The sequence below is a fragment of the Triticum urartu genome, chromosome 7A, assembly GCF_056163025.1.
Source record: "Triticum urartu cultivar PI428250 chromosome 7A, HENAU_Tu73, whole genome shotgun sequence".
In the NCBI taxonomy this organism is placed as follows: Eukaryota; Viridiplantae; Streptophyta; class Magnoliopsida; order Poales; family Poaceae; genus Triticum; species Triticum urartu.
In genome coordinates, this window is record NC_141879.1 from 528,413,547 (window position 1) to 528,485,635 (window position 72,089).

At 46.4% G+C, this 72,089-nt stretch overlaps 2 pseudogenes; both read right to left on the reverse strand.

The window, feature by feature from the left end:
• Nucleotides 1–37,342: 37,342 nt before the first annotated feature.
• LOC125525812 (berberine bridge enzyme-like Cyn d 4 pseudogene) lies at nucleotides 37,343–38,927 on the reverse strand (annotated as a pseudogene).
• Nucleotides 38,928–56,178: 17,251 nt separating this feature from the next.
• Nucleotides 56,179–57,973, reverse strand: LOC125522828 (berberine bridge enzyme-like Cyn d 4 pseudogene; annotated as a pseudogene).
• Nucleotides 57,974–72,089: the final 14,116 nt, after the last annotated feature.

Sequence of the window (72,089 nt, forward strand, 5' to 3'; positions counted from 1 at the left end):
ATTAAAACTAATCTCCTAGGTGCAGAAGTTTCTGTTTTTCAGCAGGATCAAATCAACTATTACCATAAGCTATCCCAAAGGTCTTACTTGGCACAAACACTAGTTAAAACATAAAACCACGTCTAACCAGAGGCTATATGAAATATTTATTTCAAAACAACAAGGAAAAATATTGGGTTGTCTCCCAACAATCGCTTTTCTCTTAAGCCATTAAGCTAGGCATTGATAATTTCAATGATGCTCACATGAAAGACAAGAATTGAAGCACAAAGAGAGCATCATATAGCATGTGAAAAACACATCTAAGTCTAACATACTTCCTATGCATAGGAATTTTATAAGCAAACAAATTATCAAGGCAAGCAAAAATTAGCATATGCAAGGAAGAAGAAAGAGACAATAGCAATCTCAACATGAAGAGAGGTAATTTAGTAACATGAAAATTTCTACAACCATATTTTCCCCTCTCATAATAATTACATGTAGTATCATAAGCAAATTCAAAAATATATCTATCACATAAAATATTCTCTTTATGAACCACATGTATGCAAAGTTGACACTCTTCCAAAATAGTGGGATTATCATAAAATAAAGTCATGACCTCTCCGAACCCACTTTTATCAAAAACTTCATAAGATTGAACCTAATCCAAATATGTGGGATCTAAAGTTGACACTCTTCCAAACCAACTTTAAATATTATTGCAAACATTATTACCAAACTCATATTCATCATGGGGTTTAAATAAATTTTCAAGATCATAAGAAGAATCACCCCAATCATGATCATTGCAACAAGTAGTGGACATAGCAAAACTAGCATCCCCAAGCTTAGGGTTTTGCATATTATTAGCACAATTGACATTAATAGAATTTATAATAACATCATTGCAATCATAATTTTTATTCAAAGATCTATCGTGAATCACTTCATAAAGTACTTCATCACAATTTTTAGATTCACGAATTTCAAGCAAAACTTCATAAAGATAATCTAGTGCACAAAACTCACTAGCAATTGGTTTATCATAATTGGATCTCTTAAAAAGATTGGCAAGAGGATGAGGATCCATATATCTTAGGTTCTCTGATTTGCAATAAATACACAATTATTCCAACCAAACGAGCAAACGAGCCAAATAAGACATCAAGGCAAACGAAAAGACGAACAGAAGAAGGGCGAAGAAAAGGCAAATATTTCCGAAAATCATTTTAGGAGTAGGGGAGAGGAAAACGAGAGGTGAATGAAAAATAATGTAATGTGAGGGATGAGAGTTTATGATGGGTACTTGCTATGTCTTGGCTTGGCATAGATCTCCCCGGCAACGGCGCTAGAAATCCTTCTTGCTACCTCTTGAGCTTGCATTGATTTTTCCCTTGAAGAGGAAAGGGTGATGCAACAAAGTAGCCTAAGTATTTCCCTTAGTTTTGAGAACCAAGGTATCAATCCAGTAGGAGACTACGCAACAAGCCATCGAATACCTGCACAAACAAACACCAACTTGCAACCAACACGACAACGGGGTTGTCAATCCCTTCACGGTTATTCGCAAAGTGAGATCTGATAGAGATGGATAAACGGTAAAGTAATTTTTTTTTGGTATTTTTGGTTTATGGAACGGAAAGTAAAAGATTGCAAAGTAAGGGAACGGCGACATAAATTGGCAAGTTGACGGGAAATTAATATGATGTAAAATAGACCTGGGGGCATAGGTATCACTAGAGGCTTCTCTCAATATAGAAGTTATTACGGTGGGTGAACAAATTACTGCCGAGCAATTGATAGAAAAGCGCAAATTTATGACGATACCTAAGGCAATGATCATGAAGGCATCACGTCTGTGTCAAGTAGACCGAAACGATTCTGCATCTACTACTATTACTCCACACATCGACCGACTCCTGCGTACATCTAGAGTATTAAGTACATAAGAACAGAGTAAGGCATTAAGCAAGATGACATGATGTAGCGGGATTAACTCAAGCAATATGATGAAAACCCCATCCTTTTATCCTCGATGGCAACAATACAATACGTGTTGGTTCCCCTTCTGTCACTAAGATCGAGCACCGCAAGATTGAACCCAAAGCTAAGCACTTATCCCATTGCAAGAAAGACCAATCTAGTTGGCCAAACCAAATTGATAGTTAGAAGAGACATGCAAAGATATCAAATCATGCATATAAGAATTCAGAGGAGATTTAAATAATATTCATAGATAAGATGATCATAAATCCACAATTCATCAGATCTCGGCAAACACACCGCAAAACAGTATTACATCGAATAGATCTCCAAGTACATCGAGGAGAACTTTGTATTGAGAATAAAAGAGAGATAAGAAGTCACCTAACTACTAGTTATGGTGCCGCAGGTATGAAGTAAACTACTCACGCTTCATCGGAGAGGCAATGGTGTTGATGTAGAAGCCCTCCGTGATCGATTCCCCCTCCGGGAGGATGCCAGAAAAGGCGCCCCAAGATGGGATCTCACGGGTACAGAAGGTTTTGGCGGTGGCAAAGTGGTTTTGTGGCTCCCCCAGATGTTTTTGGGGTATAAGAGTATATATAGGCAGAAGAATTAAGTCAGAAGAGCTACAAGGGGCCCACAAGGTCGGGGGTGCGCCCCACCCCCCTGGGCACGCCCTCCACCCTTGTGGCCGCCTCGAGGCTCCTCTGGCTTGCACTCCAAGTCTCTTGGGTGTCTTATGGTCCAAGAAAAATCATCGCAAAAGTTTTATTCCGTTTGGTATTCCTTTTCTGCGAAACTCTAAAACAAGGAAAAAAACAAAAAAACTGGCACTGGGCTCTAGGTTAATAGGTTAGTCCCAAAAATCATATAAAATAGCATATTAATGCATATAAAACATCCAACACAGATAATATAATAGCATGGAACAATCAAAAATTATAGATACGTTGGAGACGTATCAGTTACTTGCCTGAGATTCGATCATCGGTATCGCTGTACCTAGTTCAATCTCGTTACCGACAAGTCTCTCTACTCATTCTGTAATATAATATCCCCATGACTAAACTCATCATTCACATGCTTGCAAGCTATTTATGATGTTGTACTACCGAGAGGGCCTAGAGATATCTCACCGTCCCATGGAGCGACAAATCCTAGTCTCGATCCATGCAACCCAACAAACACTTTCTGAGATACCTGTAGAGCACATTTCTGATCACCTAGTTATGAAGTGATGTTTGATAACCCACATAGTATTCTTTGGGTATTCGGGAGTGGCATGATCTCATGGTCTAAGGAACAGATACTTGACATGAAGAAACATGTAGCAAATAAACTAAGTGATATGATTTGATGCTAAGCTTATGGTTGGGTCTGTCCATCACATCATTCTCCTAATGATATGATCCCATTATCAAATGACAACTCATGTCTATGGTTAGAAAACCTTAACCATATTTGATCAATGAGCTAGTCTAGTAGAGGCTCACTAGGGACACGGTATTCATTTATGTATCCACACATGTATTTAAGTTTCTGGTCAATACAATTATAGCTTGGATAATAAACATTTATCATGAACAAGGAAATATGATAATAAGATCTTTATTATTGCCTCTAGGACATATTTCCAACACCACTGTTGGTCTTGTTTTTGTGCTCGCCCCACCGTTGACCCCTATCTATCTCTCTTCATGCCCTATCTGCCTCTAGTAAAATATGTTGTAACCTTGGTTTGTTATGAGTAAGATTGTACTCTCTATCTTCTTATGGAATGTTTGTGGTTTAGGAGATGATACAAAATGTTTGGACGTGTTACCTGAGCTACTCTTAATCAACCCTCACATCATTATTTTGCAAGAATCAAAACTTGAAACAATTATGGACATCAAAATACGCTCCTTTCTCCCTCGATCACAATACCAAATCGCTACGCTACCCACGGTCGGATCTGCCGACATTGTCTCGGGTGCCATCTCATCCTTTTTTCAACACATCTCACATGTTAAGAACACCTTTTCCACCACCCTGATACGTCTCCAACGTATCTATATTTTTTTATATTTTATGCTATTATATTATCAATCTTATATGATATATATGAAATTTTATATCATTTGGGAACTAACCTATTAACTCGGTGCCCAGTGCCAGTTCCTGTTTTTGCCTATTTTACTGTTTCGCGATAGAAAGAGTACCAAACAAAGTCCAAACACAATGAAATTTTATGGTGATTTTTTCTAGACCAGAAGGGACCCATGAAGCTTTGGGAGGAGGCCAAAATACGTATGGGAGAGCCAAAAGCTCACACGACGCGCTTGCAAGGGGGCGACACCTCATCTTGTGGGCCCCACATACATCTGTTTGACCTAATTTCACTTCTATAAATTCTCATAAATCTCAAAACCAATAGAGAGCCACCTGAAACAATTTTTCCACCGCCTCAAGCTTCTGTTCTTCCGCGATCCCATCTGGAGGCCTTTTTCGGTACTCTATCAGAGGGGGAATCAATCATGGAGGGCTTCTACATCAACCTTGCTCCACCTCTGATGATGTGCGTGTAGTTTACCTCAGACCTACGGGTCCATAGTGATTAGTTAGATGCCTTCTTCTTTCTCTCTCTTTGACCTTCAATATAGTGTTCTCCTCGTAGTTCTACCCAATGTAATCTTCTTTTGCGGTGTGCTTGTTGGGATCTGATGAATTGTGAATTTATGATTGGAATATTCATTGAAAGTAATTGATTATTTTCTAAACTTTACTATGTATGATTGTTATAGCTATGTAAAGCTTTCCGATCTATGGGTTTTCTTTGGCCAAGTTGATTCATTGATCCTTAGTGGAAGTGGTGCATAGTAGTAGGTTCAATCTTGCAGGGTCCTCACCTAGTGAAAGAAGGGGTAGCGAGACACGTATTGTATTGTTGCTACTAAGGAGAAAACAACAGGTTTTAATCATATTTCTTGGTTTTATTTTGTCTACATCATGTCACCTTGCTTAAGGCGTTACTCCGTTCTTTATGAACTTAATACTCTAGATGCATGCTGGATAGTGGTCGATGTGTGGAGTAATAGTAGTAGATGCAGGCAGGAGTCAGTCCAATTGTCACAGACGTAATGCCTATGTACATGATCATGCCATGAATATCGCCATAACTATGCGCTTTTCTATTAATTGGCCAACGGTAATTTGTCTACCCAATGTATGCTACTTTTATGAGAGAGAAGCCTGTAGTGAAAACTATGGCCACCAGGTCTATTTTAATCATATTACAAAAGCCAAAAATACCTTGTTGCAATTTTTTACTTTGCAATTTGTCTATCTACTGCTACCAGGTTTAATCCTTGCAATTAATGAGTACATGGGGATTGACAACCCTCTTACCCGCGTTGGGTGCAAGTATTTCCTCTTGTGTATGTAGGTACTGCTAAAGGTTGTCTGCGTTAGTCTCCTATTGGTTCGATAACCTTGGTTCTCTACGGAGGGAAATACTATCTGCTACTATATTGCTTCACCCTTCCTCTTCGGGGAAAATCCCAACACAACTCACAAGTAGCACACCCTAACTCTAAAAACCCTAGCACATGACCAAATTATCGCAATCACCAATGTGTACACTCCCTCGTGCCATGTGAAAAAGCAAGCTTTCCTTGACGAACTATGTAACACTAACCATCCCGAAACCACCCCTGGCTAATCTTGGAGACTTTAACCTCCTTAGATTCTCTTCCGACAAAAACAATCCTGCCCATCAACAAAATGAAGCCTCTGCCTTCAATCAAACTCTAAACGATTCGACACTTCTCAAACTACCATTACTTGATAAACAACAGACCCACCCCAACTCTGGAAAAGATTGGTAGAGCTTTTTCCAACCTGGCCTGGAACGATACCTTTCCTAATACTTATCTTACATCTCTCACTGGCTTTACCTCTGACCATGTCCCTCTACTCATTCATATTTATACCGATCTCCCCCCCCCCTCCAATTTCTTTAAATTTGAGGGTGGTTGGGCCAACTTGGCAACATGTCAGGATATTCTTCGACGTTGTTGAGCCTCGGGCCCATGTACTATCATTAACTCCGCTGCCTCCCTTGTAACATTGCTAAAGAAAACATGATGCAAGCTTAAGCTCGGGGTCAAATGGAGGGCCTCGACACAAACCAGGGGAAACAATGCAAAAAACATTCATTTGCTTGATCTCTTTGAGGAAAAACGAACATTCTCCGCCGCCAATATCCCCGCGAAAAAATATTATCTCTATGCTAAAACTTGCTATCCCTGAAAAAATTGACTATTGGGACTAGAGAGCTAAGTATCGAGGGCCATTCACGGTGGTGAAAATGCAAATATATCCATGTTTCCGCCTACCAAAGGCTTCAAAAAAAGTCTGGCTCTCTCTCACCTTCATGTAAACTACACAATAGCCATGCCCAGAAAACGAACTATTGTTAGAGAGTTTTTCCAGTCCTTAATTGGGGTCCCTGCTCATACCATTTGGAACTTCTCTCTCCACTCTATCTACCCTACAATGCTCGCATTTGTTTCATCCGTATGTAGATGCAACTTTCTCAGAATCGGAAATCAAAGAAGCCTTCTTCCAAATGAACCCACAAGCCAGCTTCAGGCCAGATGGATTTGGCCCCTTTTTCTACACGAAGTTTGGGCACCTCATCAACAATGATATCTTTCGGCTATTTGACCAATTTGATAAAGGAGAAGCAAACACATAATGTATCAACCGAACTCACATTGCCCTCCAACCCCAAAGAGAAGTTGCCACATCCCTGAATGCTTTCAAATCGATTTCCCTCCAGGTCTGCCCCATTAAAGTGATTGTCAAACTTCTTGCCAACCTCCTAAAACCCTTGATTACTTAGTGTTGGAGATATGCCCTAGAGGCAATCATGTATGATGATATTTCTTATGTGTTTATGAATAAAGATAGTCCTTGGACATTATCAATGATGTGTATTAACAAGTACGTGACTTGTTTGTGTAACTATGCATTGTATTATCCTAAACGGTCCCTAGTGAAAAAGGCTTTATGGACGTGCAGCCAACTAGACTAGCATATGACACGGTGGATGGCTTGGTCTCACTATCCATGGAGCATTGGATGCTAGCCGTATAATATGGACTCAGAAGGATCTGGTCGAATTCTACATAGTCCGATCCGAGTCGAGATAAGGTGTGAGTCGGACAGACCCGGCTATGAGACGCAGCGATATGTCATTTGTGAGTCTCTAGTACAACATACGTTCTATGTCCTAAGACATGAGCCGGCGCATGTACTCACGATGGTGACAGGCCTGCTCTGGGCCGACCAAATGCTACTCCGTTATTGGGTAGTTACAAAGGTAAGTTTCGGGCTTGTCCAGACCCATGCTGTGAGACATGGTCAAGCAAGATGGAATTTGCCCCTCCAATCAGGAGAGATATACTCTGGGCCCCTCGTGTGATCCGACCAAGATAAGCATGGCCACGCGATAAGGATTATGAGATAATCCGGTTAGTGATCGGCGTCACTGCAACGAGAAAGAACTCCGGCTAGCACAAGGATGACAAACTCGCCTCGAGCCCGGCAATATATATCGTGTGGCAAAGCTACCAGAAGTGTGACATGTTGTTCCTTTTGATGCAGCTTGAACTACATCGGTATTTCCCCAAAGAGGAAGGGATGATGCAGCACAGCTATGGTAGATATTTCCCTCAGTGATGAGACCAAGGTTATCGAACCAGTAGGAGAACCATGCAACACTACGTGAATGGTACCTGCACACAATGAACAAATACTTGCAACCCGGCGTAAAAGAGGGGTTGTCAATCCCTCCCGGGTAAAACAAATAGATAAAATTGTAGTAGATTGAATAAATAGATCTCGCGGGAACGTGAGATAAAATAAATAGATAAAAATTGCAGCAAGGTATTTTTGGGTTTTTGGATTAATACATCTAAAAATAAAAGCGAATAAAAATATATCTCAAAGGCAAATATGATAAAGAAGAGACCCGGGGCGTAGATTTCACTGGTGGCTTCTCTCTAGAAAAATATCATACGACGGGTAAACAAATTACTGTTGGGTAATTGATAGAACTTCAAATAACTATGACGATATCCATGCAATGATCATTATATAGGCATCACGTCCAAGATTAGTAGACCGACACCTGCCTGCATCTACTACTATTACACCACACATCGAGCGCTATCCAGCATGCATCTAGTGTATTAAGTTCATGGAGAAACGGAGTAATGCAATAAGAACGATGACATGATGTAGACAAGATCTATTCATGTAGGAATAGACCCTATATTTTTATCCTTAATAGAAACGATACATACATGTCATTTCCCCTTCTGTCACTGGGATTGAGCACCGTAATATTGAACCCATCACAAAGCACATCTTCCCATGGCAAGAAAAAATTGATCTAGTTGACCTAACTAAACCAAAGATTCTAAGAAGAAATACGAGGCTATAACTAATCATGCATATGAGAGATCAAAAGACTCAAATAACTTTCATGGATAAAAACATATATCTGATCATAAATTCAAAGTTCATCGGATCCCAACAAACACACCGCAAAAAGAGTTACATCAAATAGATCTCCAAGAGACCATTGTATTGAGAATCAAGAGAGAGAGAGAGAGAGAGAGGAAGCCATCTAGATACTAACTACGGACCCGTGATGACCCACAAGTATAGGGGATCTATCGTAGTCCTTTCGATAAGTAAGAGTGTTGAACCCAACAAGGAGCAGAAGGAAATGACAAGTGGTTTTCATCAAGGTATTGTCTGCAAGCACTGAAATTATCGGTAACAGATAGTTGTGTGATAAGATAATTCGTAATGGGTAACAAGTAACAAAAGTAAATAAGGTGCAGCAAGGTGGCCCAATCCTTTTTGTAGCAAAGAACAAGCCTAGACGAACTCTTATATAAAGCAAAGTGCTCCCGAGGACACATGGGAATTGTTGTCAAGTTAGTTTTCATCATGCTCATATGATCTGTGTTCGTTACTTTGATAATTTTATATGTGGGTGGACCGGTGCTTGGGTGCTGCCCTTCCTTGGACAAGCCTCCCACTTATAATTAACCCCTCTCGCAAGCATCCGCAACTACGAAAGAAGAATTAAGGTAAACCTAACCATAGTATGAAACATATGGATCCAAATCAGCCCCTTACGAAGCAACGCATAAACTAGGGTTTAAGCTTCTGTCACTCTAGCAACCCATCATATACTGATTACTTCCCAATGTCTTCCCCTAGGCCCAAATAATGGTGAAGTGTCATGTAATCGACATTCACATAACACCACTAGAGGAAATGCAACAACATACATCTCATCAAAATATCGAACGAATACCAAATTCACATGATTACTTATAACAAGACTTCTCCCATGTCCTCGGGAACAAACATAACTACTCACAAAGCATATTCATGTTCATAATCAGAGGAGTATTAATTATCATTAAGGATCTGAACATATGATCTTCCACCAAATAAACTAACTAGCATCAACTACAAGGAGTAATCAACACTACTAGCAACCCACAGGTACCAATCTAAGGTATTGAGAGAAATATCAGATACAAGAGATGCACTAGGGTTTGAGAGGAGATGGTGCTGGTGAAGATGTTGATGGAGATTGACCCCCTCTTGATGAGAGGATCGTTGGTGATGACGGTGGCTTCGATTCCCCCCTCCCGAAGGGAAGTTTCCCCGATAGAATAGCTTCGCCAGAGCCCTAGATTGGTTCTGCCCAAGTTCTGCCTCGAGATGGCGGCGCTTCATCCCAAAAGTTTTCTTCTGGTTTTTTCCAGGTCAAAACACACCATATAGCAGAAGATGGGTATTGAGGGCCTGCCAGGTGGCCCACAAGGATGGGGGGTGGGCGCCCACCACCTGTTGTGGATGGCAGGTGGCCCCCCTCTGGTACTTTCTTCACCCAATATTTTATATATATTCCAAAAATATTCTCTGTGAAGTTTCAGGACTTTTGGAGTTGTGCAAAATAGGACTCTAATATTTGCTCCTTTTCCAGTCCAGAATTCCAGCTGCCGACATTCTCCCTCTTCATGTAAACCTTATAAAATAAGAGAGAGAAGGCATAAGTATTGTGATATAATGTGTAATAACAACCCATAATGCAATAAATATCAATATAAAAGTGTGATGCAAAAATGGATGTATCAACCTGTAGGTCTATAATGAACTAGTCATGTATCATCGGAGAGGCACCAATGAGGATGATGAACCCCTCTGTGATGGTGTCTAGATTGGATCTATGGTTTCTGGAACTTGCGACAGCTGGAATTGTGTTTCGTTGACTCGCCTAGGGTTTTTGGAATATTGGGGTATTTATAGAGCAAAGAGGCGGTGCGGGAGGCCACCGAGGTGGGCACAACCCACCAGGGCGCACCTAGCCCCCAGGCGCGCCCAGGTGGGTTATGCCCCCCTTAGGGCACCCCTATGGTAGTTCTTTGACCCATCTTGTGTCTTTTGGCCCAGAAAAATTCTCCAAAAAGTTTCACAGCGTTTGGACTCCGTTTGGTATTGATTTTCTGCGAAGTAAAAAACAAGAGGAAAACAGCAACTGGCGCTGGGCACTATGTCAATAGGTCAGTCCCAAAAAATGATATAAAACTGCTATAAAATGATTGTAAAACATCCAAGAATGATAATATAACAGCATGGAACAATCAAAAATTATAGATACATTGGAGACGTATCAATGCCTTTTCTCTCATAATGTGCAAGGTTTACACAAAGAGGGAGAATGCCGGCAGCTGGTTTCTGGACCTGGAAAAGCTATGTCATAGTTACCTATTCTGCACATCTCCAAATGAGCAGAAAATTTACAGAGAATTATTTTGCAATATATAAAAAATAATGGAGCAAATAACTACTGGAGAAGGCCCACCAGGTGGGCGCAACCCACCTGAGCGCGCCAAGCCCCCCAGGCGCGCCCTGGTGGGTTGTGCCCTCTTTGGCCCACCTCCACGGGGGCCTCTTATGGTATATAAGTCATTTTGACCTAGAAAAAAAATAAGGAGAGGACTTTCGGGACGAAGCGCCGCCGTCTTGAGGTGGAACTTGGGCAGGAGCACTTTTTCCCTCCGGCGGAGCGATTTCGCCAGGGGAACTTCCCTCCCATAAGGGGAAATCATCGTCATCATCATCACCAACAAATCTCCCATCTTTGGAGGGCAATATCTATCAACATCTTCGACAACACCATCCCCTCTCAAACCCTAGTTCAGCTCCTGTGTTCAATCTTTGTACCGGAACATTAGATTGGCGCTTGTGGGTGACTAGTAGTGTTGATTACATCTTGTAGTTGATTACTATATGGTTTATTTGGTGGAAGATTATGTTAAAATCCATTATGTTATTTAATACCCCTCTGATCATGATCATGATTATAATTTGTGAGAAGTTACTTTTGTTCTTGAGGTCACGGGAGAAATCTTTTGTTGCAAGTAATCATGTGAACTGGATATGTGTTCGATATTTTGATGATATGTGTGTTGTGATTCCCTTAGTGGTGTCATGTGAACGTCGACTACATGGCACTTTACCATATTTGGGCCCAAGGGAATGCATTGTGGAGTAGTTATTAGATGATGGGTTGCTAGAGTGACAGAAGCTTAAACCCTAGTTTATGCACTACTTCGTAAGGGACCGATTTGGATCCAAAAGTTTAATGATATGGTTAGATTTTATCTTAATACTTTTCTCGTAGTTGTGGATGCTTGCGAGGGGGTTAATCATAAGTAGGAGGTTTGTTCAAGTAAGAACAACACCTAAGCACCGGTCCACCCACATATCAAATTATCAAAGTCGAACATGAATCAAACCAACATGATGAAAGTGGCTAGATGAAATTCCCGTGTATCCTCAAGAACGCTTTGCTTATTATAAGATACTGTTTTGGCCTGTCCTTTGACACAAAAGGATTGGGCTACCTTGCTACACCTTATTCACCATTACAGTTACTTGCTAGTTACAAATTATTTTGCTATCAAACTACTTGTTATTTATAATTTCAGTGCCTACAGAGATTACCTTGCTGAAAACCACTTGTCATTTCCTTTTGATCCTCGTTGGGTTGACACTCTTACTTATCGAAAGGACTATGATTGATCCCCTATACGTGTGCGTCATCACGGTCGCATACTTAAGCGAAGGAACCTATGAGGCACGATCTAACTCCACGAGTCAGATGTGATCCTAGTCGGACTCGGATCTAGGCCGAACATACTTTGGGCTTTAGGATCCATGCGAGGCCCAAGAGTTGAGCCCATGACGGATGCCTATATATAGTGGTGTGCAGCACACTTATTTGGTTGATCACTTCGGCACTGAAACTAGGGCTTTGCATGTGTTGCAACTAGCCAATTCCACTCGCCGCCGACTGTGTGATCGGACTGAAGGAAATATGCCCTAGAGGCAATAATAAAGTTGTTATTTATATTTCCTTATATCATGATAAATGTTTATTATTCATGCTAGAATTGTATTAATCAGAAACTTAGTACATGTGTGAATACATAGACAAACAGAATGTCACTAGTATGCCTCTACTTGACTAGCTCGTTGAATCAATGATGGTTATGTTTCCTAACCATAGACATGAGTTGTCATTTGATTAACGGGATCACATCATTAGAGAATGATGTGACTAACTTGACCCATCCGTTAGCTTAGCACGATGATCGTTTAGTTTGTTGCTATTGCTTTCTCCATAACTTATACATGTTCCTATGACTATGAGATCATGCAACTCCCGAATACCGGAGGAACACTTAGTGTGCTATCAAACATCACAACGTAACTGGGTGACTATAAAGATGCTCTACAGGTGTCTCCGATGGTGTTTGTTGAGTTGGCATAGATCGAGATTAGGATTTGTCACTCCGAGTATCGGAGAGGTATCTCTGGGCCCTCTTGGTAATGCACATCACTATAAGCCTTGCAAGAAATGTGACTAATGAGTTAGTTACGGGATGATGCATTACGGAACGAGTAAAGAGACTTGCCGGTAACGGGATTGAACTAGTTATTGAGATACCGATGATCGAATCTCGGGCAAGTAACATACCGATGACAAAGGGAACAACGTATGTTGTTATGTAGTTTGACCGATGAAGATCTTCATAGAATATGTAGGAACCAATATGAGAATCGAGGTTCCGCTATTGGTTATTGACCGGAGATGAGTCTTGGTCATGTCTACACAGTTCTCGAACTCGTAGGGTCCGCACGCTTAACGTTCGGTGACGATCGGTATATTATGAGTTTATGTGTTTTGATGTACCAAAGGTAGTTCGGAGTCCCGGATATGATCACGAACATGACGAGGAGTCTCGAAATGGTCGAGACATAAAGATCAATATATTGGACAGCTATATTCGGACATCGGAAGTGTTTCAGGTGATTTCGGAGAAAACCAGAGTGCCGGAGGGTTACCAGAAACCACCCCGTCCCCCCCGGGGAACTAATGGGCCACATGGGCCTTAGTGGAGAGAGAGGGCCGGCCAAGGCAGGCCACGTGCGCCCTCCCCCTCTAGTACGAATTGGATTAGGGAGGGGGGCGGCGCCCCCTTTCCTTCTCCCTCTCCTCCTTCCTTTCCCCTTCCTAGTAGGACTAGGAAAAGGGGAGTCCTACTCCTACTAGGAGGAGGACTTCTCCTCTCCTGGCACGCCCCAAGGGCCGGCCGGCCTCCCCCCTTGCTCCTTTATATACGGGGGCATGGGGCACCCTAGAACACACAAGTTGATCATTGATCTCTTAGCCGTGTGCGGTGCCCCCCTCCACCATAATCCACCTCGGTCATATCGCGTAGTGCTTAGGCAAAGCCCTGCGCCGGTAGCTTCATCATCACCGTCAACACGTCGTCGTGCTGACGAAGCTCTCCCTCAACACTCAGCTGGATCAAGAGTTCATGGGATGTCATCGAGCCGAACGTGTGCAGATCACGGAGGTGCCATACTTTCGGTACTAGGATCGGTCGGATCGTGAAGACATACAACTACATCAATCGCGTTGTCATAACGCTTCTGCTTACGGTCTACGAGGGTACGTGGAAAACACTCTTCCCCTCTCGTTGCTGTGCATCACCATGATAGATCTGGCGTGTGTGTAGGAATTTTTTTGAAATTACTGCGTTCCCCAACAGTGGCATTAGAGCCAGGTCTATGCGTAGATGTTATATGCACGAGTAGAACACAAAGGAATTGTGGGCGTGGGTATATACATATTTCTTGTCGTCATTAGTTGATTCTTGATTCAATAGTATTGTTGGATGAAACGGCCCAGACCGACATTACGCGTACGCTTACACGAGGCTGGTTCTACCGACGTGCTTCACACATAGGTGGATGGTGGGTGTCAGTTTCTCCAATTTTAGTTGAATCGGATTCAATGAACAGGGTTCTTTCTGAAGATCAAAAAGCAATCACTATACCTCGTTGTGGTTTTTGATGCGTAGGTAAGAATGGTTCTTGCTCAGCCTGTAGCAGCCACGCAAAACTTGCAATAACAAAGTAGAGGACATCTAACTTGTTTTTGCAGGGCATGTTGTGATGTGAAATGGTCAAGACATGGTGCTAAAGTTTATTGTATGAGATGATCATGTTTTGTAACACAGGTGTCGGCAACTGGCAGGAGCCATATGGTTGTCGCTTTATTATATGAAATGCAATCGCCATGTAATTGCTTTACTTTATCACTAAGCGGTAGCGATGTCGTAGAAGCAATAGTTGGCGAGATGACAACGATGCTTCGATGGAGATCAAGGTGTCAAGCTGGTGACAATGGTGATCATGACGGTGCTTTGGAGATGGAGATCAAAGGCACAAGATGATGATGGCCATATCATATCACTTATCTTGATTGCATGTGATGTTTATCCTTGATGCATCTTATTTTTCTTAGTTCGGTGGTAGCATTATAAGATGATCTCTCACTAAATTTCAAGGTATAAGTGTTCTCCCTGAGTATGCACCGTTGCTATAGTTCATCATGCCGAGACACCACGTGATGATCGGGTGTGATAAGCTCTATGTTCACATACAATGGGTGCAAGCCAGTTTTGCACACGCAGAATACTTGGGTTAAACTTGACGGGCCTAGCATATGCATATATGGCCTCGGAACACTGAGACCGAAAGGTCGAGCGTGAATCATATAGTAGATATGATCAACATAGTGATATTCACCATTGAAAACTTGTAACGCCCGGGTAATCAAGCTACAGTAATCCAACGATAATCATGCCACGTCACCCCAGTTACTATTGATAATCTACCGTTAGTCCAAAACCGAGTCAAATTCAAACATTAAAATAAAGTTAAATTATAAAAGTTTTCAAAATATTAAACTAAAATGTTCGGGCTGTGCCAAAAATGGCATAGGTAATTATAGTGCAGCAAACATATTTTATAGAATGTCTAAATGATTGAAAATGAAATAAAACAGAACATAAAATAAATAAGAGAAAGAAAACACAAAAAAACAGAAAACAAAACCAAAAAAAGAAAAGAAAAGAAAAAGAAAAGGAGAACCCCCCCCCCTTGCCCCCAGGGCTTCGGCCCAGCAGGCCACAAGCCCCCCCCCCCACTGGGCCCCTTGGCCCAGTCGGCTCAGCCGACCAAGCCGGCCCACCCCGCACCTCCCCAGGCCTATTAGGCCACCCCACCCCCCCCCCCCACTAACCCTAACCCCCACCCAAAACCCCCCACTCCCCCCCCCCACGCCGCCACTCCCTCTTCCCCCCTCCCGGTCCAATCTGGATCGGGGCGAAGACCCCCACTTCCCCTCGCTACTCGCTCCCCTCCTCTCGGAGCGCCCGCGCCCGGAGACAGTCGCCGCCCGCTGGCGCCGAGCACCAACCTCCGGCCTCCTCCTCGCGTTTTCCTTCCGCCGCGCCTTCGTCCTCCTCCACGGCGTCGCCTCGCTGGACGCCCACCGCCACTCCGTTGCCGAGCCCCGAAGTCACCCCGACGCCCGTCGCCACCACCACGTCGCTCGTCCCCGTCGCCCTCCTCACGCCCGCTGCCTAGTCCCTACTTCCCGCCGTGAGCAGCCGCCTTTTCCCCTCCTCCTTCTCCTCTGTGTCGCCTCGCGCGCACGCACACCGCCTCGCCGGTCACCGCCCCTTCCCCATGCTCGTCACGAAGCCTCCGCCACGGGCCTGCCCCTGTTGGTCGTGTCCGCGCCCGGTGCGTGGCCGCGCCCTGCGCCTCGCCTGCGGGCACGCCCGCGACCTCCTTCCCGTGCACGCTCACCGTGGTCGCGTCCCTGTTGGTCGCCGTCGACCCCGCACCGCCCCGCCGCGCCAGGACTATGCACGGCCACGCCCTTGCTCGCCTCGTCGCCGACGGTCGTGCGCCCCGGAGCTCTGCTCCGCCCCTGAACACCACCTCCGCCGTCGCAGTTCGCGCACCCCGCCCTCGGTTGTTGCCGCTGCGGCCTGGGGGCCTCGCCGTGCCGCCCCCGCGTGCTGGTCGCCGCTCAGGCTTCGGCCACGCCCGCGGCGCCCGTCGTCGGGTTCGCCCGCACGCCCGAACCGCTCGGGCTGGTGCCCGACACCCGGCACCCGCAAAGCCCCTCTGGGCCAATGACAGGGGGCCCCACGCCCAGAACGATTCAAAAAAAAAGAGAAAATAATGATAATAATAAAATTAATTAATTAATTAATTAATTAGGTTAATTAATTATAATTAGATTAATCTAATCACTAATTAACCTAATTAACTGTTAGTTAATTAAAACAGAGTATGACGATCGGGACCCACCTATCAGGTTGACCAAGTCAACTACTGACGTCATGCTGACGTCATGATGACGTCAGCAGACACTATTCTGGATAATGTTGATTAAATTAATTAAATAAATTCTAAAAATGATTTAAACTTTAGAAAATCAATATAAAATAAACCGTAGCCCGGATGGAAAAACTTTATACATGAAAGTTGCTCAGAACGACGAGACGAATTCGGATACGCAGCCCGTTCGTCCGCCATGTGTCCCTAGCATAGTGAACCTGCAACATTTCACCTCCGGTTCATCTGTCCGAAAACGCGAAACACCGAGGATATTTTCCCGGATGTTATCCCCCTTCACCGGTATCACCTAATACCGCGTTAGGGCACCCCTAGCACCGTTACTTGTCTTGTCATGCATCGTTATGCATCTGTTTGCATTATATTCATTGTTTCTTCCCCCCTCTTCTTCCTCTAGACACCGAGACCGATGCCACTGCTACCCAGTCCGACTAGGAGTTGACGACCCCTCTCTCTTACCAGAGCAACCAGGCAAGCCCCCCCTTTTTGATCACCAGATATCGCCTACTCTTCTCTATACTGCTTGCATTAGAGTAGTGTAGCATGTTACTGCTTCCCGTTAATCCTATACTGATGCATAGCCTGTCCTTGCTACTACTGTTGTTACCTTTACCTGCAATCCTAATGCTTAGTATAGGATGCTAGTTTATCATCAGTGGCCCTACATCCTTGTCCGTCTGCCATGCTATGCTATCGGGCCGTGATCACTCGGGAGTTGATCACGGGTATATACTATATACTTTATACATGATACATGTGGTGACTAAAGACGGGTCGTCTTGAGGAGCACCCGCGAGTGGAGTTTTGAGGCGGAGCGGCAGGGCAGGTTCCGACCACCTAGGAGAGAGGTGGGCCTGGCCCTGGTCAGCGTTCGCGGATACTTAACACGCTTAACGAGATCTGGGTATTTGATCTGAGTCTGGCCATTTGGTCTATACGCACTAACCATCTACGCGGGAGTAGTTATGGGTATCCCGGCGTCGTGGTATCAGCCGAAGCCTTCGTGGCGTCAGCGACTGAGTGGCGCGCGCCGGATTGGACTGGAAGGCCACTAGGCTAGGTCTGCTTTCGGCCGCGTTCGCAACGTGCAGGTGTGCTAAGGGCGATGGGCCCAGACCCCTGGGCGCTTAGGTTTAGACCGGCGTGCTGACCTCTCTGTTGGTCTAGGTGGGGCTGCGACGTGTTGATCTTCCGAGGCCGGGCATGACCCAGGAAAGTGTGTCCGGCCAAATGGGATCGAGCGTGTTGGGGTATGTGGTGCACCCCTGCAGGGAAGTTAATCTATTCGAGTAGCCGTGATCTTCGGTAACAGGACGATTTGGAGTTGTATCTTGACCTTATGACAACTAGAACCGGATACTTAATAAAACACACCCTTCCAAGTGCCAGATACAACCGGTGGTCGCTCTCTCACAGGGCGACAAGGGGAGGATCATCGGTTAGGGTTATGCTATGCGATGATACTTGGAGGACTTCAGTCTACTCCCTTCTACATGTTGCAAGACGGAGGCTGCCAGAAGCGTAGTCTTCGAAAGGATTAGCTATCCCCCCTCTTATTCTGGCTTTCTGCAGTTCAGTCCACCGATATGGCCCTTTACACATTTACCCATGCATATGTAGTGTAGCTTCTTGCTTGCGAGTACTTTGGATGAGTACTCACGGTTGCTTTCTCCTTCTTTCCCTCTATCCCTTCTACCTGGTTGTCGCAACCAGATGTTGGAGCCCAGGAGTCAGACGCCACCGTCGACGACGACCCCTACTACACCGGAGGTGCCTACTACTACGTGATGCCCGCTAACGACGACCAGGAGTAGTTAGGAGGATCCCAGGCAGGAGGCCTGCGCCTCTTTCGATCTGTATCCCAGTTTGTGCTAGCCTTCTTAAGGAAAACTTGATTAACTTATGTCTGTACTCAGATATTGTTGCTTCCGCTGACTCGTCTATGATCGAGCTCTTGTATTCGAGCCCTCGAGGCCCCTGGCTTGTAATATGATGCTTGTATGACTTATTTTATTTGTAGAGTTGTGTTGTGATATCTTCCCGTGAGTCCCTGATCTTGATCGTACACGTTTGCGTGTATGATTAGTGTACGATTAAATCGGGGGCGTCACAAGTTGGTATCAGAGCCGACTGCTTGTAGGAACCCCCCTTCCACACTCCTTGGCCGAAGTCGAGTCTAGACATTGCAAAAGCTTTTACTAACTTGGCTGTGTGCCTTACGGGCCCACGTCGCCATCGGGTGGTACTAGGATCTTTTACTCCTCGACCTTTACTCTGGGACTCTGAACTCTCTTCTACTCGGGTTAAATGAATTTACTAACTCTGACACTAGGATCCCGTTACGACATTCACCCCAAAGTTGGATAAGCCCTAGTTATTCTTTAGAATTGTATTTGAACATTATCCACATTGTCATTTGACTCCTGTGGAAACATCTGTGTTTTCAGATGGAACCCACGAGGCAGGTCATGCGCCACACGACGGCCATTGGTGCCTCAGGATCACCTGCTGTGTTGGTTGAGATGATGACCTATCTGGGTTATCGCTGGCACCCTGAGTACACCGTCTATGAGGAGTATCAGGACTTCAACCAGGAGCAGTACCGTGCCATCGTCCACCTCTACTCTCGGGAGTATGACTCCACTACCGTGCTGCACACTGCTCATGGTGTTGGAGTGACCATCGACATGGCGGTCCACGATGCTGCTTATGCTGCTCTGACACGTCTTCGAGGAGAGTATCAGGAGTTGGACACCTCCCCCTTCAGGCACATTGCTATCGCATCCGATGTTGGTGCGGAGGGATACTACACCGCTGCCTACTCCACTGTCACCCGAGAGCCCTTCTACCATCAGAACCTGGTTCTGCATGCTGATGGGCTGGATAGAGCTAACCGAGCTCTTCGCCACGAGTTGTACACCACCCGTCAGCACCTGTATCGTGCTCTGACGCTGTTGCACCCCTCTGTCCGATCTGGTAATCTGTCGCGTTCTGCGGTCTACCCTGCCAGGACCGTGATGCCTCAGGGCGTCGGCTGGCCAGATGTGGGAGGCTACTCTCCTGCACTTGGTCCTCTTCTGCCACTTGAGCGTCGGGTTCCACACCAGAGTATCCGCGGACCCCAGGCTACTCGCGTGGAGGTCTTCCCTTCGCGTCACTACCAGCTGTCGGGCTACACCTACCTCCGCAGTACCGCATGGGACTGACGTAGACTTGCTTATTAGTGTTAGCTGCATTCGCCGCGAGCCTGTGTGCCGCCTATGATGTCTTAGCCTATGTACCGAACTCCGTGTAACGAACTCTATGCTGATCTCTTTTGTAAGATATGCCGACTACTATGTAGTATCTATCATGCTACGTTCGTTGTGCATGTTTCATCATGAATGATTCTTGTTTTTACAATTCCTCAATGCTGAACTACCCCTGTTAAATATTAGCAGGATGGTTAGACCAGGTGGTCGTGGTCGTGGTGGCAACGCCCCACCACCACCTGAGTACATGGCTGGGATGATGCAACAGTTTGAGCTGAATCGTCAGTTCATGGAGAATATTATGGCTCAGTTTCCTCGCCCCAATATGAACCAGCAGCCAACCCCAGTAACTCTGCAGGATTTCATGCGCCTGAACCCAACTGTGTACCGCAGCTCAACTCAGCCTCTGGATGCTGATGACTGGCTCCGAGACATCACCTATGAGATGGAGTCTGCTGATGTAGCCCCTGCCAGCTATGTCACCTTTGCTTCCTTCTTCCTGAAGGGACCCGCAGCTCAATGGTGGGACAGCCACGGGCGTACTCTGCTAGCTGGAACAATCATCACCTGGCCAGACTTCCAAGCTGCCTTCCGTGCTCGCTTCATCCCTCAGGGAGTTATGGACCGGAAGAAGCGTGAGTTCCGCAACCTCACCCAAGGCAACAAAACTGTGGAAGCTTATCAGCGGGAGTTTCTGGACTTGTCCCGCTATGCTGAAGAGGACATTGCAACTGATGCACGCAGACAGGAGAAGTTCCGGGATGGCCTTCAAGCTGACATCAAACTCGCACTTCTAGTGCATGACTTTGCTGATTTCGCCACTCTGGTGAACAAAGCCATCAATGTCGAAACTGGTCTGCAGGAATACCAGAGCTCTCACAAGCGCAGCCGTGACACGGGCTCATCTTCAGGCCCGTCCTCGCAGAAGCGCAAGATATGGATTCCCAACAGCATGTACCAGCCAAGTGCACCTGCCCCAAGGCAGTCCTATGCTGCACCTCGTCTGCCTACGGCTCCAACTAGGCAGCCAAGGCTTCCAGCTCCACCACCCCAAGCTCCTGTTCCTACTCCCGAGAATGGTTTGTGCTTCAGGTGTGGACAACCAGGGCACCGTGCTAGGGAATGCAACCAGAAACAGAATCAACTGGCCCTTCCAGCAACTGGCCGTGGAAGCAACCAGCCTCGCAACAACAGTGCCAAGTCTTATGGTCGTGTTCATGCCAACCATGTTGATCTCAATGAAGTTCTAGACCAGCCTGCTACCGTGATGGGTACACTCCTCGTAAATTCAGTACCAGCATCTATTTTATTTGATACAGGAACATCACATTCATTCATATCAGCTGAGTTTGCATTCATGCATGGCATTAAATACGAAGAGATGAACACTGCGATTGTGGTACACACTCCTGCGGGCCAGTGTCAAACCTCTATGGTTAGTCACAACGTTCCCGTTGAAATTGAAGGACTGGAATTCCTTGCCTCCCCCATCGTACTAAAGTCCTGTAGCATCGACCTCATTCTGGGAATGGATTGGTTGAAAGCGCATACTGCTTCTATAGTTTGCGCCACTAAGGTCGTCCATCTGCTACACCCTTCTGACGAAATAATAGCTTACCAAGCTCATCTAGTTCAGAACGCCGAGGCACGACTTTATGCCTTGAATGCGTTGAACGCTGCACCACTCGAGGGCATTGAAAACATTCCCGTCATTCGTGAATTCCAAGATGTCTTCCCAGAAGAACTTCCAGGGATTCCCCCTGTTAGAGCTGTCGAATTCATCATCGACTTGAAACCCGGCACCACCCCTATAGCTAAACGACCCTATAAGATGCCGCCGCATGAACTCATTGAGCTTAAGGAGGAAATCGACAAATCTCTTGTCAAAGGTTTCATTCGTCCAAGTTGCTCTCCTTGGGGAGCACCTTCTCTCTTTGTTAAGAAGAAGGATGGGACAAACCGATTAGTCCAAGACTACCGTCCTATAAACCAAGCTACCATTCAGAATAAATATCCTCTTCCTCGAATCAATGATCTTTATGATCAACTGGCTGGCTCATCAGTGTTCTCCAAACTCGACTTGAGGTTGGGTTACCACCAGATCTGTGTTCGTGAGGAGGACATCCCAAAAACCGCCTTCGTGACTCGGTATGGATCATACGAGTACACCGTCATGTCATTCGGCTTAACGAATGCTCCCGCCACCTTCTCTCGTCTGATGAACTATATATTCATGGATTACCTCGACAAGTTCGTCGTGGTTTATCTGGACGATATCCTTGTATTTTCCAAGAACGAGGAAGAACATGCTGGACATCTTCGTCTGGTGCTAGAAAAACTTCGAGAGCATCAACTGTATGCTAAGTATTCCAAGTGTGAATTCTGGCTCCCCGAAGTAACCTATCTTGGGTATGTCATCTCCAAGGATGGTATTGCCGTCAACCCTGAACGAGTTCAGGCTATTCTCGACTGGACTCCTCCGAAGAATGTCAAGCAAGTCCGAAGTTTTCTTGGTCTCGCCAGCTATTGCCGTCGATTCATCGAGAACTTCTCCAAGATTGCCAGGCCTCTGACTAATCTGTTGCATAAGGGTGTCAAGTTCGAATGGACAGACAAGTGTCAGGAAAGTTTCCAGGCGCTCAAAGACAAGTTGACTTCTGCCCCCGTACTTGCTCCACCTGATACTAAGAAGGACTTCGTCATTTACTGCGACGCTTCCCGTCAAGGATTAGGCTGTGTCCTAATGCAAGAGCGCAGAGTGATTGCTTATGCCTCTCGTCAACTGCGCCCTCACGAAGAAAACTACCCAGTTCACGACCTCGAGCTTGCTGCTGTCATTCATGCACTGAAGCAGTGGCGACATTACCTTCTCGGTAATCGTTGCGAGATCTTTACCGACCATCAAAGTCTGAAGTATCTGTTTACTCAGCCAGATCTGAACCTCCGTCAGCAGAGATGGATGGAGACTGTTGCAGACTTTGACGTGGGTATATCCTATACCCCCGGCAAGGCTAATGTAATGGCTGATGCCTTGAGCCGCAAGTCTTACTGCAACCACCTCCAGGTCCACAAAGTTCAGCCCTCGCTTGCCGAAGAGTTTAGAAGGCTGAACCTCCATATTGTTCCTCCGGGATCGCTCGCTCCCCCTCGCGAAGGTTTCCCCAAACGGAACCTCCATGTTGTTTCCAAGGGTTCTCTCAATACCCTGGTTGTGAAACCAGACCTTGTGGACACCATCAAATGGATACAGAAATGTGACGATGAAGTCCTCAAGATTAAGCGCGACCTCAAAAGAGGAAAGCCCTCATTCTTCACGATCGCCGACGATGGCGCTTTGTATTTCAAAGGCCGCCTAGTGGTACCATGTTCGAAGAAAAACCTGGATAAGACTAAAAGGGTTATGCAAGAAGCTCATGATACGCCTCTGTCCATCCATCCTGGTAGTACAAAGATGTACCAGGATATTCGTCAAAGATTCTGGTGGTCTAACATGAAGCAGGACATTGCTCGTTATGTTGCTGAGTGTGATGTTTGTCGCCGAATCAAAGCAGAGCATCAAAGGCCTGCTGGAACTCTGCAACCTATCTCTATTCCTGAATGGAAATGGGACCATGTTGAGATGGACTTCGTCACTGGATTTCCCAAATCGCAGAAAGGTAATGATGCTATTCTTGTCGTCATTGACCGGCTTTCCAAAGTTGCCCATTTTCTGGCGGTCAAAGAGACAATCACGGCTAGTCAGCTTGCTACTCTCTACATGGCCAGAATTGTTTCACTTCACGGTATCCCACTGGTTATCAGTTCAGACCGTGGCAGTTTATTCACTTCAAGATTCTGGGCAAGTTTCCAAGAAGCTATGGGGACTCACTTATCTTTCAGTACTGCGTTTCATCCGCAGTCACAAGGGCAAGTTGAACGTGTCAACCAAGTTCTCGAAGACATGCTTCGAGCTTGTGTAATCTCATTCGGCAAGAAATGGGAGGAATCTCTTCCATATGCCGAGTTCTCTTATAATAATAGCTATCAAGCTAGTCTGAAGATGTCCCCCTTCGAAGTGCTTTATGGACGAAAGTGTCGAACCCCTCTGAACTGGTCAGAAACTGGGGAACGCCCACTCTTCGGTCCGGATATTATCCAACAGGCCGAAGAACAAGTTCGCATTATTCGCGAGAATCTCAAGACTGCTCAGTCACGTCAGAAAAGTCAGTATGACCGTCATCACCAAGACATGGTCTATCAACCTGGCGAAAAGGCTTATCTTCGAGTTACACCAATGAAGGGTGCTCACCGCTTCGGGGTCAAGGGCAAGCTAGCTCCTCGCTATATCGGTCCCTTCACTATTCTCGAAAGGCGTGGAAAGGTGGCATATCAACTGGAGCTTCCGCCGAACCTTTCTCAGGTTCACGATGTGTTCCACGTGTCACAACTCCACCGTTGCTTCAAGGATCCAATCCGAGCGGTGGATCATGAAGTGCTCGAATTGCAACAGGACCTCTCGTATAAAGAGCATCCGGTCCGCATTCTTGACCAAGCTGAACGCCGCACACGTCAGAAGGCGATCAAATTCCTCAAAGTCCAGTGGTCGAATCACTCTGAAGACGAAGCCACTTGGGAACGCGAGGATCGCCTGCGTGATGAATACCCCGCGTTGTTTCCTTCTACCTCCTAAATCTCGGGACGAGATTTCTTGTAGTGGAGGAGTTTTGTAACGCCTGGGTAATCAAGCTAGAGTAATCCAACGATAATCATGCCACGTCACCCCGGTTACTATTGATAATCTACCGTTAGTCCAAAACCGAGTCAAATTCAAACATTAAAATAAAGTTAAATTATAAAAGTTTTCAAAATATTAAACTAAAATGTTCGGGCTGTGCCAAAAATGGCATAGGTAATTATAGTGCAGCAAACATATTTTATAGAATGTCTAAATGATTGAAAATGAAATAAAACAGAACATAAAATAAATAAGAGAAAGAAAACACAAAAAACAGAAAACAAAACCAAAAAAAAGAAAAGAAAAAGAAAAGGAGAACCCCCCCCTTGCCCCCTGGGCTTCGGCCCAGCAGGCCACAAGCCCCCCCCCCACTGGGCCCCTTGGCCCAGTCGGCTCAGCCGACCACGCCGGCCCACCCCGCACCTCCCCAGGCCTATTAGGCCACCCCACCCCCCCCACTAACCCTAACCCCCACCCAAAACCCCCACTCCCCCCCCCACACCGCCACTCCCTCTTCCCCCCTCCCTATTCAATCTGGATCGGGGCGAAGACCCCCACTTCCCCTCGCTACTCGCTCCCCTCCTCTTGGAGCGCCCGCGCCCGGAGACAGTCGCCGCCCGCCGGCGCCGAGCACCAACCTCCGGCCTCCTCCTCGCGTTTTCCTTCCGCCGCGCCTTCGTCCTCCTCCACGGCGTCGCCTCACTGGACGCCCACCGCCACTCCGTTGCCGAGCCCCGAAGTCACCCCGACGCCCGTCGCCACCACCACGTCGCTCGTCCCCGTCGCCCTCCTCACGCTCGCTGCCTAGTCCCTACTTCCCGCCGTGAGCAGCCGCCTTTTCCCCTCCTCCTTCTCCTCTGTGTCGCCTCGCGCGCACGCACACCGCCTCGCCGGTCACCGCCCCTTCCCCATGCTCGTCACGAAGCCTCCGCCACGGGCCTGCCCCTGTTGGTTGTGTCCGCGCCCGGTGCGTCGCCGCGCCCTGCGCCTCGCCTGCGGGCACGCCCGCGGCCTCCTTCCCGTGCGCGCTCACCTTGGTCGCGTCCCTGTTGGTCGCCGTCGACCCCGCACCGCCCCGCCTCGCCAGGACTATGCACGGCCACGCCCTTGCTCGCCTCGTCGCCGACGGTCGTGCGCCCCGGAGCTCTGCTCCGCCCCTGAACACCACCTCCGCCGTCGCAGTTCGCGCACCCCGCCCTCGGTTGTTGCCGCTGCGGCCTGGGGGCCTCGCCGTGCCGCCCCCGCGCGCTGGTCGCCGCTCAGGCTTCGGCCACGCCCGCGGCGCCCGTCGTCGGGTTCGCCCGCACGCCCGAACCGCTCGGGCTGGTGCCCGACACCCGGCACCCGCAAAGCCCCTCTGGGCCAATGACAGGGGGCCCCACGCCCAGAACGATTCAAAAAAAAGAGAAAATAATGATAATAATAATAAAATTAATTAATTAATTAATTAAGGGATTAATTAGGTTAATTAATTATAATTAGATTAATCTAATCACTAATTAACCTAATTAACTGTTAGTTAATTAAAACAGAGTATGACGATCGGGACCCACCTGTCAGGTTGACCAAGTCAACTACTGACGTCATGCTGACGTCATGATGACGTCAGCAGACACTATTCTGGATAATGTTGATTAAATTAATTAAATAAATTCTAAAAATGATTTAAACTTTAGAAAATCAATATAAAATAAACCGTAGCCCGGATGGAAAAACTTTATACATGAAAGTTGCTCAGAACGACAAGACGAATTCGGATACGCAGCCCGTTCGTCCGCCACGTGTCCCTATCATAGTGAACCTGCAACATTTCACCTCCGGTTCATCTGTCCGAAAACGCGAAACACCGAGGATATTTTCCCGGATGTTATCCCCCTTCACCGGTATCACCTAATACCGCGTTAGGGCACCCCTAGCACCGTTACTTGTCTTGTCATGCATCGTTATGCATCTGTTTGCTTTATATTCATTGTTTCTTCCCCCCTCTTCTTCCTCTAGACACCGAGACCGACGCCGCTGCTACCCAGTCCGACTACGGAGTTGACGACCCCTCTCTCTTGCCAGGGCAACCAGGCAAGCCCCCCCTTTTTGATCACCAGATATCGCCTACTCTTCTCTATACTGCTTGCATTAGAGTAGTGTAGCATGTTACTGCTTCCCGTTAATCCTATACTGATGCATAGCCTGTCCTTGCTACTACTGTTGTTACCTTTACCTGCAATCCTAATGCTTAGTATAGGATGCTAGTTTATCATCAGTGGCCCTACATCCTTGTCCGTCTGCCATGCTATGCTATCGGGCCGTGATCACTCGGGAGTTGATCATGGGTATATACTATATACTTTATACATGATACATGTGGTGACTAAAGACGGGTCGGCTTGAGGAGCACCCGCGAGTGGAGTTTTGAGGCGGAGCGGCAGGGCAGGTTCCGACCACCTAGGAGAGAGGTGGGCCTGGCCCTGGTCGGCGTTCGCGGATACTTAACACGCTTAACGAGATCTGGGTATTTGATCTGAGTCTGGCCATTTGGTCTATACGCACTAACCATCTACGCGGGAGTAGTTATGGGTATCCCGGCGTCGTGGTATCAGCCGAAGCCTTCGTGACGTCAGCGACTGAGTGGCGCGCGCCGGATTGGACTGGAAGGCCACTAGGCTAGGTCTGCTTTCGGCCGCGTTCGCAACGTGCAGGTGTGCTAAGGGCGATGGGCCCAGACCCCTGGGCGCTTAGGTTTAGACCGGCGTGCTGACCTCTCTGTTGGTCTAGGTGGGGCTGCGACGTGTTGATCTTCCGAGGCCGGGCATGACCCAGGAAAGTGTATCCGGCCAAATGGGATCGAGCGTGTTGGGGTATGTGGTGCACCCCTGCAGGGAAGTTAATCTATTCGAGTAGCCGTGATCTCCGGTAACAGGACGATTTGGAGTTGTATCTTGACCTTATGACAACTAGAACCGGATACTTAATAAAACACACCCTTCCAAGTGCCAGATACAACCGGTGGTCGCTCTCTCACAGGGCGACGAGGGGAGGATCATCGGTTAGGGTTATGCTATGCGATGATACTTGGAGGACTTCAGTCTACTCCCTTCTACATGTTGCAAGACGGAGGCTGCCAGAAGCGTAGTCTTCGAAAGGATTAGCTATCCCCCCTCTTATTCTGGCTTTCTGCAGTTCAGTCCACCGATATGGCCCTTTACACATTTACCCATGCATATGTAGTGTAGCTTCTTTCTTGCGAGTACTTTGGATGAGTACTCACGGTTGCTTTCTCCTTCTTTCCCTCTATCCCTTCTACCTGGTTGTCGCAACCAGATGTTGGAGCCCAGGAGTCAGACGCCACCGTCGACGACGACCCCTACTACACCGGAGGTGCCTACTACTACGTGATGCCCGCTGACGACGACCAGGAGTAGTTAGGAGGATCCCAGGCAGGAGGCCTGCGCCTCTTTCGATCTGTATCCCAGTTTGTGCTAGCCTTCTTAAGGCAAACTTGATTAACTTATGTCTGTACTCAGATATTGTTGCTTCCGCTTACTCGTCTATGATCGAGCTCTTGTATTCGAGCCCTCAAGGCCCCTGGCTTGTAATATGATGCTTGTATGACTTATTTTATTTGTAGAGTTGTGTTGTGATATCTTCCCGTGAGTCCCTGATCTTGATCGTACACGTTTGCGTGTATGATTAGTGTACGATTAAATCGGGGGCGTCACAAAACTACTCCATCTCACGTGATGATCGGACATGGTTTAGTTGATATGGATCACGTGGTCAGTTAGATGATTAGAGAGATGTCTATCTAAGTGGGAGTTCTTAAGTAATTTGATTAATTGAACTTTAATTCATCATGAACTTAGTACCTGATAGTATTTTGCATGTCTATGTTGTTGTAGATAGATGGCCCGTGCTGTTGTTTCGTTGAATTTTAATGCGTTCCTAGAGAAAGCTAAGTTGAAAGATGATGGTAGCAACTACACGGACTGGGTCCGTAACTTGAGGATTATCCTCATTGTTGCACAGAAGAATTACGTCCTGGAAGCACCGTTAGGTGACAAACCCGCTGCAGGAGCAACGCCAGATGTTGTGAACACCTGGCAGAGCAAAGCTGATGACTACTTGATAGTTCAGTGTGCCATGCTTTACGGCTTAGAACCGGGACTTCAACGAAGTTCAGTGTGCCATGCTTTACGGCTTAGAACCGGGACTTCAACGATGTTTTGAACGTCATGGAGCATATGAGATGTTCCAGGAGTTGAAGTTAATATTTCAAGCAAATGCCCGGATTGAGAGATATGAAGTCGCCAATAAGTTCTACAGCTGCAAAATGGAGGTAGTTCTGACAGTGAACATATACTCAGAATGTGTGGGTACCACAACCACTTAACTCAGCTAGGAGTTAATCTTCCTGATGATAGTGTCATTGACAGAGTTCTTCAATCACTGCCACCAAGCTACAAGAGCTTCGTGATGAACTATAATATGCAAGGGATGGATAAGACGATTCCTGAGCTCTTCGCAATGCTAAAGGCTACGGAGGTAGAAATCAAGAAGGAGCATCAAGTGTTGATGGTCAACAAGACCACCAGTTTCAAGAAAAATGGTAAAGGGAAGAAGGGGAACTTCAAGAAGAACAGCAAGCCAGTTGATGCTCAAGTGAAGAAACCCAAGTCTAGACCTAAGCCTGAGACTGAGTGCTTCTACTGCAAAGGGACTGGTCACTGCAAGCGGAACTGCCCCAAGTATTTGGCGGAGAAGAAGGATGGCAAAGTGAAAGGTATATTTGATATACATGTTATTGATGTGTACCTTACTAATGCTCACAGTAGCGCCTGGTTATTTGATACTGGTTCTGTTGCTAATATTTGCAACTCGAAACAGGGGCTACGGATTAAGCGAAGATTGGCTAAGGACAAGGTGACGATGCCCGTGGGAAATGGTTCCAAAGTCGATGTGATCACCATCGGCACGCTACCTCTACATCTACCTTCGAGATTAGTTTTAGACCTAAATAATTGTTATTTGGTGCCAGCGTTGAGCATGAACATTATATCTGGATCTTTTTTGAAGCGAGACGGTTATTCATTTAAATCAGAGAATAATGGTTGTTCTATTTATATGAGTAATATCTTTTATGGTCATGCACCCTTGATGAGTGGTCTATTTTTACTAAGTCTTGATAGTAGTGATACACATGTTCATAGTATTGAAGCCAAAAGATGCAGAGTTGATAATGATAGTGCAACTTATTTGTGGCACTGCTGTTTGGGTCATATTGGTGTAAAGCGCATGAAGAAACTACATTCTAATGGACTTCTGGAATCACTTGATTATGAATCACTTGGTACTTGCGAACCATGCCTCATGGGCAAGATGACTAAAACTCCGTTCTCCGGAACAATGGAGCGAGCAACAGAGTTATTGGAAATCATACATACTAATGTATGTGGTCCAATGAGCATTGAGGCTCGCGGCGGATATCATTATTTTCTCACCTTCACAGATGATTTGAGCAGATATGGGTATATCTACTTAATGAAACATAAAGTTCAAAGAATTTCAGAGTGAAGTGGAAAATCATCATAACAAGAAAATAAAGTTTCTACGATCTGATCATGGAGGAGAATATTTGAGTTACGAGTTTGGTCTTCACTTGAAACAATGCGGAATAGTTTCGCAACTCATGCCACCCGGAACACCATAGCGTAATGGTGTGTCCGAACGTCGTAATCATACTTTACTATATATGGTGCGATCTATGATATCTCTTACTGATTTACCGCTATCGTTTTGGGGTTATGCTTTAGAGACGGATGCATTCACGTTAAATAGGGCACCATCTAAATCTGTTGAGACGACAGCTTATGAACTGTGGTTTGGCAAGAAACCCAAGTTGTCATTTCTTAAAGTTTGGGGATGCGATGCTTATGTGAAGAAGCTTCAACCTGATAAGCTCGAACCCAAATTGGAGAAATGTGTCTTCATAGGATACCCAAAGGAGACTGTTGGGTACACCTTCTATCACAGATCCGAAGGCAAGATATCCGTTGCTAAGAATGGATCCTTTCTAGAGAAGTAGTTTCTCTCGAAAGAAGTGAGTGGGAGGAAAGTAGAACTTGATGAGATAATTGTACCTGCTCCCTTATTGGAAAGTAGTTCATCACTGAAATCAGTTCTAGTGATTCCTACACCAGTAAGTGAGGAAGCTAATGATGATGATCATGAAACTTCTGATCAAGCTACTACCGAACCTCGTAGGTCAACCAGAGTGAGATCCGCACCAGAGTGGTACGGTAATCCTGTTCTGGAGGTCAGGTTACTTGACCATGACGAACCTACGAACTATGAGGAAGCGATGATAAGCCCAGATTCCGCAAAATGGCTTGAGGCCATGAAATCTGAGGTGGGGTCCATGTATGAGAACAAAGTGTGGACTTTGGTTGACTTGCCCAATGATCGGCAGTCCATAGAGAATAAATGGATCTTCAATAAGAAGACTAACACTGACGGTAATGTTACTGTCTACAAAGATCTACTTGTTGCAAAAGGTTTTCGACAAGTTCAATGAGTTGACTACGATGAGACCTTCTCACCAGTAGCGATGCTTAAGTCCGTCTGAATCATGTTAGCAATTGCCGCATTTTATGATTATGAAATTTGGCAAATGGATGTCAAAACTGCATTCCTTAATGGATATCGTAAAGAAGAGTTGTATATGATGCAACCAGAAGGTTTTGTCGATCCAAAAGGTGCTAACAAAGTGTGCAAGCTCCGGTGATCCATTTATGGACTGGTGCAAGCCTCTCGGAGTTGGAATATACGCTTTGATAGTGTGATCAAAGCATATGGTTTTATACGGACTTTTGGAGAAGCATGTATTTACAAGAAAGTGAGTGGGAGCTCTGTAGCATTTCTGATATTATATGTAGATGATATATTGTTGATCAGAAATGATACTGAATTTCTAAATAGCATAAAAGTATACTTGAATAAGAATTTTTCAATGAAAGACCTCGGTGAAGCTGCTTATATATTGGGCATCAACTTCTATAGAGATAGATCAAGATGCTTAATTGGACTTTCACAAAGCACATACCTTGATAAAGTTTTGAAGAAGTTCAAACTGGATCAGGCAAAGAAAGGGTTCTTGCTTGTGTTAAAAGGTGTGAAGTTGAGTCAGACTCAATGCTCGACCACTGCAGAAGATAGAGAGAAAATGAAAGTCATTCCCTATGCTTCAGCCATAGGTTCTATCATGTATGCAATGCTGTGTACCAGGCCTGATGTGTGCCTTGCTATTAGTTTAGCAGGGAGGTAACAAAGTAATCTAGGAGTGGATCACTGGACAGCGGTCAAGAACATCCTGAAATACCTGAAAAGGACTAAGGTTATGTTTCTCATATATGGAGGTGACAAAGAGCTCGTCATAAACGGTTACGTCGATGCAAGCTTTGACACTGATCCGGATGACTCTAAGTCACAAACCGGATACATGTTTTTATTAAATGGTGGAGCTGTCAGTTGGTGTAGTTCCAAACAGAGCGTCGTGGCGGGATCTACATGTGAAGCGGAGTACATAGCTGCTTCGGAAGCAGCAAATGAAGGAGTCTGGATGAAGGAGTTCATATCCGATCTAGGTGGCATACCTAGTGCATCGGGTTCAATGAAAATCTTTTGTGGCAACACTGGTGCAATTGCCTTGGCAAAGAAATCCAGATTTCACAAGAGAACCAAGCACATCAAGAGACACTTCAAATCCATCCACGATCAAGTCAAGTAGGGAGACATAGAGATTCGCAAGATACATATGGATCTGAATGTTCTAGACCCGTTGACTAAGCCTCTCTCACGAGCAAAACATGATCGGCACCAAGACTCCATGGGTGTTAGAATCATTACAATGTAATCTGGATTATTGACTCTAGTGCAAGTGGGAGATTGAAGGAAATATGCCCTAGAGGCAATAATAAAGTTGTTATTTATATTTCCTTATATCATGATAAATGTTTATTATTCATGCTAGAATTTTATTAACCGGAAACTTAGTACATGTGTGAATACATAGACAAACATAATGTCACTAGTATGCCTCTACTTGACTAGCTCGTTGAATCAATGATGGTTATATTTCCTAACCATAGACATGAGTTGTCATTTGATTAATGGGATCACATCATTAGAGAATGATGTGATTGACTTGACCCATCCGTTAGCTTAGCACGATGATCGTTTAGTTTTTTGCTATTGCTTTCTCCATAACTTATACATGTTCCTGTGACTATGAGATCATGCAACTCCCGAATACCGGAGGAACACTTAGTGTGCTATCAAACGTCACAACGTAACAGGGTGACTATAAAGATGCTCTACAGGTGTCTCGATGGTGTTTGTTCAGTTGGCATAGATCGAGATTAGGATTTGTCACTCCGAGTATCGGAGAGGTATCTCTGGGCCCTCTCGGTAATGCACATCACTATAAGCCTTGCAAGCAATGTGACTAATGAGTTAGTTACAGGATGATGCATTACGGAACGAGTAAAGAGACTTGCCGGTAATGAGATTGAACAAGGTATTGATATACCGATGATCGAATCTCGGGCAAGTAACATACCGATGACAAAGGGAACAACGTATGTTGTTGTGTAGTTTGACCGATGAAGATCTTCATAGAATATGTAGGAACCAATATGAGCATCCAGGTTCTGCTATTGGTTATTGACCAGAGATGTATCTCGGTCATGTCTACATAGTTCTCGAACCCGTAGGGTCCGCACGCTTAACGTTCGGTGACGATCGGTATTATGAGTTTATGTGTTCTGATGTACCGAAGGTAGTTCGGAGTCCCGGGTATGATCACGGACATGACGAGGAGTCTCGAAATGGTCGATACATAATGATCAATATATTGGATGGCTATATTCGGACACCGGAAGTGTTCCGGGTGATTTCAGAGAAAATCGGAGTGCCGCAGGGTTACCGGAACCCCCCCTGGCCTTAGTGGAGAGAGAGAGGGCCAGCCAGGGCAGGCCACGCGCCCCTCCCCTTCTAGTCCGAATTGGACTAGGGAAGGGGGGCGGCTCCCCCCTTTCCTTCTCCCTCTCCTCCTTCCTTTCCCCCTCCTAGTAGGACTAGGAAAAGGGGAGTCCTAATCCTACTAGGAGGAGGACTCATCCTCTCCTGGCGCGCCCCAAGGGCCGGCCAGCCTCCCCCCTTGCTCCTTTATATGCGGGGAAGGGGGAACCCTAGAACACACAAGTTGATCATTGATCTCTTAGCCATGTGTGGTGCCCCCTCCACCATAATCCACCTCGGTCATATCGTCGTAGTGCTTAGGTGAAGCCCTGCGCCGGTAGCTTCATCATCACCGTGATCACGTCGTCATGCTGACAAAGCTCTCCCTCGACACTCAGCTGGATCGAGAGTTCGTGGGACGTCACCGAGCCGAACATGTGCAGATCGCGGAGGTGACGTACTTTCGGTACTAGGATCGATCGGATCGTGAAGACGTACGACTACATCAACCACATTGTCATAACGCTTCCGCTTATGGTGTACGAGGGTACGTGGACAACACTCTTCCCCTCTCGTTGCTATGCATCACCATGATAGATATTGCGTGTGCATAGGAAAGAATTTAAAATTAATGCGTTCCCCAACATGGACCTAGCAGTTCATCGCACGGTGTTTCTCCTGCACGCACAGATATCGTTAGAGGCGGTGCACTTGTGCCGGTCCGATGAACCAGTACGTGGGATCCGATGACCGGCTGTTCGAGGGAGATTGTACGAGGAGGAGACGAACCCCGCAAATGCGCTGCCCCAACTCTACTTCCGCTGCACGGCACTGCGCGTCTAGTGGTAACGATCTGTGATCCATCTCTGTCAGCATGTTCATGGATGTTTTGTGGGTAGGAATTTTTAATTTGTAGTCGACACACCCTACCGTAGATCCCAACACTTAGTTGGTTCATGGGACCAAGCAAGCTTCATTTCAGGCCAAAACATCGTTGAACACTTCATATTCGCGGCTGACCTATTAGCACTTGCCACTCCAGCAAAAACCAACTATGGTCTTTAAGCTAGACTTTCGTAAAGCCTTTGATTTTGTCTCTTGGGTTGCGCTTGACAAAATTCTCAAAGCTAGAGGCTTCTCTGCTACCTTCCGTGGCCGAGTCTCTAACATTTTGTGTACTAGGAAAACAATGATCCTCCTGAAAGGCACACCTAGAAACTGGATTACCTGCCGGAATGGCCTTAGACAGAGTGACTCATTATCTCCCTACCTTTTCTTAATAATCAATGATCATCTTCAACAGCTCATCCTACAATCTCAAGATCTTCTAAACCTTCACCACCCCATCTTCTCTCATCTCCCTCCCACCATGCTACATTATGCCAATGACAATTGCAGCCACATCCTCCCTCAAAGTCATTCTAAACATTTTTTCTCTTGCCACGAGCCATACAATTAACTTATCAAAAAATTACGTTGGCCACTCTCCATACTGACCCATATGTGGCTACTGCCATCTCCAACGCCATGGGTTGTTATCGCTTCCTTCCCGCAAACCTACCTAGGCCTACCTCTCTCACCACTATAACCTCCTTCCAACACCTTCATTACTGCCCATAGTTCAGCGATGTAAGAAATTTTTATCTAGGTGGCGTGCAAAAGTACTTAATAAGGGTGATCGACTTATCCTCATCTCGGTTGTACCTTGACTCGTTACTCACTTACTATATGTCTATGTTTCAAATTCCCAAAAAGCTTTTAAAAATTATTGATGCCCTGCGTAGAGCCTTCTTTTGGGTTGGAGAGGAATTTGATCTGGAGCTCAGTGCCTAATCGCTTGGAACAATGTTTGCTTGTCCAAAAAATTTGGTGGTTTAGGTATGAAAAACTAGCATGTTCAAAATAACTGTCTACTTATGAAGTTTGATGTTAAAACCCTATCTACTTCTTTCTCCCTAGCTAGACTGGCTAAGTCTGCAACACCCTAACGCCCTCCTATCTCCCTCTTCCCACACCACCTTTCTATGTAGAACCATCTCACACCAAATGCCAACCCTGCAAAATATTACTTTTGTTCTTACAAACTTCGCCTCAAACACTTACTTTTGGCTCGACACTTGGTTGACTTCTTCACCACTCGCCACCACTTACCCACACATCTTCTCCCACTCTCTGGTACAACTAGTTCGAGTGGCCAATATTATGCGTTTCGGTTTGGATTCTAACCTCAGAAATTGTCTTATACTTGTTGCCGAGCAAGAACTTGTTTCACTTTTGGCTGTTTTGCAGGATTTCTTGCCGACTACGTCTGAAGACCGAAGGGTTCCTTGTTGGGGGCCATAACTTCTCCACCAAGCAAGCATACGACGTACTCATGAGCAGGCCCGAACTTGTCCTAATCGCTCCTCTCATTTTGGCAGGCTCATGTACCAAGGAAGCTAAAAGTGTTTGCCTGGTTATTCTTCAAAATTGGGCTCAACACTAGGGCCAACCTGGCTCACAAGTACATCATCACCAACAATCTCTCCCCTCGGTGCCATCAACATTGTTGTTCATCTTATTCCCTCTAGATGCTCGAGTCTGGCAGCGGGTAGGCATTACTCTCCATCGACAAGTGATGTATCTGAGCTTTAGGATGCCGATCTTCGGACCTACCTGCCCACCAAGTCGTGCCCTTTGGTGCTACTTACCACGCTTTGGAAGATCTGGGCTGCTCACAATGATATGTTGTTTAGGTCCATCGACCAACATTCTGTAATAACCCTTAAACTCATCATCTCAGACCTAGACCTTTGGTCACACCGATCTCTATTTGTGAGTGACATGGAGGACGCTTTCTCGTGGCATTCCTACCTCTCTGCACGATCTCTCATGCCCTTGTAATTCTGTAACCCGCTGCGTCAGCAGCCTTTGAGTAATACATTATTCAGGTGGGGGAGCCAGCCCCCCCCCCCCCCAATCCATCCCCCACGTTGATTGTCAAAAAACAAACAGTTTTGCTAAAGCATATCTAGATGTGCTCTAAGTATTGCACATCTAAGTCATATGTCATTGATTTTATGCTAAGATTTGTGCAAGCATTTTTTTTATCTTTTTCTTCCTTTTTTTCTAATTTGATTGAGTCACTTAGATGTGCAATAGCTAGCGAACGAAAATTCTACACTTACGGAAAGAGTGCCACGGACTGATTTTACAGGGAGATGTGTCCTCCTCTCCATCACAAATTCATCCCACCTTGATTTTAGCTGACCCCACCTTTTGATTTTAACTGGGCCATGTCAGTCCGTAACTTCCTTTCCGTGCGAAATGGCCTGTAGATGTAGCAAAGCTCGCTAGCGAATCTAAATGTGCCCTAGACAGACTCAAAAACAAATGTCTTTCACCTATATTCTTTGCTAATTTTCGCCATTAGAACCAACACCTAAAGGTAGGCAACTCTTCCAACTAATTAGCATATGCGCGATCCTTATTCTACTGATTGGGTATTTGAAACGCCAACCACGCACTACAAATGTCCATGCAAGAGCCTCAATCAGTACTTCCCCACCAGCGGCGGGATGCTCTGCTCGTTCCTGAAGTAGTCCTGGGGGTCCACCTTGCCCTTGGTAATGGCGAGCCTTTGAAAGTTACCCTTGAAGTATTTCTCACCCCAGATCTTGCCACTGATGTAGGTTGAGATGTCGTTCACCACCTCGTTCCTGCCGAGGTCGATGTCCCTGTAGTTGGCGTATGCCTGCCTGGGGTTCTTGCTCACGTAAGGCTCCATGAACTTGTACATGTCCTTGCTCCACTGCAGCGCCGCGGCGCCGCCTGCTTCGGCGAACCAGTAGCTAACGTACTGGATGTTGAAGAGGACGCCCTTGCGGTGAGGGAACGGCGTCGCCGCTTCGGGGGTGGCGCTGATGGTGGCACCGTAGGGGTCCATGACCATCATCCCCGCGCCGGGCTTCACGAGCCAGCCGTATAGGATCTGCGCCCACACGGGCTTGGGGACGGGCTGGTAGACGTAGTCCGACTTGTATTCGGCGAAGGGTTTGAAGCTGTTGTTCCGGTTGAGGAGGTCGACCAGGGTGGCCAAGGTGGATGAAGGGGATGGTCTTGATCCAGGGCATCTCGTTGCAGTGCGAGGAGTTCATGCCAAGCTCGGGGAATTTGCTGCTCATCAGCGGCGTCAGGGTTTTGCAGGTGCCCAGGTACATGGCCTCGAACGTCGCGGTGTCCCCCATAGCGAGGACGCGGATCATGAGGTCGGCGGGAAGGGCCGGCGCGACCAGTTGCCACTTGTCGATGAGGTCTATGGCGCCTTGATTCACTGTCTTGGGGATCTTGAACACGGTCACGGTAGGAGGCACCGGCAGGAGCTTCACCTGCCACGACACGACGATGCCGAAGCTCTCTCCGCCGCCGCCCCTGACGGCCCAGAAGTGGTCCGCGCTCATGGAGCTCTTGTCAAGCAGCTTGCCGCTGGCGTCGACCACCTTGACGTCGATGACGTTCTCGGCGGCGATGCCGTACTTGCGCAGCAGCATGCCGAAGCCGCCGCCTGCGAAGTTACCGCCGACGCCGATGGTCGGGCAGACGCCGGCCGGGAACGCGAGCACGAGGCTGTTCTTGGCGATGGCGTAGTAGAGCTCGCCGAGCTGCGCGCCGGAGTCGACCCACGCCGTGCGGGCGTAGCCGTCGACCGACACTGTCCGCATCTTGTTGAAGTCGACGACGGCGAACCTCTCGGGTTTCTCGGACCGGTACGACAGGCCCTCGTAGTCGTGGCCGCCGCTCCGCACGCGGAGGCGGATGCTGTGCCGGCGGCCGCACACCACCGCGGACTGGATGTGGGAGGCGTTGGTGGGGGTGATGATGTAGAGCGGCTTCACGTTCTGCGGCGACGACCACCGCGAGTTCCGGATGGTCTGCGCCAGGACGGTGGGGAAGGCAGGCGAGCTCTTGGCGTAGAGGAGGCGCGCCGGTATCTCCTTCACGAGGCATCCGAAGAAGTCGTCCTTGGCCGGCACCGGCGCGTAGGAGGCGGCGGCGTGGCAGGACAAGGCGCAGAGGAGGAACGCCAGAGCGAAGGCCCTCGAGTTGGCCATTGTAGCCGATCGAGCTTGGGATGTCTTGGGTGTGTACTGTACATCAGCGAGAGGACAGGGAGTGGCTTATATAGGAGGCAGCGGGCGCGCAACACTCGTCCCTGCCCTCTCAGTCCGCACCCTGCAAGCCCGGATCCATTGGGGACTGAGCAAGCTCACCTAAACTTGGAATGTTTAGCCTTTTTTTTCTTTTTTGAGATGAGGAACGTTTAGCTGAGTGCTGGCCAGTGCGCGATGTGGCGATCGCGCATCGCGAATTCGAGCACCGCCGCGCGTTTGGTCCAAGAACACAACCGTCGGGATTGCGTTGTTTCAGGCGCGAAACTGCAGCAGCGGTTCTTGCGGGAGCGTTGAAAAGTTTAATTACTACAGCCTCAGTTTAGGGGATGCATTTGTTTCTTGAAAAGTTACTGGAAATCACGCTCACTCGAAAGTGCCGGAGTAGTAAGACTACCCACATGAGTAAATTCAGCAGTTACATAAGTTTTAACTCAGCAAATTTGTTTATATGACAATGATTTTATGAGAAGAGAGATGAATTGAGTAACATAGTTAGGCTGGTCATAGTGGGGAGTAACTTAGATTAGTGTCATATGCATGACATTAGTCTAAATTACTACCTTCATAGTGCAAAATAACATAGTACTAGTGTCATATGTGACCTCATTTAATAGCTTGTAGACTCATGTTGTCTTGAAAAGCGCTATGTTACTACTTCTCATTAACTACTTGCCACATAAGTACTACCTAAGTTACTCCCACTATGACTAGCCTTAGTTACACTCAACATCACACATATCAAGACAAGATGAGTTTATACGCTAATAAATGAAGTGTTGTATATGAATTTTTGAGTTTGCTAACCACATGTCCCATGTGGTAAATGAAGTGTTGTATGACCCAACACATTTGTTACTCCCCCACTATAGAGATAGTAATACAGACTAGTAACATACCCACTATGGCTAGTAACGTTCTTATATTCTGGGACAGAGGGAGTATATCTAAATTTGGTTGCTTTTGATTAAAAAATACTCTCTCTGTTTTATTTAGTCTGCATATTAGAGTTGATGAAGTCAAATTCATATAGTTTGATCAAGTTTATAGAAAAGAATATAAATATCTACCATAATAAATCAATATGATGTGAAAGTACATTCAATAATGAATCTCATGGTATTGATTTATTATTGTATATGCTAATATTTTGATGTATTAACTTTGTCAAAGTTTATAAAGCTTGACTTTGACAAAAACTAATATGCGGAGTAAATAAAAACGGATGGAGTAATAGTTTAGTAGCTTGTGAAAGTGAAATATATGAGGGCAGTCTTAATGCACTATATCTTTTTATATCTAATAACATAAAATACTTCGTGCGTACTAAAATTAAAGATGTTCTTGCAGTTTAGTTTAACTGCAACAATGTCTTATACAGAGTATTTTGGTAGAGAGGGAGTATATGTTTAGATATACCAGCCACATATATATTAGTGGTGTACTACTTCCTTGTGCATTATGCTCCTAATGCGCCTCGACGGTGGGAGTATCTAAAACAATTCTTATTTAATGCCTTTTGTGAGTGAAAACTTGTGAGATATTTTGTACTCGATGCTAAGATCTATATCTAAATTAAGATATAGTCGCTATATATATTCTTATTAAATAGGGTGTCACATTAGATTTTTACCTGTGGAGCCATACTAAAATACAACCATTAGGAGTGCTCTAAGCAATATGACTTGATGCATAGGCACAACTTTTACCATACAGTGCAATAAGTAATATAGAATGATCACGTATGTTCACCTGTTGCACTCATTTATATTTTCGAAGTTGTTTTAGGCGTTTAGGCCTTAGGGGCTATACGACTCTGCCCAAGCAGGCTGATCAACATGACCCGAAGGTTGGTTATAGAATATTATTTCCCGCTGTAGATTCCAAAACTCAAAGATACCGGGGTCCAACTGCATCCCAAGCTAGGCGCATAGACGCATGAAATCGAGCTCGAAATTTGAACCACTGAATAAGCCTAACTCATTTCGTACAAATTTGCTATCAACGGGCGAAGGAGAGCTCCTACTTCCCGCGGTACATGGCGGACTGCGTGCAATTGCGCACCCACTTGTCCCGTGCCTTTTTGGGCCGGCCCATGCGCAGGGCGGGCCACACCGCTTTTTTTGTTTCTTTTCATATTATTTTATCTTTAACATTGAAAAACGTTTATAAATCCAAATATTCAGGATTCCAAAAATGTTTAAAAAAATCAAAAAATTATGAATTTGGAAAAATCTTCACGGAATTAACTTTTCTGAATTCTAAAAATAGAAATTCCAAAAAAGTTCACACATTTGAAAAAAATTCAAATTTCAAAAAATATTCTTTATGGATTCCAAAAAATTATAAAAATTCAAATAATGATCTGGAATTAAAAAAATGCAAATTCCAAAAAATAGTTATCAGTATGAAAGATGCTTATGATTTTGAAAAATGTTCACATAATTTGAAAATAGTCCCTGGATATCAAAAAAAACTTCCAAATATCAAAATATGTTCATGAATTTGAAAAGATGTTCCTATATTTTATAAAATGTTCTAAATTTCAAAGAATATTCATGAATATAAAAGAAATATGAAAAATCCAATAAATTTTTAGAAAATATAAAAATGTTCGCACATTTCAAAAATAAAATCATTAATTTCAAAAAATGTTCATTAAATTCCACAAATGTTTTGAGCTTTCAAAAATGTTAACAAACTTGAAGGATATTCCCAGATTTCAAAAAATGTTCAGAAATTTCGAAAAAATCATAAATTTGAAAAGTATTCCTGGATATTTGAAAATAATTCCTGAATTGAAAAATGATCCAAATTTCAAAAAAGGTTCATTAACTTGAAAATTTATTCTAAAATTTAAAAATGCTCCCGGATGTTTAAAAAATTCTTGAACTTGTAGAAAGCTCTTGGATTTCAAAAATATTCACGAATCTGAAAACGGTTCACGAATTAAAAAAATATTTCACAAAATGAAAACAAATAGGAAAAGGGGGGAAATGAAAAAACGAAGAAAACCAAATGAAAGAAAACAGTTCATGGTACTTCCCAAAACTGGTGGGGGTGGGGGGGAGCAAAAAACGTAGAACAAACAAACAAGCGAGTCCATTACCGCGGGCGGGGGTGTGTGTTTGGTCTCTATCCCCCGTCCCGCGTTGGGAATATGATTCACTGGGAGACAGAGCTTACCACCCCCAGAAGAAAATGAAACAAGCTGCAGGTGTGGTCCATTAAAACATGTTATTTCATTCAAAAATATGAATCTTCTATATTAAGGAATTAAGAGTTTTCTTATATTTTGTTTTAATCATAAGAACTTTCATAGGTCAACAAAAAAATTCACTTGTTTGTCTGTTCACTATTCATGTATCTCAGGAAAAATGATCAAGATACTAGGGCAAAATGTTCCAGTAGAAATCGCAAAACTCGGATACCAATATTTACTAAAACATTAGTGCGTTCCAAAGCAAATATTCATGAGTACCAAAAAAATGATTAGGTGTTTCAGAGAAAATACAGATGTATATTACAAACACATATTCATGTCTATAAGATTATCACATATAAGAAAGAACCATTTGTCCATTTCAAACAAAATTTGCATAATGTACTAATAAAAGGAAAAAGTAAAAGGAAATGGGGAAAATAAAATAAAATAAAAATTGACAAAGAAAATGAACCGCATTTTTTTAATAAAATAGAAAAGTAAATGTAGAAATAAAATAATTATTGGTAAAAAGAGCGGGGAAAACCCCGCTTACCCTATTTTCGCTGGATGGGGTGCATGAGGCGTGTGCGTGTGTGCGTTCATAGGGGTGAGTATATGCGCGTGTATATGAGCGCTTGTGTCTGTACTGATGCTAAAAAAAAACCTTAGGAAGTTTTTTTTTCTTGACAGACACCGGGGGAGAACTCTCCACCTGAATTTGAACGCATTTAAAGTAAAAAAAATTGATTTAGTTTATAAGGGAAGCACAAGGCGGAGCTGCTTCTACTCTTAAGCCCAGTGGCTCTTCCGATCCAGCTGTTATTGCGCCCATCTGCAGCGCCAATGTTGGTAGGTGTACAACATTAGCAATGCTCTATTTTTAAATAGCTATAGTGCACTACCTAATTTTTGTAAGCATGCATATGACGCACAAGAAGGAATTAACTCTGAATGCCCCGGTACTGGTCTAATTAGGGGCTATGGGATTTATGAGATGCATAATTAAAATATTAAAAGCAAGAATTGCATGTCATGATCAATTGGACATTGTGAGAGGGAGTTAAATCTGAATTCCAAGGAAAGATGAGAGATGAAATCTCCTAGATTTTAATGGAAGGAAAAATAGTGCATAGAGAGATTAAATACGGATTGGGCTAAGGGCACTTTTGAACACATTATATGTACTTATTTAGATTTAGATACTCCCTCCTTTTTTCCTTTAAAGCGAGTAGTACCTTCTTTAACGAACACCGTTCAAAAGCTGTTTCTCACCAAATTTAATTACACATTAATTTTTTCCTTTCGTTGCAACGCACAGGCATTTGTGCTAGTCAATACCTATGCATATCAATTATACATCAAAAGTTTTCATTTTTCTTTCATGCTGCCCACTACCTCTCTCTCTTGAAACAGGCTTTCGCCACTTTATATATAAAGCAACAACCGAAGAAGTACATCGGCCAAACGGTACAAAATGGTGAGGTAGCCCTCTTTCAAATCTGATCTTGAGATATCCGGCACACGCATAACACATGCGACTACGCTATCAACAACCAGGCACCGGAAGAACTAAACACCCTCATGCTTTGACCTAGCACACCTAAGCTCCATGACAACGTCCCAAAGAGGGCATCGCCGCTACCGAGTCCACACTGGGCAAAGGTCTTCACCCGAAGCCCGGACACTGACAGAAGAACCACAACGACATCTTCAAGAAGAGCGTGACACCCTCGGGTGTCACCGTCGTCCACGCCAAGGCATGGAGCTTTGGCTCGACAACTCATCCATGCCACCATGAGGCCACTAGGAGGGGCACCATGATGTCAGAATCCCAGATCTGGATCAGGACGCCGCCCCATCAAGAGAGAGAAAGGGCATGTCTGAGTTGCCCGTTGCATCCCTCCCGTTGCCCACACAACCCGGAAGAGGAGTCACCACTACCGCAATGATACACGCCGAAGAGCAACCATGAGGACCGCCGCCCCGTCCACCTCACAACGCACTCAATCACGGTAGGAAGAGCGACGAGACTCCATCTACTCCTAGCCCGACATCAGTCCATGAGTCTGGGTAGGCGCCTCCACCGTAGGAGGCACCAACACCTGGGTCCCCAGCCAATATCCGGTGGATCGGGGGGGCACAACACCGAGATTGCTGACGGTTGTCGACGAGCCAGCCTCGAGCCCTTGACCAGGCGAGCTCACATGACACCATGTCCATGGTCACCGGCACCGATCCGTGCACCGACGCAGCGCTAACACGACCACCATCACCAAGCACCAACCGGACCAAGCCCTGCGTCAACTACCCGGAGCACCATCTCCGATTTGCTTCAAGCCCAAATCTGGTCTGCCCGAGCACGAACCTTAGAACAAATTTATCTCGATGAGCGACCCCGCGTGCCGCCAGCCTGCACTCAGGAGAAGGGAGGTTACCACTGCCACCTGCACACCACCGCGGGACGTCGACCATCGTGTTGCGCCCACGCCGACCACCTATGCACCCACCACCACACCAAACCAAAGTAACGAGGAGCTCCATCCAAAGCCAGCCGCCACTAGAAGGGAGGTCCAACCTAGATCCAGTCGTGGAGGAGGGCCTCGCTCAACGCACGGACAACCAGATCTGGAGCGGCCAGATCGAGCCGCCAAGACAGCCCCGAGCGCGCCCCACGTGGCCCACCATGCCACCTCAGGAACAACGGTGGACGCGAGGCACGCGCGAGCCCCCACCACCGACTCCCTTGGCCGCGCCCCGCCGCCACCAGCCAAAGACCACTGCCTGCGCCAGACACCACCAGCTGAGGGAAGGGCTGGAGCACTGGCGGTGCTAGGGTTGTCGTCCCGGTCGCCCGCGGGAGTGACGCGGGAGGGAAGGGGGATGGGGGGAAATGCCTCTCACTCCCCGATCGCCTTACCCAAACGACTCTGAATTCCTTTAGAGCCAACTACCTCACTTTTCAAAGCGTGCAACCATGCCACATCTGTTGGGGAACGTAGTAATTTCAAAAAAATTCCTACGCACACGCAAGATCATGGTGATGCATAGCAACGAGAGGGGAGAGTGTTGTCTACATACCCTCGTAGACCGGCAACGGAAGCGTTGACACAACGTAGAGGAAGTAGTCGTACATCTTCCCGATCCGACCGATCCAAGTACCGAACGTACGGCACCTCCGAGTTCTGCACACGTTCAACTCGGTGACGTCCCTCGAGCTCCGATCCAGCAAAGTGTTGAGGGAGAGTTTCGTCGTCACGACGGCGTGATGACGGTGATGATGTTCTACCGACGCAGGGCTTCGCCTAAGCACCGCTACGATATGACCGAGGTGGAATATGGTGGAAGGGGGCACCGCACACGGCTAAGGAACGATCACGAAGATCAACTTGTGTGTCATGGGTGCCCCCTTGCCCCCGTATATAAAGGAGGGAGAGGGGGGTGCGGCCGGCCCAAGGGGTGCGCCTGGAGGAGTCCTACTCCCACCGGGAGTAGGACTCCCCCCTCTTGCCTTGTTGGAAAAGGAAGGGGGGAGGGAGAAAGAGGAAAGGGGGCGCCCCCCCCTTCCTTGTCCTATTCGGACTAGGGGGGAGGGGGCGCGTGGCCTGCCCTGGCCGGCCCTCCTCTTCTTCCTTAGGGCCCATGTAGGCCCAATAACCCCCGGGGGGGGGGGGGTTCCGGTAACCCTCGGGTACTCCGAAAAAATCCCGATTTCACCCGGAACGTTTCTGATATCCAAATATAGGCTTCCAATATATCAATCTTTATGTCTCGACCATTTTGAGACTCCTTGTCATGTCCGTGATCACATCTGGGACACCGAACAACCTTCGGTACATCAAAACACAAAAACCCTAATTACGATCGTCACCGAACTTTAAGCGTGCGGACCCTACGGGTTCGAGAACTATGTAGACATGACCGAGACACGTCTCCGGTCAATAACCAATAGTGGAACCTGGATGCTCATATTGGCTCCTACATATTCTACGAAGATCTTTATTGGCCAGACCGCATAACAATATATGTTGTTCCCTTTGTCATCGGTATGTTACTTGCCCGAGATTCAATCGTCGGTATCTCAATACCTAGTTCAATCTCGTTACCGGAAAGTCTCTTTACTCGTTCCGTAATACATCATCCCGCAACTAACTTATTAGTTGCAATGCTTGCAAGGCTTGAGTGATGTGCATTACCGAGAGGGCCCAGAGATACCTCTCCGACAATCGGAGTGACAAATCCTAATCTCGAAATACGCCAACCCAACAAATACCTTCGGAGACACCTGTAGAGCACCTTTATAATCACCCAGTTACGTTGTGACGTTTGGTAGCACACAAAGTGTTCCTCTGGTAAACGGGAGTTGCATAATCTCATAGTCATAAGAACATATATAAGTTATGAAGAAAGCAATAGCAACAAACTAAACGATCAAGTGCTAAGCTAATGGAATGGGTCAAGTCAATCACATCATTCTCCTAATGATGTGATCCCGTTAACCAAATAACAACTCATGTCTATGGTTAGGAAACATAACCATCTTTGATCAACGAGCTAGTCAAGTAGAGGCATACTAGTGACACTCTGTTTGTCTATGTATTCACACATGTATTATGTTTCCGGTTAATACAATTCTAGCATGAATAATAAACATTTATCATGATACAAGGAAATAAATAATAACTTTATTGTTGCCTCTAGGGCATATTTCCTTCAGTCTCCCACTTGCACTAGAGTCAATAATCTAGATTACACAGTAATGATTCTAACACCCATGGAGCCTTGGTGCTGATCATGTTTTGCTCGTGGAAGAGGCTTAGTCAGTGGGTCTGCAACATTCAGACCCGTATGTATCTTGCAAATTTCTATGTCTCCCACTTGGACTAAATTCCGAATGGAATTGAAGCGTCTCTTGATGTGCTTGGTTCCCTTGTAAAATCTGGGTTCCTTTGCCAAGGCAATTGCACCAGTATTGTCACAAAAGATTTTCATTGCACCCGATGCACTAGGTATGACACCTAGATCGGATATGAACTCTTTCATCCAGACTCCTTCATTTGCTGCTTCCGAAGCAGCTATGTACTCCGCTTCACATGTAGATCCTGCCACGACGCTTTGTTTAGAACTGCACCAACTAACAGCTCCACCGTTTAATGTAAACACGTATCCGGTTTGCGATTCAGAATCGTCCGGATCGGTGTCAAAGCTTGCATCAACGTAACCATTTACGATGAGCTCTTTGTCACCTCCATATACGAGAAACATATCCTTAGTTCTTTTCAGGTACTTCAGGATGTTCTTGACCGCTGTCCAGTGATCCACTCCTGGATTACTTTGGTACCTCCCTGCTAGAGTTATAGCAAGGCACACATCAGGTCTGGTACACAGCATTGCATACATGATAGAGCCTATGGCTGAAGCATAGGGAACATCTTTCATTTTCTCTCTGTCTTCTGCAGTGGTCGGACATTGAGTCTTACTCAACTTCACACCTTGTAACACAGGCAAGAACCCTTTCTTTGCTTGATCCATTTTGAACTTCTTCAAAACTTTGTCAAGGTATGTGCTTTGTGAAAGTCCAATTAAGCGTCTTGATCTATCTCTATAGATCTTAATGCCCAATATGTAAGCAGCTTCACCGAGGTCTTTCATTGAAAAACTCTTATTCAAGTATCCCTTTATGCTATCCACAAATTCTATATTATTTTCAATCAATAATATGTCATCCACATATAATATCAGAAATGCTACAGAGCTCCCACTCACTTTCTTGTAAATACAGGCTTCTCCAAAAGTCTGTATAAAACCAAATGCTTTGATCACACTATCAAAGCGTATATTCCAACTCCGAGAGGCTTGCACCAGTCCATAAATGGATCGCCGGAGCTTGCACACTTTGTTAGCACCTTTTGGATCGACAAAACCTTCTGGTTGCATCATATACAACTCTTCTTTACGATATCCATTAAGGAATGCAGTTTTGACATCCATTTGCCAAATTTCATAATCATAAAATGCGGCAATTGCTAACATGATTCGGACAGACTTAAGCATCGCTACGGGTGAGAAGGTCTCATCGTAGTCAATCCCTTGAACTTGTCAAAAACCTTTCACAACAAGTCAAGCTTTGTAGACAGTAACATTACTGTCAGCGTCAGTCTTCTTCTTGAAGATCTATTTATTCTCAATTGCTTGCCGATCAACGGGCAAGTCAACCAAAGTCCACACTTTGTTCTCATACATGGATCCCATCTCAGATTTCATGGCTTCTAGCCATTTTGCGGAATCTGGGCTCACCATCGCTTCTTCATAGTTCATAGGTTCATCATGATCTAGTAGCATGACTTCCAGAACAGGATTACCGTACCACTCTGGTGCGGATCTTACTCTGGTTGATCTACGAGGTTTGGTAGTAACTTGATCTGAAGTTTCATGATCACTATCATTAGCTTCCTCACTAATTGGTGTAGGTGTCACAAAAACCGGTTTCTGTGATGTACTACTTTCTAATAAAGGAGCACATACAGTTACCTCATCAAGTTCTACTTTTCTCCCACTCACTTCTTTCGAGAGAAACTCCTTCTCTAGAAAAACTCCGAATTTAGCAACAAAAGTCTTGCCTTCGGATCTGTGATAGAAGGTGTACCCAACAGTCTCCTTTGGGTATCCTATGAAGACACATTTCTCCGATTTGGGTTCGAGCTTATCAGGTTGAAGCTTTTTCACATAAGCATCGCAGCCCCAAACTTTCAGAAACGACAACTTTGGTTTCTTGCCAAACCACAATTCATAAGGCGTCGTCTCAACGGATTTCGATGGTGTCCTATTTAACGTGAATGCAGCTGTCTTTAAAGCATAACCCCAAAACGATAGCGGTAAATCAATAAGAGACATCATAGATCGCACCATATCTAATAAAGTACGATTACGACGTTCGGACACACCATTACGCTGTGGTGTTCCCGGGTGACGTGAGTTGCGAAACTATTCCGCATTGTTTCAAATGTAGACCAAACTCGTAACTCAAATATTCTCCTCCACGATCAGATCATAGAAAATTTATTTTCTTGTTACGATGATTTTCAACTTCAATCTGAAATTCTTTGAACTTTTCAAATGTTTCAGACTTATGTTTCATTAAGTAGATATACCCATATCTGCTTAAATCATCTGTGAACGTGAGAAAATAACGATATCCGCCACGTGCCTCAACATTCATTGGACCACATACATCTGTATGTATGATTTCCAACAAATCCGTTGCTCTTTCCATAGTACCAGAAAACGGCGTTTTAGTCATCTTACCCATGAGGCACGGTTCGCAAGTACCAAGTGATTCATAATCAAGTGGTTCCAAAAGTCCATCAGTATGGAGTTTCTTCATGCGCTTTACACCGATATGACCTAAACGGCAGTGCCACAAATAAGTTGCACTATCATTATCAACTCTGCATCTTTTGATTTCAACATTATGAATATGTGTATCACTACTATCGAGATTCATCAAAAAATAGACCACTCTTCAAGGGTGCATGACCATAAAAGATATTACTCCTATAAATAGAACAACCATTATTCTCTGATTTAAATGAATAACCGTCTCGCATCAAACAAGATCCAGATATAATGTTCATGCTCAACGCTGGCACCAAATAACAATTATTTAGGTCTAATACTAATCCCGAAGGTAGATGTAGAGGTAGCGTGTCGACCGCGATCAAATCGACTTTGGAACCATTTCCCACGCGCATCATCACCTCGTCCTTAGCCAATCTTCGCTTAATCCGTAGCCCCTGTTTCGAGTTATAAATGTTAGCAACAGAACCCGTATCAAATACCCAGGTGCTACTGCGAGCATTAGTAAGGTACACATCAATAACATGTATATCACATATACCTTTGTTCACTTTGTCATCCTTCTTATCCGCCAAATACTTGGGGCAGTTCCGCTTCCAGTGACCAGTCTGCTTGCAGTAGAAGCACCCAGTCTCAGGCTTAGGTCCAGACTTGGATTTCTTCTCCTGAGCAGCAACTTGTTTGTTGTTCTTCTTGAAGTTCCCTTTCTTCTTCCCTTTGCCCTTTTTCTTAAAACTGGTGGTCTTATTGACCATCAACACTTGATGCTCCTTCTTGATTTCTACCTCCGCGGCTTTTAGCATCGTGAAGAGCTCAGGAATAGTCTTATTCATCCCTTGCATATTATAGTTCATCATGAAGCTTTTGTAGCTTGGTGGCAGTGATTGAAGAACTCTGTCAATGACACTATCAACAGGAAGATTAACCCCCAGTTGAGTCAAGTGATTATGATACCCAGACATTTTGAGTATATGTTCACTGATAGAACTATTCTCCTCCATCTTGCAGCTATAAAACTTATTGGAGACTTCATATCTCTCAATCCGGGCATTTGCTTGAAATATTAACTTCAACTCCTGGAACATCTCATATGCTCCATGACGTTCAAAATGTCGTTGAAGACCCGGTTCTAAGCCGTAAAGCATGGCACACTGAACTATCGAGTAGTCATCAGCTTTGCTCTGCCAGACGTTCATAACATCTGGTGTTGCTCCTGCAGCAAGCTTGACACTTAGCGGTGTTTCCAGAACGTAATTCTTCTATGCAGCAATGAGGATAATCCTCAAGTTACGGACCCAGTCCGTGTAATTGCTACCATCATCTTTCAACTTTGCTTTCTCAAGGAACGCATTAAAATTCAACGGAACAATAGCACGAGCCATCTATCTACAATCAAACATAGACAAGCAAGATACTATCAGGTACTAAGTTCATGATAAATTTAAGTTCAGTTAATCATATTACTTAAGAACTCCCACTTAGAAAGATATCCCTCTAATCCTCTAAGTGATCACGTGATCCAAATCAACTAAACCATGTCCGATCATCACGTGAGATGGAGTAGTATCAATGGTGAACATCAATATGTTGATCATATCTACTATATGATTCACGCTCGACCTTTCGGTCTCCGTGTTCCGAGGACATACCTGTTATATGCTAGGCTCGTCAAGTTTAACCTGAGTATTCCACGTGTGCAACTGTTTTGCACCCGTTGTATTTGAACGTAGAGCCTATCACACCCGATCATCACGTGGTGTCTCAGCACGAAGAACTTTCGCAACGATGAATACTCAGGGAGAACACTTATACTTTGATAATTTAGTGAGGGATCATCTTATAATGCTACCGTCAATCAAAGCAAGATAAGATGCATAAAAGATAAACATCACATGCAATCAATATAAGTGATATGATATGGCCATCATCATCTTGTACTTGTGATCTCCATCTCCGAAGTACCGTCATGATCACCATCGTCATCGGCGCGACACCTTGATCTCCATCGTAGCATCATTGTCGTCTCGCCAATCTTATGCTTCCACGACTATCGCTACCGCTTAGTGATAAAGTAAAGCATTACAGCGCGATTGTATTACATACAATAAAGCGACAACCATATGGCTCCTGCCAGTTGCCGATAACTCGGCTACAAAACATGACCATCTCATACAATAAAATTTAGCATCATGTCTTGACCATATCACATCACAACATGCCCTGCAAAAACAAGTTAGACGTCCTCTACTTTGTTGTTGCAAGTTTTACGTGGCTGCTACGGGCTTAGCAAGAACCGTTCTTACCTACGCATCAAAACCACTACGATAGTTTGTTAAGTTGGTGATGTTTTAACCTTCGCAAGGACCGGGCGTAGCCACACTTGGTTCAACTAAAACTGGAGAAACTGACACCCGCCAGCCACCTGTGTGCAAAGCACGTCGGTAGAACCAGTCTCGCGTAAGCGTACGCGTAATGTCGGTCCGGGCCGCTTCATCCAACAATACCGCCGAACCAAAGTATGACATGCTGGTAAGCAGTATGACTTATATCGCCCACAACTCACTTGTGTTCTACTCGTGCATAACATCAACGCATAAAACCTAGGCTCGGATGCCACTATTGGGGAACGTAGTAATTTCAAAAAAATTCCTACGCACACGCAAGATCATGGTGATGCATAGCAACAAGAGGGGAGAGTGTTGTCTACGTATCCTCGTAGACCGGCAACAGAAGCGTTGACACAACGTAGAGGAAGTAGTCGTACGTCTTCCTGATCCGACCGATCCAAGTACCGAACGTACGGCACCTCCGAGTTCTGCACACGTTCAACACGGTGACGTCCCTCGAGCTCCGATCCAGCAAAGTGTTGAGGGAGAGTTTCGTCAGCACGACAGTGTGATGACAGTGATGATGTTCTAACGACGCAGGGCTTCGCCTAAGCACCGCTACGATATGACCGAGGTGGAATATGGTGGAAGGGGGCACCGCACACGGCTAAGGAACGATCACGAAGATCAACTTGTGTGTCATGGGGTGCCCCCTTGCCCCCGTATATAAAGGAGGGAGAGGGGTAGGTGCGGCCGGCCCAAGGGGTGCGCCTGGAGGAGTCCTACTCCCACCGGGAGTAGGACTCCCCCCTCTTGCCTTGTTGGAAAAGGAAGGGGGAAGGGAGAAAGAGGAAAGCCCCCCCCTTCCTTGTCCTATTCGGACTAGGGGGAGGGGGCGCGCGGCCTGCCCTGGCCGGCCCTCCTCTTCTCTCTTAGGGCCCATGTAGGCCCAATAACCCCCGGGGGGTTCCGGTAACCCCCCGGTACTCCGGAAAAATCCCGATTTCACCCGGGACGTTTCCGATATCCAAATATAGGCTTCCAATATATCAATCTTTATGTCTCGACCATTTCGAGACTCCTCTTCATGTCCGTGATCACATCCGGGACACCGAACAACCTTCGGTACATCAAAACACAAAAACCCTAATTACGATCGTCACCGAACTTTAAGCGTGCGGACCCTATGGGTTCAAGAACTATGTAGACATGACCGAGACACGTCTCCGGTCAATAACCAATAGCGGAACCTGGATGCTCATATTGGCTCCTACATATTCTACGAAGATCTTTATCGGTCAGACCGCATAACAATATACGTTGTTCCCTTTGTCATCGGTATGTTACTTGCCCGAGATTCGATCGTCGGTATCTCAATACCTAGTTCAATCTCGTTACCGGCAAGTCTCTTTACTCGTTCAGTAATACATCATCCCGCAACTAACTTATTAGTTGCAATGCTTGCAAGGCTTGAGTGATGTGCATTACCGAGAGGGCCCAGAGATACCTCTCCGACAATCGGAGTGACAAATCCTAATCTCAAAATACGCCAACCCAAAAAATACCTTCGGAGACATCTATAGAGCACCTTTATAATCACTCAGTTACGTTGTGACGTTTGGTAGCACACAAAGTGTTCCTCCGGTAAACGGGAGTTGCATAATCTCATAGTCATAGGAATATATATAAGTTATGAAGAAAGCAATAGCAACAAACTAAACGATCAAGTGCTAAGCTAATGGAATGGGTCAAGTCAATCACATCATTCTCCTAATGATGTGATCCCGTTAACCAAATAACAACTCATGTCTATGGTTAGGAAACATAACCATCTTTGATCAACGAGCTAGTCAAGTAGAGGCATACTAGTGACACTCTGTTTGTCTATGTATTCACACATGTATTATATGTCCGGTTAATACAATTCTAGCATGAATAATAAACATTTATCATGATACAAGGAAATAAATAATAACTTTATTATTGCCTCTAGGGCATATTTGCTTCAACATCAACACCTATGCATGTCCAGCATAAGTTATGATTTTATGCATTAATTTTTTTCGAGAGTATGCCAATAGCGTACCTTATCTTTATAGAAGAAGAGCAACAAGTTTACAAGAGATGCCTAGAGGAGGATGCAAACATCACACCTAGGTTCACACCCGATTACACCCCACTCAAGAACCAAAGTCTACTCTCTAACAAATCAAGACAACCCGCCTACTCCTAGACCCGCCTCCCTCCACTCTTGGATCTCCCGCAGGATCGCACCCACCACATGAAGAGGTGATTTTTGTTGGGCCATTATATTGAAGACCCATGCATTACGTTGCTTCCACAATGCCCAGGTGACTGCAATCACAAAAGTGTCGAACCCACGTTTGTGCTCTTTCCTGAAACCCCTCCTAGCCTGCAACCACCAATCTAGCAAGTATCCTCCGTCGTCGGCCGCTCCACGTTCAAGTTGAGCTCTTGTAGGCATTCATGCCACACTTCCCTAGCGAAAACACATTGGATCAAGATGTGCTTCGCATTGTCTTCTTCCTGCAAACAAGTGAAGTAGCTAGAAGAGCGCTCTTGCAACCCGTGCTTTGCTCTCCTGTCCGAGGTCCAAATGCGGTGTTGTATCGCCAACCAGACAAATATTTTGCACTTGAGAAGCACCCAACTCTTCCAGATGCAAGAAGCATAGGCAACCCGTTGGATCCCTTGGCACAGACGATGATATGTGGATCTGGCGGTGTACTGCCCGGACGGGTCCGCCGGCCAAGAGAAACAATCTGTCCTATCTGGATCCCGAGGCACGGTGCTAATAGCTAGATTAAGGTGAACTAGCTGCATATGACCCGTGAAGGTGAGCTCTCCATCCATATCCTGCAGCCACCTTCCCTGCTCGAGGGCATCTCTCACCGTGCGTCGGTTCCTGGTACGGGTATCGACCAGCTTGTGTAGCAGAGGTGCTATATCTAGCACAGCAAATCCATGTATCCATCTGTCTCTCCAAAACAGCACCTTGGTGCCATCTCCCACCTCAATTTTTACCAGACTGTCAAAGACCGCTCTTGCGTCTTTATCATCCAACATAGCAAGCCCCTGCCATGGCCTCGTAGGATCCGTCCTTTTTAACCACTCCCATCTCACCCTAAGTGCAAGGCCATGGAGCTCTAGATCCCTCACCCCCGGGCCACCCAAGTAAGTGGGTCTGCATATCGTGCTCCAAGCCACAAGACACTTCCCGCCATTCACTTTATCTTTGCCAGCCTAGAAGAACGCACGCATCCATTGGTTGATTTCCTCCAACACCCACACCGGGGCCTCTACTATCATAAAGTGATGGATGGGTTTTGCCGCAATGACAGATTTAGCAAGCACCAACCGACCAGACCTCTGGATCATGCCCCGCTGCCACGCAGGAGCAGCTTTCTTCGCTTGATCCAACATGGGCTGCCACTCTGCTCTACTAAGTTGGTGGATTGCCAACTGCAGCCCCAGGTATCTACACGGGAAGCTTCCCACATTGCATTGCAGAATGGACTCCACCCGCTCCCTATCAGCCACTTCACCATTGATCATGACGGCCAAGGATTTCTGGTAATTGATCTTCAATCCCGAAGCCTCCCCAAACATCCACAACGCTTCCTTTACGAATCTCAGATCCATCAACGTGGGCTTAACAAACAGCGCCACGTCATCGGCATATATAGACACACTTTGCTCTGCCGAGATCCCAGTGAATTTACTCGACACCCCCAAAGCCACTGCTTTAGTCATAATCTTTGACAGCACATCCATCGCAATGACGAACAACAACGGAGACACTGGGTCCCCTTGCCTTAGTCCTTGCACATGCTTGAAGCTTCTTCCCGGACATCCATTCACCAAGACTTTCGTGGTGGCTGTCTTGAGGAGAATTCCCGGACATGCATTAATTTAACCATGCAACCATACCATATTAGCAATCCATGCAAGTCACTCATAAGTTATATTGCTTGATTTTTTTTTATATATGATATATGTGTCACTGTGTCAGATACTTGGAGCATACCCACAGTTTTTATGATTAACATTCTGTTATCTACAATGTAAAGTGAGAACACTGTTACATTTGCATTGCATTTAGTTGTTTTTATCACCTATTAATACAATTATTTTAGCAAGATTCCTGTGACAACGCATGGGACATCATCTAGTAGTCTAAATATCTACCCGCAGAGGAAATGCATAAATACTTGAGGTTGCAAGCAGCGGCCTGCTGGAATCAGGTGGCAGTTGTACAAAGAGGCAATCAAACAAACATTGCACATGCTGATATGCACGCAGGGATTCCAGTCCATGACAGATAAACCATCGTGCTTTCATGAATGAACTGACAGGCAGAATTACAATCTTGGTTGCTGCATCCTACGATTACTTCCGTTGCTTTCATGCATGAAATGGCAGAAGTACAAGTTTTCTTGGTGCATCCTACTTCCGTTTTCACAACCAATAGTCATTACAAAGCATCGAATTAATTAATTTGACCGTTTAGATACAACCTTGCTCACTTACGTCCTTGGGCCAATGGCGGGATGCTCTGCTCGTTTCTGAAGTAGTTCGTAGGATCCACGGCCGCCTTCACCGACGCGAGCCTCTGGAAGTTGCTCGCGAAGTACTGCTCACCCCAAACCTTGCCGCCGTCGAAGGTGGTGACGTCGTCCACCACCACGTTCTGGCCGATGTCAAGGTCCCGGTAGTTCACGTACGCCTGCCTCGGGTTCTTGCTCACGTACTGCCCCATGAAGTCGTAGAAGTTGCCGAGCCAGGTGTTCGCCGCCGCGCCGCCGTCTCCCTGCCAGAACACGATGTACTGGACGTTGTACAGCATGCTCCGGTGCGGGTACGGCGTCGCGTCGGTGGGGACGCTCCCTATGAACCCGCCGTGGGGCTCTAGGATGATGAGCCCGGCGCCGTTCATCGTGAACCAGGAGAAGATGTCCTTCCACACGCCCTTGGAGATGGCGCTCTGGACGTAGTCGGACTTGTTCTTGGTGTACGTGCTCAGGCTGGTGGTCCGGCTCAGGAGCGCCTCCACCGGCGTGTCCCTGTTCCAGAAGCTGATGAAGGCTACGGACTGGAGCCAGGTCATCGACTGGCAGTCGGCGCTCGTCATGGTGAGCTCCGGGAACTGGTCGCCCATGGTCGCCACCAGCGAGCTGCACGTGCCAAGGTATAGGGCCTGGAACAGGGCTTGCTGCCCCTGCACGATCACCCTTATGGTGAGGTCGTTGGGGAGTGATGGCCCGACGTCTTGCCATCTGGTCACGATGTCTGCGGCGCCCTGGTCAATCGTCTTTGCGATGTTGAACATGGTCACCGTCGGCGGGACCTGCACGAGCTGGACCTTCCACGAGAGCACGATGCCGAAGCTCCCGCCGCCGCCGCCTCGGATGGCCCAGAAGAGGTCCTCCCCCATGCCGACCCTGTCGAGGAGATCCCCGTTGGCGTTGACAAGCTTGGCGTCGAGGACGTTGTCGACGGCGAGGCCATACTTGCGCATCATCATGCCGATGGCGCCGCCGCTGAAGTGGCCGCCCACGCCGATCGTCGGGCACAGGCCGGCCGGGAACGCGAGCTGGGAGTTGTCCTTCGCGATGGTGTAGTACAGCTCCCCGATGGTCGCGCCGGAGTCGACCCAAGCAGTGGTCTCCGACTGGTTGACGCTCACGGCGCGGAGGTTGGCGAGGTCGACCACCCCGAACACCTCGGGCCGCGCCGACCGGTAGGACAGGCCCTCGTAGTCGTGCCCGCCACTGCGCACGCGGAGGCGCACGCCCTGCGTGCGGCCGCAGAGCACGGCGGCCTGGACGTGGGAGGCGTCGGTCGGCGTCACGACGCAGAGCGGCCTCACCGTGGTGTTGGTGAAGAATCTGGGGCTCCTAATGGAGGAGACCAGCACGCCGGCGAAGCTGCTCGAGCTCTGCGTGTACACGAGCTCGCTAGGTATCTTCTCCCGTAGGCATTGGAGGAAGTCATCAGGGGAGGCTAGGGAAGGGACCGAGGTCAGGTAGCATGAGAAGAAGCAAACGAAAAGCGCGAGTGCTAAGCCTTTGAGCATAGCCATCTTTTGCTTCCCGCACTGATAGTGCCTTCGCTGTGCTTAAACTACCTTGCCTGAGCTCCTTATATAGTACTCCTGCTCCGAGTCGATCCAAGCCGTGGAGTACTTGTTGGTTCATCGGCTGATGATGTGAAATTTGTTGTGCTAGTGTGACTTGAGCTATGACCTCGGGATACGTGAATTCATTAGCTGGTCCTAGCCAGATGCAAAAGTCGCGGCCAACGATTCCCCACATGCTGGGCATCATTGAAAATGTATCTGTTGCACTTCGCACTTGTGATGTGCACCGGTTAACGTAGAACATTTTCAAAAATTAGAAAAAAAAATTAGCACATTGACACAACGTCTATGTATGTTGTTGTAAAATTTCGTATCAAAATTTGAAACATATCTTGAGATACGAAAATGACAAAAAAAATGCGAGGGGAAAATGACAAATTTGATATCATGCGATAATGGGCCAAATCTAAAACACAAATTATGTTAGGTACTGTTCAGTGTTAAATTTGTCATTTTTTTCCGATGAAGTATGTTTCAAATTTTGACTGAAAATTTCCTAACAACATACATTAATGATGTGTGAATGTGCTAATTTTTTCCAGAATTGTTTAAAGAATTAAAATGTGTAACGTGATTTCGGTGCACTGGTAACACCACACATACCGGTGCATCAGATATTCTCTCAGGCATTGCCAGTGTATACTGCTTTAGCTACACGTCGGGCAAATAATTTTTTGTATTCGGTCAGTCAAAATTCAAGGTATTTTGTGATCTGTATGTGGTAGGTCACCATTGATTTGATTGACATTGTTCTTTCGATTTCCTGTCATTCCTTGCTTAGTGCATGATGCAGCCTCCATGCATGCATGTCTCCATTTCGTGACTCTTGCAAGCACATGTACGTGCATGTTTTTCTTTTCTTGTGTTTCCTTCTGTTTTCACGCGCGTGTTTGCTTTTCTTTAGCTAGGTTTTTCTTTTTTATGTGTATTGTCAGATGTTGAGTGTGCGTAAATTAAAAAGTACTATACAAATTGTCTGCAAATTATATTAGAGTGCAAGATGTCCTTATTATATGTTTATTCTTGCATTAAAAAGGTGTGATTTTGTACTAATTGTATGAAAGTTTTCTTTTAGCTATTTTTAATTTTTTGTTTTGGGTAATACCAGTGCAACTAATTTCATTCTTTCTTAAAAATATTATTTTAATATTTTTGTGTAAATATGCATGCAAAAACTATACAATATGTGTTAAATTATACTAGATTGCGAAAGTTGTACTATTATATGTGTATTTCTATCATATTAAAAATATGCATTTTTAGTGCAATGTTGTGTGCAAGTATTTTTCCTTCTTGTTAAAGGATAATACCAATGCCGCTAAGTCATTCTTCCTTAGATTTTTTTTAAAAAAAATCATCTTTCTTCTTTAAGAGTAATGCCAATGCCACAAATTCATTCCTTTTTAAAAATATCTTTGTTTGCGAAAAATCTACTATTATATTTCTTGTATATTATAAAAAGTGCAATTTATTTGTAAATCGTGTGCAAATTTAGTCATTATTTTTTTATTTCTTTTCCACTTCCTTTCATCTTAAAGGGTAACATCAATGTCACTAATTCATTCTTTCTAAGAAAATGTCGACTTTATTTTTGTGTGTGTAAGTATACATGCAAGTACTACATATTATTTTTGTAAATTATACTAGAGCGTGAAAATTGCACTATTATATGCATATTCTTTGCATATTACAAAAAGTGCAAAGATGTGTGCTGAGTTTTTTTTTCATGCTCTTTCTTCTTATAGGGTTTCATTCTTCCATACAAATCTTTATTATTTATATTTTATTCATTGTTAATGGTAATATTAATGTCATTCGACTATTATATGTTTATTCTTGCATATTATAAAAATACAATTTACGTGTAAACTGCATGCATATTTTTTCATTATTTATTTACTTATTTTCATTTTATTCCTTCTTAAAAGGTAATACCAATGTCACTAGTTCATTCTTTCTTAGAAAATTCAAATATTTTTATTTTTATGTGTGTAAATATACACACAAGTACTATATAATATGTGTGCACATTATACTAGAGTGCAAAAATGCACTATTATATGTTTATATTTGCACATTACAAGAGGTGCAATATTAGTGAAAAGTTGTGTGCAACAGTTTTCTATTTTTTTTGTTTTATCATTTTTAAAGGGTATTACGAATACGAATGATACATTCTTTCTTAGAAAACTTCATTATTTTGAAAAAAATAGTTTTTATGTCATATATGTACAGTTACTGGAGACATATACAAACGTGTGTGCGCGCTCTTATGTCTCATGCATGTACTCATGTCCATCCAGCCATGACATGCCCAACCTGCATGCATGTACACCACGAGGCAAAACATTGTGGAGCACAGGACTGGCACTGGGCCTAGTATTAATTGAATTCTAAGGTAAAAGAATGACTGTCCCAAAAAAACCATGCATTTGATATTTGCATATTGACGTAATGATGTATGCCCTACGTCACTCTGCTCGTGCACAACACCGCTCCGTTATGTTATGTGATGAAAGAATTTAGCTTCTTATTGGGCTAGTTATTCACATGGCTCCAAGAATTGACCCTAGAACTATCTGTCCCTCCTTTTCTTGTAGAATTCATTCCCCCTCTTGACTATATTTAGAATAGTTGCACATCACTAGTCCCAATGTAAACAATTTAACATAAGTTTGGACCCACTTACTTTGTGGAAATGACACGATGTATAAGGTGACAAATACCAGGTGCTCTTGTAGGAGCCTTACTCTCATGCTCCAGAGCGAGCTCAGTCGTTGGATCTATGATCGAACGGCATCAAAGGAGCCTCGTAACTTCGCGTAATTACGAGACTAATGGAGTTTATTTTGGCAAAAAAATTGGAGCGCTTTAGATGGCCATTGGATCTTAGACCCAACGCTCATATTGAGCCCGTAGCATTGGAGCATATGAAGCTCGTAGCACCTGATAGTTCCCATAAGGTCCTCATATCAAGGTAGAAGTAAATTACATGGAAGAAAGACTATTTGATACCCGATAGTCCGCACTTTGTTGTGGGAATATTTCCAATATATTTCAATGAGCACAAGGTGACCAATCGCAATGACAACGAGTTTGTGGCCAAGATGCTCGAGGACGAACCAGACCTCCTCGCTCACAACAAAACCTTCTTCCGATCCATGAACGACGAGCACACGGTCTACCACGACCACGCCGAGCTCGCCTACCTCGAACGCGAGAAAAGTCAGTTCTTCAACAAGCTCAAAGAGCTCCTTGAGGAGTATGAGGACGAGCACGAGTTGCATGGAGCCATCATACCTCCAATGACAACAAAGCCAGTCCCTCCCACGGGAGGGGGGTGAAAGGACATGCGATGCCCCCATGTGTGGTTTTGGTAATTGATGACAATCTCTATGGACTAATGGTTGCCTTGAGTTATATTTGAAGGATTTGCCCATAGGATTGTCTTGAAGTCCATGTGTTGGTTTCAAGGAGTTTATGAGATGGCCAAAGTGCTTTTCAAGGAATTATCCAAAGATTGGTCATGTGTGAGTTGAGATGGCCAAAGTGCTTTTTAAGGAATTATCCAAAGATTGGTCATGTGTGAGTTGAGCTTATTGCAAGCATGTCTTGAAGAAGAAGATTGTGTGATCATTCATGTTTACCTTCAATACATCATCCAAATGAAGAGAGTTGGAAAGATTCAATATTGATCAAGACTAAGTCAAGAGTAAATCAAGTTGATCAACTCACAAAGCGTAGAAGAAGTACCGAGAGGGATCAAGTGATCCCATGGTATGGTAAGCATTGTCCATTACGCTTTGTGTACTAACCCATGGTCTACGTGAGAGTTCTTTGTGGGGTTAGGTATGTTTCCATGGTCTTGCGTCAAGAGGAAGATCTCATACAACCCATGGAGGATGACATCAAGTGGTGATCGTCATCAAGCTTGCAGTGTGCAAGTTCAAGTGGAGCAACTCGAAGAGTGGCTCACCCATAATGGAGTATGAGGGAGCAATCAAGCTTGAGAAAATTCCTTATTTGACACTATCTTAAAATTTGCTTCCTTATTTGACACTGGAAAAAAATTTCTTCCCTATTTGACACAAGTTCTAAATTTTATTCCTTATATGACATTTCCGTTCATTTTGAGCCTAAATGACACCTGAAAAGACTCTTTTACCCCTCATGTAGTATGTGTGTGGGGGGCAATAGCGCACACACGCAGCACCAGTGCGAGGGCAGGAGCACACACGCAGCAACACATACACATGCACCAACACACACACGCACGCGCACACACACGCAACAACACGCACGCGCACGTGCACACACACGCACACACACGCAGCAACACACATGCACGCGCACACACACGCAGCAACACACACGCACGCAGCACACACACATACACACACACACGCATGCAGCACATAGGCACGCAACAGCACACACACGCGCGCGCGCACGTACACACGCAGTAGCAAACACACACGCAGCGGCACACATGTACACACACATGCAGCAGCAGCACACATGTGCGCGTGCACCCACACACGCAACAGCACACACGCGCGCACACACATACCGCATGAGGGGCAAAATCGTCTTTTCAGGTGTCATTTAGGCTCAAAATGGACGGAAGTGTCGTATAGGGAATAAAATTTAGGACTAATGTCAAATAGGGAAGAAAAACTTTTCCAGTGTCAAATAAGGAACCGGATTTTAAGACAGTGTCAAATAAGGAATTTTCTCATAAAGCTTGAAGCTTGTCGTCCATTGTGATGTCAATGGAATTGTGAAGATGTGCCAAAGAGTGGCTCACCCATAGTGGAGTATGGGGGAGCAATCAACTAGTCTCCGTCGAGCCAACACAATCAAGAAAGGTGGTCCAACTTGAGGAAGTCAAGATCGTCATCATCTAGCTCAAGTGGACTATGTGCAAGGCAAAGGTTTGCCCTTGATAGGTTTTCTATTTCATCAGTCTCATAGTGGTAGTTGGGAGACCGGGTTGTAGGATCGATTGCCGTACTATCAAGGGGGGCTCTCTAGTGAGTAGCTTGATTGTATCGTTCGTCGAGAGCTCAAACCATTGCATCCTTGCATCATCTCTCTTGGTTCTTATTTGGTTCTTCTCCTTTTGAGATTTGGTTCTTATGGTCATCTTCTTAACAAGCTCGAGTTCATCGAAAACCGATTTCATATGCATCTTCTTTTGTGTTTTCGGTGTTGGAGTTTTTAATGGTCTTAATTGAGAAAGGGTTCTCATTGTTTTAGTTTGGGTATTTTCTACATTGCTATTTCTTGATATTTCTATCAAGATTGTGTTTGCTCTTGTCCTTAGCTTTCCAACAAACTTGATTTCGTCGAATTCGGAGCTCGTATGCGAAAGTTGTGGTTGTTTTGATATTACATGTTTTACACAGAGAGGTTGTACCGCCCCATGGAGAGGTTGTACTGGTTGACCGGTACAACCGATGTTTGGAGCGGTTGTACCGCTCCAGAATTGGTCCGTAGGTTGTACCGGCCACGTACCGCTCTACCACCGGACTAATCTCTGTTGTGGTGCAGTTGTTGGGCGGTTGTGGGCCGGTTGTACCGCTTATTGCCTGTTATCGGTTGTACCGGTGCTCATAGAGGTTGTACCGCTCCTATGTTATTCTGCACATAACGGGCAGATTCATGAGGACCTATTTAAGGGGGTCTTCTTCCCCAATGGTTCCCAATCTCTTGAGCTCATTTTTGCCCCCATTGTTGACCTTCTTTGAGCTTGCTAACTCTCAATCCCTCCATGGATTCTTGCTAGTTTTTGAGGAAAAAGAGAGAGGAAATCTAGATCCACATTTCCACCAATCACTTTCTTCTCTTTGTGAGGGGAACCCCTTGGATCTAGATCTTGGAGTTCTTGGTGTTCTCCTTCTTGTTCTTCCTCTCATTTTCCTCCCTAGCATTAGTTGCTTCGGTGGGATTTGAGAGAGAAGGACTTGGGCACTCCGTGTGCCCTTGCCATTGCATTTGGTGCATCGGTTTGAGTTCTTCACGTGATACGTGGAAGTTACAAGTTGAGAAGCTTATTACTCTTGGGTGCTTGGTACCCTTGAGCTTGTTCCTATTGGGTGCTTGGGCGCCCTAGACGGTTGGTGGTGTTCGGAGCTCAATCATTGTGGTGTAAAGCTCCGGGCAAGCGTCGGGGTCTCCAATTAGGTTGTGGAGATCGCCCCGAGCAATTTGACGGGTACCGGTGACCGCCCCCAAGGGTTGCCAAAGTGTACGGGTTCGGTGACCGCCCCCAAGGGTTGCCACTTGTACGGGTTCGGTGACCGCCCTCAAGGGTCCTGAGGGAGTCCTGGATTAGGGGGTGTTCGGATAGCCGGACTATACCTTCAGCCGGACTCCTGAACTATGAAGATACAAGATTGAAGACTTCTTCCCGTGTCTGGAAGGGACTTTCCTTGGCGTGGAAGGCAAGTTTGGCGATACGGATCTGTAGATCTCCTACCATTGTAACCGACTTTGTGTAACCCTAACCCTTTCCGGTGTCTATATAAACCGGAGAGTTTTAGTCCGTAGGACAACATACACAACAACAATCATACCATAGGCTAGCTTCTAGGGTTTAGCCTCTCCGATTTCGTGGTAGATCTACTCTTGTACTACCCATATCATCAATATTAATCAAGCAGGACGTAGGGTTTTACCTCCACCGAGAGGGCCCGAACCTGGGTAAAACTTCGTGTCCCTTGCCTCTTGTTACCATCCGGCCTAGACGCATAGTTCGGGACCCCCTACCCGAGATCCGCCGGTTTTGACACCGACATTGGTGCTTTCATTGAGAGTTCCTCTATGTCGTCGCCGTCAGGCTCGATGGCTCCTACGATCATCAATAGCGATGCAGTCCAGGGTGAGACTTTCCTCCCCGGACAAATCTTCGTCTTCGGCGGCTTCGCACTGCGGGCCAATTCACTTGGCCATCTGGCGTAGATCGAAAGCTATGCCCCTGGCCGTCAGGTCAGATTTGGAAGCTTAAACTACACGGCTGACATCCGCGGGGACTTGATCTTCGACGGATTCGAGCCACTGCGGAGCGCGCCGCACTGTCACGACGAGCATGATCTAGCTCTGCCGCCGAACAGTGCCCTGGAGGCCGCGCCCGCATCGGCTTCGACCCTTAATTCGGAGCCAACTGCGCCGATCAAGGATGGGTGGTTGGACGCCGCCTCGGGGGCTGCGATCCCAACGGCGATCGAGCCGAACACCAGCCCCGCACTCTGCGAGACTCGTGACTCCAAGGAGCCGGACTCCTCTACGGACTCCGAACCCTCCACGCCCCTGCTGATTGAATCCGATTGGGCGCCGATCATGGAGTTTACTGCCGCAGACATCTTCTAGCAATCGCCTTTCAGCAATATTCTGAAGACACTAAAGTCTCTCTCTTTATCAGGAGAGCCCTGGCCGGACTACGGTCAGCAAGGTTGGGATACGGACGATGAAGGAATTCAAATCCCATCCACCACCCACTTTGTAGCCACTGTCGATGATTTAACCGACAGGCTCGACTTCGACTCCGAAGACATCGACGGTATGGACGCCGATGCAGGAGACGATGAAGAACCGGCGCCTATCGGGCCCTGGAAAGCCACCTCGTCATATGACATATACATGGTGGACACCCCAAAAGAAGGAGATGGCGATGGAATAGCGGAGGATGACCCCTCCAAGAAACAGCCTAAGTGCCGGTGTCAGCAGCGCCGCTCAAAATCCCGCCAAAACAAATACGGTGATTCCAGCACGGGAGATAATAATACTCCGGAAAGTGCCGAAGAAAATCCCCTCAAGCAAGATTTAGCACAGGAGGATGGAGAAACCAGCCCTCATGAGAGAGCGGCAGACAGAGAGGTCGAGGACAATAATTAGATGCCTCCCTCTGAAGACGAGGCAGGCCTCGACGATGAGTCGTGCCAGAGGATCCCGTCGAGCAAGAGCGTTTTCAACGCAGGTTTATGGCCACGGCAAGAAGCCTCAAGAAAAAACAGCAACAACTTAGAGCTGATCAAGATTTGCTAGTCGACAGATGGACTGAAGTCCTTGCGGCCGAAGAGCATAAACTCGAACGCCCCTCCAAGAGCTACCCAAAGCGCAGGTTACTACCCCGATTAGAGGAGGAAGCACTTAAACCTACATCACCTACACTCGATACGGCCGATCGGCCACCTCGTGGCCGAGACAGAGAGGCCTCTCGGCCCTCCACTCAAGCCGCACCCTGTACCAAGGCACGGGAAAATGCGCTGGACCCGCGAGATATGTTGGAGGACAAGGCAAGGCAAACAAGATCGATCTACGGATCGCGTGGGTGCCCCACGACTCGAGACGGTAACTGTCACGCCGGCCACAAATTCGGCAGGGCCAAACATAGTAGACAAAGCTCATTGGAGCTACGTCGTGATATAGCCCAGTACAGAGGTGCCGCACACCCACTATGCTTCACAGACGAAATAATGGATCATCAAATCCCCGAGGGTTTCAAACCCGTAAACATCGAATCATATGATGGCACAACAGATCCTGCGGTATGGATCGAGGATTATCTCCTTCATATCCACATGGCCTGCGGCGATGATTTCCATGCCATCAAATACCTCTCACTCAAGCTTAAAGGACCAGCTCGGCATTGGCTTAACAGCTTGCCAATAGGATCAATCAGTTGTTGGGAGGACCTGAAAGCCACATTCCTCGACAATTTCCAGGGCACTTATGTGCGACCCACAGACGCCGATGACCTAAGTCACGTAATTCAGCAGCCAGAGGAATCGGCCAGGCAATTCTGGACACGGTTCCTAACAAAGAAAAATCAAATAGTCGACTGTTCGGACGCTGAGGCCCTAGCAGCCTTCAAGCACAATATCCGTGACGAGTGGCTTGCCCGGCACCTTGGACAGGAAAAGCCGAAATCTATGGCAGCACTCACGACACTCATGACCCGCTTTTGTGCGGGAGAAGACAGCTGGCTTGCTCGTAGCAACAACATGACCAAGAACCCTGGTAATTCGGATACCAGGGACAGTAGTGGCAGGTCGCGTCGCAACAAGCAAAAGTGTCGCATTAACGGTGACAACGCTGAGGATACGGCAATTAATGCCGGATTCAGAGGCTATAAATCCGGTCAGCGGAAAAAGACATTCAAAAGAAATCCTAGGGGGCCGTCCAGTTTGGACCGAATACTCGACCGCTTGTGCCAGATACATGGCACCCCCGAAAAGCCGGCCAATGACACCAACAGGGATTGTTGGGTGTTCAAGCAGGCAGGCAAGTTAAATGCCGAAAATACAGACAAGGGGCTGCATAGCGATGACGACGAAGATCCCCGGCCGCCGAACAACAGTGGACAGAAGGGTTTTTCCCCACAAGTGCGGACGGTGAACATGATATACGCAACCCACATCCCCAAGAGGGAGCGGAAGCGCGCGTTAAAGGACGTATACGCGATAGAGCCAGTCGCCCCAAAGTTCAACCCATGGTCCTCCTGCTCGATCACCTTTGATCTAAGGGACCATCCCACTAGCACCCGTCATGGCGGATTCGCCGCATTGGTTCTAGACCCAATTATTGACGGATTTCATCTCACTAGAGTCCTTATGGACAGCGGCAGTAGCCTGAACCTGCTTTACCAGGATATAATGCAGAAAATGGGCATAGATCCCTCGAGGATTAAGCCCACCAAAACGACCTTTAAAGGCGTAATACCAAGTGTAGAGGCCAACTGTACAAGCTCAGTCACACTTGAAGTGGTCTTCGGATCTCCGGATAATTTCCAAAGCGAGGAGTTAATCTTCGACATAGTCCCATTCCGCAGTGGCTATCACGCACTGCTCGGACGAACCGCATTCGCCAAATTCAATGCGGTACCGCACTACGCATACCTTAAGCTCAAGATGCCAGGCCCTCGAGGAGTAATTACGGTCAATGGAAACACCGAACGCTCCCTCCGAATGGAGGAGCACACGGCGGCCCTTGCAGCGGAAGTACAAAGCAGCCTCTCCAGGCAGTTCTCCAGTCCGGCCATTAAACGTCCGGACACCGTCAAGCGCGCCCAGAGTAACCTACAGCAAGACCGCCTCGCACGTTCTGAGCAGGCGTAGCAATGCGGCCCCAACCCCAGCCCTCGCAAAAATGCGACACCAGTACTTCGCGTACATAACTATGTTCTAGAAATACCATGGGTACAGGAGGAGGGGCACCATCACGGCATGCCCGAAACACGGCTTAAACCGCACCAGGGGCTGTCGATTTTTTTTAATTTTCTCTTACTTTCAGGACTCCACTCTTCGGAAGGCCTGTTCGGCAGTTCAATTGCCGCACAAACGATGCAAGAACCAGGGAAGCAGACAAGCCATGCCGCATTACGGAACTCCCAGGTGGTCTCTATCACGAGCAGTATACCTGTTTCGCATACCATTCCGCAGCCTGCCCCTGGAACGGACATGTTAAAATAGTCCAATCTTTTGCTTATCGCATTATTTGTATCGTTCTGCTTTGATCGCAGCCCTTTTTAATAAACAATGCATAGCTTTTGTCTATTTTTGCATTACCCTTTTTTACAAATATATGTTCCTTAACGACATGTTGCACCCGTACACATTGGTACAGCCAAAATACGCCAGGGGCTTTAGTACCCCTCAATATGGTGTGAGAAGTCCGAACACTTTAACAAGTGCGGCACCCCGAACTTATAGCATTATATGCATCGGCTCCGAATCATGTCTTGGGTCAATAGTTGGGTTTGCCCGGCTCCTATGTTTTGGTGCCTTACGTTCCGCTATATCGGCTAAGGTAGCACTAGGAGAACCACTGCGATTGTGCCCCAGTTGAGCTGGGTCGAGCACCTCAGTGGAGAAAGCTAAAACTGACTGTCATGATGAAGTGAAAGCTGGTCGCTGTTCGAGAGGTTTTTCGAGTCCCTAAAGACTTATGCCGCTTAGAGCGAGGAGCCGGCTCTGTCCGGCCAAGGCGTGGATAGCGCCCCGAACTCGGTCTTCCGAATACCAGGGGCTTCGCCGAAATTTAAAATTATAGAATTCTATGGCTAAGTGAGAGTGTTCACGCATTATAGTCCGATTGCCTTGTTCGTCGGGCTGAGCGCCTCCCTTGAAGGACCCAAACATGGGAAAAAGAGCGCTCAGGTTTATCTCCGAACACCTCAGCACTAGCGGCACGGGGGCAGAAGCCGACGACTCGCCATCTCTCAGAATTGATAAACAGCCGCACAGAAGGTAATATTTTAAATTCCAACAGCATTGCTTAGCGCATATGAACAAGTTTTCAGCGCACAGGACAAAACGAGCGAGTTTTACTCAAAAAATACATCCTTGGAACATTCATCCGCCATAAGGCAAGCACCCTTCAGAACATCCTTATAGTAATTTTCGGGCTTGCGATGCTCTTTCCCCGGTGGTGGCCCGTCCTTCACAAGCTTCTCAGCATCCAGCTTGCCCTAGTGCACCTTAGCACGGGCAAGGGCCCTACGGGCACCTTCAATGCAGACGGAGCGCTTGATGACTTCGAGCCTCGAACAGGCCCCCACCAGCCGCCGCACCAGCCCGAAATAGCTCCCAGGCAGAGCCTCTCCAGGCCACAGCCGAACTATGAGGCCCTTCATGGCCTGTTTGGCCGCCTTGTGGAGCTCGACTAGTTGCTTCAGCTGATCGCTCAGAGGCACGGGGTGTCCGGCCTCAACGTATTGAGACCAGAACACCTTCTCTGTCGAGCTGCCCTCCTCGGCTCGATAGAATGCGGCGGCATCGGACACACTCCGGGGAAGATCTGCGAACGCTCCTGGAGAGCTCCGGATTCGGGTAAGTAACTAGTAACTCATGTTTATGTGTTTGCTTTGCATAAAGAATGCCTTACCCGCTGCTATCTTTTTCACCTCATCCAACTCCTGGAGGGCCTTCTGGGATTCGGCCTTGGCAGACTTGGCATTTTCAATAGCCGCCGTGAGCTCGGACGCTCGCGTCTTTGAGTCAAGCTCCAAACTCTCATGTTTTTTCATGAGAACCTGGAGCTCTTGCCGCACCTTGCCAACCTGGGCCTCATACTTCTCCCGCTCGGTGCGCTCCGTGGCCGCCCTCTTCTCGGCCTCGAGCAGCGCTTGCTTAAGGGTCGCCACCTCAGACGTGGCCGCTACAATAGCCACGATAATCCTGTCATTTTTTGCAATTGCACCTTTTTATATATATTTAAACAAGGTATTTCTTACCTTCATTATCCTCGAGCTGCTTCTTGGCACGCCCGAGCTCTTGCTCGGACCGCTCGAGGTTCTGCTTTAGCGTGTCCACTTCCGTAGTCAGTGCGGCGGACGCAAGCAGAGAAGCCTGCATACGCATATTGACTCCTTTTTGTTAGACTCCTGCGAACTTTATTTGATCCTCTATTCGGCTTTTCTTCCCGAATGCCAAACAGAGCATCAGGGGCTACTGTCTATGCGGTAATATTATTTACACATTCTTTACTTACCTCAAAGCCTGTTAAAAGGCTAGTACAAGCTTCAGTCAGTCCGCTCTTGGCGGACTGAACCTTCTGGACCACCGCACTCATAATGGTGCGGTGCTCCTCGTCGATGGAGGCGCCTTGGAGCGCCTCCAACAGATTGTCCGGCGCCTCCGGTTGGACGGGGCTCACCGGCACGGTGGGCTTGCTCCTCTTGGAAGGAGGTCCCCCGCCGGACTCTGGAACCTTTGAAGGTTCCGGAGCGGTGTTCGGCCTGGAGCCGGACTTGGAGCCCTGGGGGGTTTTATCCCCTTTACTCCTGGAGTCCGGGAGGTCGCCTTGCGGCGCCTCCAGGACCACCTCCTCCCGGCTTGGAACCTGTTGAGACAACACTTCGGCGTCGTCCGTAGGGCGGGGGGAGGAAGCCGTCGGAAGCGAATTCACATCCGACGAGTCCAGTGAACCACTCGACGATGCGTCGAGCCGGTCTTTGGGTGGGCTGCATAATCAAATTCGACACAAGGGAAAGCTATGCAATAAAGGAATACTATGAATTACTCTGGTATCCGGATACTTACGATTTCGCCAGGGGCTTGGCCCTGAGCGGCCACTCTTCTCCGCCGTCGTCGGCGTCGGTGGAGTAGTTCGGGGGAAGGGTTCTCCCCTTCTTGGACCCTCCGTCCTCCCCTGAGAGGGCGGCCTTCCTTTTCTTCTCTCCTCCCGCTGGAGGGGGAGAGGTCTCTTCTTCTTCCTCCTCGTCTTCACGGGAGGAATGCGCCTCGGAGCCGTCGGGTGATGAACCCGACACCTCCTGGCACCGGGCACTCTTTCGAGTCCCCGTGGCCTTCTTTGTGGCCTTCTTCTCCGGCACCACATAGGGTGCCGGAACCAGCAGCTTCGCCAAGCGGGCATCGGCTGGGTCTTCGAGCAAAGGAGCCGGACAGTCGATCTGTCCGGACTTCGCCTTCCAACTCTGTCAAAGGTAAGGGAGCTTAGATCCCACATTGTGTTAAACTATGGAAAACTAATACCCTGTAAAAGGTACAAACAACTTACCACGCTAGCGTGACGCTGCGCGCTGAATCCGCGATCCTCGGTAGTGGATGCGGGAGCCTCGGCGCCCTTGAAAAGCACCTTCCAGGCATTTTCGTACGTCGTGTCGAAGAGCCTGCTCAGAGTTCGGTGATGTGCCGGGTTGAACTCCCACAAATTGAAGGCCCGTTGTTGACACGGGAGGATCAGGAGGATGAGCATAACCTGGACTACGTTGACAAGCTTGAGCTGCTTGTCCACCAGGGTTTGGATGCATGTTTGCAGTCCAGTCACCTCTCCTTTGCTGCCCCACGACAGGCCCGTCTCTTTCCAGGACGTGGGCCGCGTTGGGGGTCCGGACCGGAACTCAGGGGCTGCGACCCACTCAGGGTCACACGGCTCGGTGATGTAAAACCACCCCAATTGCCACCCCTTCAGGGTCTCCACAAAGGAGCCCTCGAGCCATAATACGTTGGGCATCTTGCCCACCATGGCGCCTCCGCACTCCACCTGGTTGCCGCGCACCACCTTCGGCTTGACATTGGAAGTCTTGAGCCATAGGCCGAAATGGGGGTGGATGCAGAGGAAAG